The sequence below is a fragment of the Cervus canadensis genome, chromosome X, assembly GCF_019320065.1.
Source record: "Cervus canadensis isolate Bull #8, Minnesota chromosome X, ASM1932006v1, whole genome shotgun sequence".
Taxonomy (NCBI): Eukaryota; Metazoa; Chordata; class Mammalia; order Artiodactyla; family Cervidae; genus Cervus; species Cervus canadensis.
Window position 1 is genome coordinate 145,585,205 of NC_057419.1, and position 72,089 is coordinate 145,657,293.

At 43.4% G+C, this 72,089-nt stretch overlaps 1 protein-coding gene across 1 annotated transcript; it reads left to right on the forward strand.

The window, feature by feature from the left end:
• Positions 1 to 5,487: 5,487 nt before the first annotated feature.
• Positions 5,488 to 33,100, forward strand: LOC122435798 (40-kDa huntingtin-associated protein-like). Its single transcript, XM_043459871.1, has 3 exons — positions 5,488 to 6,527; positions 7,659 to 7,780; positions 32,909 to 33,100. Exons 1-3 carry the CDS (start codon positions 5,564 to 5,566, stop codon positions 33,098 to 33,100), a joined length of 1,278 nt encoding a protein of 425 aa, XP_043315806.1. The 5' UTR covers positions 5,488 to 5,563.
• Positions 33,101 to 72,089: the final 38,989 nt, after the last annotated feature.

Genomic DNA, 72,089 nt, shown 5'->3' on the forward strand with positions numbered 1-72,089 from the left:
TAATAGCAAATGAAGAAACAGACAAAGGATTAATCTCAAAAATATACAAGCAACTCCTGAAGCTCAATTCCAGAAAAATAAATGACCCAATCAAAAAATGGGCCAAAGAACTAAACAGACATTTCTCCAAAGAAGACATACAGATGGCTAACAAACACATGAAAAGATGCTCAACATCACTCATTATCAGAGAAATGCAAATCAAAACCACAATGAGGTACCATTACACGCCAGTCAGGATGGCTGCTATCCAAAAGTCTACAAGCAATAAATGCTGGAGAGGGTGTGGAGAAAAGCATCTCTTAATTTCATGGTCGCACTCACCATCCACAGTGATTTTGGAGCCCAAGAAGAGGGAAACTGTCACTACATACACATTTTCACCTTCTATTTGCCATGAAATTATGGGAGCAGACACTATGAACTCAGTTTTTTTAATATTAAGTTTTAAGCCAACTTTTTCACTCTCTTCTTTCACTGTCATCAAGAGGCTCTTTAGTTCCTCATCGCTTTCTGCCATTAGAGTGGTATCATTTGCATATCTGAGGTTGTTGACATTTCTCCCAGCAATTTTGATTCCAGCTTGTGATTCATCAAGCCTGGCATTTCACATGATATACACTGTGTATAAGTTAAATAAGCAGAATGCCAATATACATCCTTGTCACACTCCTTTCCTAATTCTGAGTCAGTCTGTTGTTCCATGTCTGGTTCTAACTGTTGCTTCTTGACCTGCATACAGGTTTCTCAGGAGGCAGGTAAGGTGGTCTGGTATTCCCATCACTTTAACCACAGTTTGCTGTGATCCACACAGTCTGTGGTTTTCCTCTATTTGCATTGTTCATTTAATAAGTTTTCCTTATCTCTTCTTGCTATTATCTGGACTCTGCATTCAGTTGGGCATATCTTTCCCTTTCTCCTTTGCCTTTTGCTTGTCTTCTTTTCTCAGATGTTTGTAAAACCTCCTCAGACAACCACTTCACCTTTTTGCATTCCTTTTTTGGGGGGAGAGTTTTGGTCACTGCCTACTGTACAATGTTATTATCCTCCATCCATAGTCCTGCAGGCACTCTGTCTACCACATCTAATCCCTTGAATCTATTCATCACCTCCACTGTATAATCATAAGGGATTTGATTTAGGTTAGGGGCTTACCAGGTGGCTCCGAGGTAAAACCACTGCCTGCAATGTCGGAGACCCAGGTTTGATCCCTGGGTCAGGAAAATCCCCTGGAGAAGGAAATAGCAACCCAATGCAGTACTCTTGCCTGGAAAATTCCTTGGGCTACAATCCATGGAGTCGCAAAGTGCCGGACACGACTCAGCCACTTCACTTTCACTTTTTTCATATCTGAATGGCCTATTGGTTTTCCCTACATTGTTCAAATTATGCCTAATTTTGCAATAAGAAGCTCATGATCTGAGCCACAGTCAGCTCCATGTCTTGTTTTTGCTGACTATACAGAGTTTCTGCATCTTTAGCTGCAAAAAATATAATGAATTTAATTTCAGTATTGACCATCTGATGATGTCAATGTGTAGAGTCATCTCATGTGTTGTTGGAAGAGGGTGGTTTCTATGACAAGTGTGTTCTCTTGACAAAATTCTCTTTGCTTTTGCCGTGCTTCATCTTGTACACTAAGGCCAAATTTGCCTGTTATTCTAGGTGTCTTTTGAGTTTCTACTTTTGCATTCCAATCCCCTGTGATGAAAAGAACATCTTTTTTTGGTGTTAGTTCTAGAAGGTGTTGTAGGTCTTCATAGAACTAGTCAGTTTCAACTTATTTGGCATCAGTGGTTGGGGTATAGACTAGGATTACTGTGATGTTGAATGGTTTACTTGGAAATGAACTGAGATCATTCTGTCATTTTTGAGATTGCACCCAAGTACTGCATTTCAGACTCTTTTGTTGACTATGAGGGCTACTCCATTTCTTCTAAGGGGTTCTTGCCCACAGTAGTAAATATAATGGTCATCTGAATTAAATTCATCCATTCCAATTGTTCATTTTGTTCATTGATTCCTAAGATGTCCATGTTTTCTCTTGCCATCTCCTGCTTGACCACATGCAATGTAAATTGATTCATGGACCTAACCTTCCTATGCAATATTGTTCCTAGCCATATTGTTCTTTACAGCATCAGACTTAACTTTCAGCACCAGACATATCCACAACTGAGTGTTGTTTCTGCTTTGGCCCAGCCACTTCATTCTTTCTGGAACTATTAGTAATTGCCCTCCACTCTTCACCAGTAGCATATTGGACACCTTCCAACCTGGGGAGCTCGTCTTCCGGTGTCATATCTTTTTACCTTTTCCTATAGTCCATGGAGTTCTTGAGGCAAGAATACTGGAGTGGGTTGTCATTTCCTTTACTGGTGGACCACAATATGCAGAACTCTCCAATATGACTGATCCGTCTTCAGTGGGCCTGCATGGCGTGTATCATAGCTTCATTGAGTTATGCAAGTGCCTTCACCATGACAAGGCTGTGATCCATGAAGGGGGCAGGTAGCATGGCACTGGAGATGTCAATTTGCTCAAGCAATGAAACTACATAGGTACATCACCTGAAATTGAAATTACCACCTGGTCAAGCTAATGAAAACCCACTCTCATTCTCCAAGACCATCTGTTTTCTGCACGGGCCAAATAGGCTACTTTAATGGGGATGTGGAGGAAATCATCACTCCTGCATGTTTGTAGCCCTTGATGGTACTGCAAATCACTGAAATCTACTCAGGTATGTGCAACAATTTGGTTTACTATATTTCTAGATAGAGGCAATTCTAATTGCTTCCATTTTGCCATCCATGCCAAAATAGCCCTCACTCTGCAGGTCAGGGAACAGATGAGTTGTGGACTCTGCCAGCTGCTGAATATATCTATCCTATTTTGCATTCCAGAACTGTATAGATAAGCATGGGGTTGGTTTGGGTTCACACTTGACCCAATGGAGATGGGCCTAAGATAAAATTTCATTGATCCCTTGACCTAAAATAAGCTCCTACTATGACTGATGGACCATAATGACACTTGGGGCATCTTGGAATTAGTGTGAGATCAGAGCCAGTGTCCAATAGGCCCCAAAAGGTATTCTCCTAGTTCAAAATCACACTCACTAAAAACTTCTAGGTCCCTTTCAGGAAGGCCGGGAAACAGACTAACAATATATATTTGGGACAGTGTACCAAGGCATGATGGACACCTACTTCCGTATTTCAAAACTTACTCCAAAACTACAGCTATCAGAACTGTGTAGTACTAGCATAGGGATAGACACATAGATCAGTGGAATACAATTAAGAGTCTGGAAATAAACCCATAAATGTATTCATGGACATACATCCCAAAGAGCTGAAAACAGGCATTCACACAGAACCCCATAGAGGAATGTCCACCACAGTAGGCACAAGGGAGAAGTCACCCAAATGTCCATCCACTGCTGAGTGGATACAAAACATGTGTGGTCTAGCCAAACAGTGAAATACTATTCAGCCAGGAAAAGGAAAGAAGTGCTGATTTGTGCCACCACGGGCATGGGCCCTATGCTCAGTGACAGCAGCCAGACACAGAAGGCCACCTATCTATTGTATGCCTCCACCTCTAGGAAGTCGACAGAACAGGCCAAGGGCCGTGACAGGAACCTGATGAGTGCTTGCCTGAGGACTACAGGGGTGCGGTGGGGGAAACTGCAGGAGGGGGCAGTGGGGAGTGAGTGCCTGGCCGGTACAGGGGTTTCTCTTTGTGGTGGTGCCAACATTCCAGACACGGTGGTGATGGTGGCCCAGCACCGCCAGTGTACACTTGGTGCCACTGGGTGGTCTGCTGCCTTCTCTGTACAAAGGTCTCCTCCCATGGGAAGGGAGTATTCTGACAAAGACAGGGTCCAATGGGCAGGGTGAGCAGCATCCTGCCAGCGCCATGTCTTTGCAGGCCCAGGCCTGCGGGGGTGGGGTGGGGGGGCATGGGAAATCGGTGACCTCAGGGAGTCTGCCTGTCACAGACTGTGCGCCCCAACCAATGAGGGGCTGGCCCGTGGTTGCTAGGATACGGAGTCGCGGTCTGAGAGTACCAGTTGCCTTGAGAGGATGGGACCAGCTGACTCATCCCGCCGCATCTCACCCCACTGCATCTCATCCCACCGCATCACATCCTGGTGCATCTCATCCCACCGCACCTCATCCCACTGCACCGCAAAGCAAGGCCTCGGAGACAGCGGGCTCAACAGTCAGCATGCCAAGGAAAAGGGGCCATTGAAGGTCGTCTGGCCGCTCCCACACTGCCCTTGTCTTGCTGTCTTTCTCCGTGAGCTACATGAAGCGCCTCCTGCGGGAGGCCACTATTCCCAGCGCCTGAGCTCTTCCGCACCCATCTTCCTAGCAGCCATCACGCAGCACCTAATTGCCAAGGTCCTGGAGCTGGCAGGCAATGAGGCCCAGAACAGCAGTTAGAGGCGCATCACCCCAGAGCTGGTGGGCATGGCGGTCCAACACAACGCTCTGCTCAGCAGCTCTTTTGGGATGACAACCATCTCCCTGGTGGCCCCAGCCCGGCACCAGCTGCTCAACCACACCAGGGTCTTGAGTCCCGAGTGTCCGGCCCCTGGACGGGCCTCCCCCCGGCTGTCGGGCGCCAGGCCTGCTCACTGACCGACTGCACAGCCCGGTGCCTCGGGCCCAGTGATGTTGAATCAATCAAAGTGTTTCAAAACATCCGTGTGCGTGCTTCAGTCACTTGGCCTGGGAGGTGGTGGTGGGATACCCCTCCTTGGAGAGGTGGGGGTCGGGGGTCTGGCTGAAGTGGAGGGGGAGTGTTGTGGGTACAGATGGAGTCGGGGATGGCAGGCAGAGGGAGCGGTCGCCCACTGTGACAGCGCATGCGGTGGCCCTGGTGGGAGAGGCTGGCTGTGCTGGGGTTGCAGTGGAGTGGGGTCTGGGGGGAGGCCAGGGAAAGAAGGTTCCCCTGTTGGCTCTGAGCAAGTAGGAGCCAGGCTAAGTCCCCAGAGGGGCTGGGGTCCTGGTGGTGACACTCAAGACCGAGAGGGCGGCATCGTGGTAGGGTGAAGGTGCCAAGGTGACCGACCGCCCCGAGGCATGGGATGCAGGAATAGTGGACAGTGTGCTTGACAGGGGTTCCCATGGGGGTAGGGCCTAGATGTGCATGGGGGCAGGGGCCTAGACCGCAAGACTGCGGCGGGATGGGGACTGGGGGAGGCGGGACACAACTCGCACGTATGCAAAGTCGGAATCAGGGTCACGCGGGGTCACCAGGTGACTTTTTGGTCGTGTGCCTTTGGAGATTCCAGGAGATGCTCTGCTTGGCAACCTGCGGGAGCAGGCTGTCACCTAGCAACAGCGGGTGACCCTCTATTTGCATACGGCGCCGGCAGCCAATCAGGGCCCAAACTCCGCGCCCGCTCTTTTGCATATCACCCCGGCGACGGGAGAGTCGGGGCGGCAGCGCCGGCGCCGTCCCGCTGTGGCCCTGAGCCGGACGCAGGGCACGTCGCCGGTCGCCGCCCGGTTGCGTCAGCGCGCCTGGAAGCACCGGGGCGGCGAAGATGGCGGCTTCTGCGGCCGGCCTGGGCGGCGGCGGCGCGGGCCCAGGGCCTGAGCCGGGGGATTTCCTGGCGCGCTACCGCCAGGTATCCAACAAACTCAAGAAGCGGTTCCTGCGGAAGCCGAACGTGGCGGAGGCCGGCGAACAGTTCGCACAGCTCGGCCGCGAGCTGCGCGCCCAGGAGTGCCTGCCGTACGCGGCCTGGTGCCAGCTGGCGGTGGCGCGCTGCCAACAGGCGCTCTTCCACGGGCCCGGCGAGGCGCTGGCGCTGACCGAGGCCGCGCGCCTCTTTCTGCGGCAGGAGCGCGACGCGCGCCAACGCCTGGCCTGCCCCGCCGCTGCTGGGGAGGCCCTGCAGGCCGCCGCCGCCGCGCTGGGCGCCGCCGTGCGCCTGCACCTGGAGCTCGGGCAGCCGGCCGCGGCCGCCGCGCTCTGCCTCGAGCTGGCGGCCGCCCTGCGCGACCTGGGCCAGCCGGCCGCTGCTGCCGGCCACTTCCAGCGCGCCGCGCAGCTGCAGCTGCCCCAGCTGCCCCTGGCCGCCTTGCAGGCGCTTGGCCACGCCGCGTCCTGCCAGCTGCTGGCGCGGGACTACAGCGGCGCGCTGGCGCTCTTCACGCGCATGCAGCGCCTGGCGCGGGAGCTCGGCGGCCCCCCGCCACAGCCGACGCCGCCGCCGTCCGGGCCGCAGCCCGCCACCCCCGCGGCCCTCGCCCCGCCGCTCCCGCCTGGCGGTGGGCCGCCGGCTACCGCCGCCCCGGCAGCGCTGGGTGCCTTCGCCGACGTGCTGGTCCGCTGCGAGGTGTCCCGCGTGCTGCTGCTGCTGCTCCTGCAGCCACCGCCCGCCAAGCTCCTGCCGGAGCACGCGCACACCCTGGAGAAGTCAATGGACCTTCATTTTGTCACGCGGCATCTTTTGTTATGGCGCACCGACTCTCTAGCTGTGGCGGATGCTCAGTTGGCCCATGGCATGTGGGATCCTAGTTTCCCAGCTGGGGATTGAACTCTCATCCCCTACATTGCAAGGCAGATTCTTAACGACTGGACCACCAGGGAAGTCTCTTCAACTCTATTTTAAAATAAGAGGCATAAGGCCTTACAGATAAAGTTAATAGTGGCCTTTGTCCCATCCTCAAGTTCAATTTACTTCTCCTACCTGGAAGGAAACATTATCAAAATTTTCATGTGCTATCTTTGCATCCTATTCTCTTTATAGTTTCATATACATACCTGTCACATGGACAAATATGGTATGAATTTTTAACATTTATAGAAATTATATTGGACTCTAAATATCATTCCGTGGCTTACTTCCTCTACTAGCAAAATGGTATACTTTATTAAATACTGATTGCAAAGATAAATTCACAAGTAAAAATGGAAAAATTGGTGTTTTCGTATCTACTTCCATGTACTTTCCCCACTTGTCATGAATGAAAGCAAAATGTAGTAAGCCCCTAACACACTGAGCATATTCAGCAATTGTGTCCTGACAGTCCTTTGTACTAAAAGGAAGGAATAGACGCCATGCTCACCTCATTTCCATACACCATGAGGTGATGGACAGTAACCAGGGCTTTGAACACCACCACCCAGCTGCTGCTACCAGTTTTCTCAGAAAGAATATCAGCCAGATGGACAACACTCATATTTGTTCCATTTATGTACTGGATCAGATCTAAATTAGAGACAGTGACAAGCATTAAAACACAGACTGAGAAAAAAAAATTTCAAAACCAAAATTGGTAACTTTACCTGAAATCCAGATGCAATCAAATCTCAGAGACATGATAAAGAAAATCATCTGAAACATTTTCTTCATTTCAAGTAGTAAAATTTGTGCATGCCCGTGCTAAGTCACTCAGCCGTGTCTGACTCTTTGCAACCCCATGGACTGTAGCCTACCAGGCTCCTCTGTCCATGGGATTCTCCAGGCAAGAAACCTGGAGTGGGTTGCCATTTCCTCTTCCAGGGGATCTTCCCAACCCAGGGGTCAAACCCACTTCTTCTGCATTGCAGGCAGATTTTTTACCACTGAGCCACCTGGTACTAACCTGGTAGGTGATACTGAACGCCTGTTTATCCTATTTGTTCCATAGTTAATGAGGATTGTGATTGCATTGATTCTGCTCACCAGTGTCTCCCTAAGACCCAGCACAGTAGCTGGCACATACCAAGTTATGGAAAATACTTGTTAAATAAATGGATAAGACTCAAGAAGGTAAGTAACGTGCTCGAGGTCATACAGGTAGTTCAGTGGAAGGGCTGGGATTTGAAATCAGGTTTGTTTGACTCTGAAGACCAAGGCATTAAACATTTTGTCATTGTGCCTCGCTCAAGAAAAGTGTCATTCCATGAAGGTTCAGTAAGGAGCTTTGTCTCCCTAAGTCTGACTTTGTGATTTACACCTTTTAATTTCTTACTGCTTTTTCTTCTTGAGTCCACTTCCCAACAGCCTTGTACCTGGTTTACTGCAACAGCTTTCTGCTTTCCTGCCTCAAGGTTATAACCATTAATTAACTGACTTTTACAGCCCCTCAAAAGGTAAGTTTCATTATTTTGTTTTCCTACGAAGAACATACAATGATTCCTTGCTGTTTATCAGTTCAAAAGTTCTCCTTGCTTTCCAAACCATCTATAAACTATCACTCTAAAACAACTTCATCCGTAGCATTTATCCATTATGCAGCATCTTCATATGCACAGCAGTAGAACAGGTACTGAAGAGGGGGCTTAACAAATATGCTAGTGGATTAGAGTGACAGACTGACCCTGTAAAGTAAGATTTACTTATTCAACAAACATATATACTCAGTGTCAATGCCTAATACGTGCCAGTTGCTGTGCCATGTTTGGCAGGCTTCCCTGGTGGCTCAGGCGGTAAAGAATCTCCCTGCAATACAGGAGTCATGGGTTCGATTCTTGGTGGGGAAGATCCCCTGGAAAAGGGCATAGGAACCCACTCCAGTATTCTTGTTTGGAGAATCTCATGGACAGAGAAGCCTGGCAGGTACAGTCCACAGAGTTGCACAGACTTGGACACGACTGAAACAACTTAGCATACATGTCCATGCCATGTTTAAGGTTATAAAGAATGAGATTCTCTGCTATATTTTTTATCTTTAGGTCCGCTTCATTCCTCTTTCTGTGCAGTTTCCTCTGCAACCTTTTTATTTCTGCTTTGGCATGATTTCAGTCTTTGGACTGAATCTTTCAGTTATGCTGGTACTGATTCAAGTGCCCCTGTTTGGTTCCATGCACCCTTCACATTGGTAATTATTGCTTAACCTTCAGGCTTTGAAAAGTTAATCCTGGTACATGTTACATCCTAGCGCAGGGCTGGATTATATATACTGTCCCAGAATCTAATATGGGACCTGTTGAGAATAATCTTCAGGAAACTTTAAAAATATATATAGCGAGGGGAAATTAATCTGCTTAACTTTGGCGAACTGTTAGTTGCTGCAATAAACACCCATTATCATGATGATAAGAAAAAATTACAGGAGACAAATGCACATTAGGTCAATGAATAGTTTTGAAGCCAAATAGCAAAATCAAGAGTTGATCAAAAGGCTACAAAAGTTGCAATAGCAATGGGATTTACATCTATTGCCAACAGCACAGATTGTTTATGAAGCCACTGTTCTGGTGCAAAGACTCAGACACGACTGAGTGCGCACACACACACACACCCCCATACACCACTGCTCTGGCACAAAGTCTGACACAACTGAGCACACACACACACACAGGCACAAACCCATACACCACTGCTCTGGAGCAAAGAGTTGGACACGACTGAGCATGCACACACAAAAACACACACAACCATCTGCCACTGCTGCAGTGCAGAGCCAAACATGACTGAGCACACACACACAATACACACACCCGCATATGCCACTGCGCTGGCACAGTCAGACATGACCGAGCACACACACACACACACACACAAACACCCCCCAATACAAAACTGCTCAGGCACAGAGAGTAGGACACAACTGTGTTTGCACACACAGACACACACACCCATCTGTCACTGCTCCAGTGCAAAGAATCAGACATGACTGAGCATACACAATCACACACACACACCCATATGCCACTGCTCCAGTGCAAAGAGACAGGACTGAGCCTGAACACACACACACACACACCAATACGCCACTGCTCTGGTGCAGAGTCGCAAATGACTAAGCACACACACACGCACGCACGCACACCCATATACCACTGCTCCAGTGAAAAGAGTCAGACATGACTGAACACGCACGAACACAAACATACACCCATATGCCACTGCGCTGGTGCAGTCAGACATGACCGAGCACACACACACACACCCATACACCACTGTTCCACCACAAAGAGTCAGACACGACTGATCACACACACATACACGCACACACCCATATGCCACTGCACTGGTGCAAAGAGTCAAACATGACTGAACACACACACACCCATATGCCACTGCTCTGGTGCAGTTGGACACGACCGAGCACACACACACACACACACACACCTGCCCATTCGCCACTATTATAACTCAAACAGTCAGACACTACTGAGGGCATAGACACACACACACCCACATGCCGCTGCTCCAGTGCAAACAGTCAGACACGACTGATCACACACACACACACACCCACACACCCATATGCCACTGCTCTGGCGCAGTTGGACACGACCGAGCACACACACACACACACATACACACACATGGATAGCACAATAACTATCAAGGTTGTATGTTTGTCAACCAATTCCTTCATCTTTGACATTTCTGGCTCTGTTTCTATTGACTTATTTTTCTCTTTGACGTAGCTAACATTTTTTCTGCTTCTTATGCAATTTTATGTAGATGTCAAATATTGTTAATTTTGCTTCACTGAGTGCTGTATTTTTATATATTCCTTTACAGAATGTTGAACTTTGTTTAGACAGGCACATACATTACTTTTATATCTCTTCTATCCTTTCAGCATATGTTTTCTCAAACAGCTTTATTGGTATTTAATTAATAGATGATATTTAATTCACATATCATGGTGCAGTGGTAAAGAATCTACTTACCAGTGCAGGAGACCCAGGTCTGATCCCTGGGTTTGAAAGATCCCCTGGTGGAAGAAATGGCAACATAGTCCAGTATTCTTGCCTGGAAAATTCCATGGACAGAGAAGCCTGGAGGGTTGCAGTCCATGGGGTTGCAAAGAGTCAGACACAACTGAGTGACTGAGCATGCACACTATCATACCATTCACCCATTTAGTCTACAAATTGGTAGTTTTTAGTATATTCAGAGTTGTATGACCAGCACCAGGATCAATTTGAAACAGTTTACAAAGAAACTCCACACTCATTAGCCATCATTCCTCATTTCCACCTAAACCTCCCATCCCTAGTCAATCACTATTCTACTTTATGTCTCTGAAGATTTTCCTATTCTGAATATTTCATATGAAAGGACTCAGTCAATATGTGGAACTTTGAAACCGGGCTCTTTCACTTAGCATAATATATTCTAGCTTCATTGATGTTGTAGCATTAATCAGTACTTCATTTCTTTTTATGACCAAATAATATTCCATTGTATGGATATACTACAATTTATCCATTCATTGATGAACATTTGAGCTGTTTCCATTTTTGAACTATTGCGAATACTGCTTCACATGCAAGTATTTCTTTCAATACCCTTTTTCAGTTCTTTTAGATACATACCTAGGAGCGGAATTGCATGTTCATATGGTTATTCTGTGTTGAACTTTATAAGGAAGTGCCAAACCGTTTTCCACAGGACTGAACCTTATTACAATTCCACCAGCAATGTATAAGGGTACCAATTTTTCCACATCCTTGCTCATATTTCTTTTCCATTTGTTTGATTATAGCCATCTGAGTGGATGGAAAGTGGTATCTCTATGCAATTTTCATTTACAATTTCCTGATGACTAATAATTTAGTAGAATTTTTTCATGTGCTTATTGCAATTTGTGTATCTAGTTTGGAGTAATGTCCATTCTGATCCTTTGCTAATATTTTTCTTTTTTTATCATTTGCTAATTTTTTAATTGGGTTATTTATCTTTTTTCAGCTTTATTGAGGTATGATTAACAAATAAAAATTGTATATATTTACGTTGTACAACATGATGTTTTCTTTTAGGGTGTGAAAGATAAGAACTGTGAAATGATCACCATAATCTAGTTAATTAACACATCCATCATCTCCATACTTGAAATATTTTCTGTGGTTAGAACATTTATGATCTATTCTTTTAGCAAATTTCAAGTATGCAATATTATTAATTATGGTCACCATGCTGTGTGTTAGATCCCTAGAACTCATTCATCTTTTTAATGAATTCATCTTGTAACTGAAAATGTGTATCCTTTGATCAACTTCTCCCCATTTCCCCCAGCCCCAGCCCCCAGCAAACATTATTCCACTTTCTGGTTATATAAGTTCAACATTTTCAGATTCCATATATAAGTGAAATCATATATCATTTGTCATTCTGTGCTTAGCTTATTTCACCTAGCATAATGTCCTCCAGGTTTATCTATGTTGTTACAAACGGCAGAATTTCCTTTTTTTAATGACTGCATTATATATATACATACCTTTGAGATATTGCTTTCATTTCCTACAGATATATGACCAAAATTTGGATTGCTGGATCATATGGTAGTTCTATTTCTAATTTTTTGAGGAATCTCCATACTGTTTTGAAAATGGCTATACCAGTTTATATTCCCACCAACACTGTATAGGGTTCCCTTTTCTCCACATCCTCACGGATACTTGTTTTTTGTTGTCTTTTTGATAACAGCCATCCTGACACGTGTGAGGTGATAGTTTATTGTGGTTTTGATTTGCATTTCGTTGATGATTCTCAGTGTTGAGCATCTCTTCATGTGCATGTTGGCCATTTGTACGTCTTCTTTGGAAAGTGTTTATTAGGTCTCAGGTCTATTCTTAAATTAGATTGCTTGTATTTTTTTGCTATTGTTATAAAAGTTTCTTATATATTTGAGGTGAAAGTGAAAGTCACTCAGTTGTGTCCAACTCTTTGTGACCCCATGGACTATATAGTTCAATTCTCCAGGAGAGAATACTGGAATGGGTAGCCTTTCCCTTCTCCAGGGGATCGTCCCAAACCAGGGATTGAGCCCAGGTCTCCCACACTGCAGGCAGATTCTTTACGAGCTGAGCCATCAGGGAAGCCAATTTGAGGTATTAACCTCTTATCAGATATATGATATACAAATAGCTTCTCACGTTCCATGGGTTAACTTTTCATTTTGTTGATGGCATCCATTGCTGTATAGCTTTTTAGTTTGATGTGGTACCACTTGTTTATTTTTGCTATTGTTGCTTTGGCTTTCAGTGTCAAATTTAAAAAGTCTGCCCAGATGGATGTCAAGGAGCATACACCTAGATTTAATTCTATGAGTTTTATACTTTCAGATTTTACATTTAAGTATTTAATCCATTTGAGTTAAATGTTGTGTATGGTGTAAGATAGTGGTCCAGTTTCATTCATTTGCTTATGGATGTCTAGTTTTCCCAACACCACTTATGGAGAAGACTACCGCCTCCCCATTGTGCATTCTTGGCTTCCTTGTCAAATATTTAGTTGATTGTCTATGTGTGGGTTTATTCTTGTACTTTATTCTGTTCCATTGATCTATGGGTCTGTTTTTATGCCAGTACCATAGTGCTTTGATAACTGTAGTTCTGTAATATTTGAAATCCAGAAGTTCCCAGCTTTATTTTTCTTGCTCTGGATCATTTTGGCTGTTTGGGGTCTTTTGTGGTTCCATACGATTTATAGTATTGCTTTTTCTATTTCTGTGAAAAATACCATTGGAATTTTGATAGGGATTGCATTGAATCTGTAGATCTGCCGCTGCTAAGTCGTGTCAGTCATGTCCAACTCTGTGCGACCCCAGAGACGGCAGCCCACCAGGCTCCCATCCCTGGGATTCTCCAGGCAAGAATACTGGAGTGGGTATCCATTTCCTTCTCCAGTGCATAATCTGTAGATCACTTTAGATATTATGATCATTTTTAACAACATTCATTCTTCCAATCCAGGAACACAGGATATATTAGAATTTCTTTTTTATTTTTATTTATTTGGCCATGCCATGAAGTTTGAGGGATCTTAGTTTCCCTCCAGGGATTGAACCTGGACCCTTGGTAAGTGCAGAGTGCTAATGACTGGACTGCCAGGGAATTCCCCATGAACTCAGGATATGTTTCCATTTGTTTGTGTCACCTTCAAATTCTTCCATTAATATCTTATGTTTTTCAGGGTACAAGATCTTTCATTTGCTTGGCTAAAATTATTTCTAAGTATTTTTTGATGCTATTGTATATGTGAATGTTTTCTTAAATTCTTTTCCAGATAGTTCATTAGTGTACAGAAATACAACTGATTTTTGTTTGTTGATTTTGTATCCTGCAACTTCACTGAATTTGTTTATTAATTCTAGATTTTTTTGGTAGAGTTTTTAGGTTTTTCTACAAATAAGACCATGCCATCTGCAAACAGAAATAATTTTTCATCTTTCTTTCCAATTTTGATGGCTTTTATTTCTTTTTCTTGCCTAATTCCTCTACAGAGGACTACCAGTATTATCTTAAAAAGAAGTGGCAAGTAGGCACCCTTGTCTTGTTTCTGATATTTGAGAAAAAGATCACTTTTTACCACTGAGGATGATGTTAGCTATGGGCTTGTCATATGGCTCTTATTATGTTGAGATACATTTCTCCTAAAAAAAAAAAAAAACTGCAGAGTTTTATCATGAAGAGATGTTGGTTTTGTCAAATGCTTTTTCTGCAATTGTTGAGATGATTATATGATTTGTATCCTTCATTATGTTAATGTAGTATATTATGTTTATTGATTTGTGTATGTTGAACCATCCTTGCATCTTGGGGATAAATTCCAATTGATCATTTTGTATGATCCTTTTATCATGCTGTTGAATTCAGTTTGCTAGCATTCTGTTGAGGATTTTTTCCATTTTGATTCATCAGGGAGTTTGCCCTGTAATTTTCCCTCCTTGTAGTGTCTGTATCTGATCTTGGTATAAGGATAATGCTGGCCTTACTAAATGAAAATCAATATGTTCCTTCCCCTTCAAATTTTTGGAACAGTTTAAGAAAGATTCATTAATTATTCTTTAAATGTTTTGTATAATTCACACATGAACCCATCTGCTCATGAGCTTTTCTGTACTGGGAGGTTTGTGATTACTGCTTCAATCTTATTTATTGTTGGTCTGTTCAGATGTTCTATTCATGATTCAGTCTTGGTAGGTTGTAAGTTTCTAAGAAATTATGCATTCTATGTCATCTTACTCATTGGCATATAATTTTTCATAGTATTCCCTTATGATCCTTTGTATTTCTGTTGTATCAGTTGTAATGTCTTCCTTTTCATTTCTGACTTTATTATTTGAGTCTTCTCTCTTTTTTTTTCTTCATTTAAGTAGCTAAAGATTTGTAAATTTTATCTTAAAAAACCAACTCAGTTGTGTTGATCTTTTTGTTGCCTTTCTGGTCTCTATTCCATTTATTTCTTCTCTAATCTTTATTCTTTCCTTCTTTCTGCTTTGTGTTCAGTTTGTTCCTTTTCTAGTTCCATGAAGTGTAAAATTAGGTTGTTTGGTTGATATCTCTCTTTTTGCTTAATGCATGCATTCATTACTCTAAAATTCCTTCATGGATGTGCTCTCACCACATCCCATAGGACTTGTTGTCTCCATTTTTAATTTGTCTCAAGGTATTTTTTAAAATTTTCCTTTGATTTATTCATTGACCCAGTGATTATTCAGGAGTGTGTTAATTTCCACGTATGAGTACATTTTACTCCTGTTATTGTTTTCTGATTTTATACCATTGTTGTCATAAAAGATACTTAATGTGACTGCATTTGTCATAAATTTAAGCCTTTTGTTCTCCAATTACGATCTATCTTGGACAGTATTCCAGTCCAATTTATCTATTTTTTCTTTTGCTGTTTATGCTTTGGTGCCATACCTAAAGAATCATTGCCTATGGTAACGATGACCCTATATGTGAGACAGCAAAAGAGACACAGATGTAAAGAACAGACTTTTGGACTCTGTGGGAGAAGGCGAGGGTGGGCTGATTTGAGAGAACAGCATTGAAATGTGTATATTACCATATGTGAAACAGATGACCAGTCCAAGTTCAATGCATGAAAAACGGCACTCAAAGCTCGTGCACTGGGACAACCCTGAGGGATGGGATAGGGAGGGAGGTGGGAGGAGGGTTCAGGATCGGGGACACATGTACACCCATGGCTGATTTATGTCAATGTATGGCAAAAAACCATTACAATATTGTAAAGTAATTAGCCTCCAATTAAAATAAATAAATTAATTTTTTAAAAAAGAATCATTGCCTAATCCAGTGTTAGAAGTATTTACCCCTTGTCTTCTAAGAGTTTTATAAATTTAGCTCTTAACAGGGAGGTCTGTGATACATCTTAACTAAATGTTTGTGTATGATGTCAGGCAGGGGTCCAGTTTCATATTTGCCTCTGGTTTTCTTTTCTTATGATGACTTAGTTTGGTTTTGACATAGGATAGAATGAGTTAGGAAGTACTTCCTCCTCTTTTATTTTTGAATAATTTGTGAAGGATTGGTGTTAATTCAGAATTAGCATTAATTCAGAAGTTTCATAGAATTCACCTGTGAAACCATCTGGTCCTGGGCTTTTCTTGGTGTGAATTTTATAATTTACAAAAATAAAATTATGCTGTCTTTTATATTTATCTATGTTGTTGCCTTCACCACTGATATTTATTTCTTTGTGTGATTTTGAGTTACTCTCTGATGTTCTTTCATTTCAGCCTGAAGGACTCTCTTTAGTATTTCTTGTAAGACAGATCTGTTAATGATGAATTATCTCCATTTTTTTAATCTAGGAATGTCTTTTTTTAATTAATTTATTTTAATTGGAGGCTAATTACTTTACAGTATTGTAGTGGCTTTCACCATACATCGACACAAATCAGCCACAGGTGTACACATGTCCCCCATCCTGAACCCACTTCCCACTCCATCCCATCCCTCAGGGTCATCCCAGTGCACCATCCCTGAGCATCCTGTCTTCTGCATCGAACCTGGCCTGGTGATCTATTTCACATATGGTAATACACATGTTTCAATGCTATTTTCTCAAATCATCCCACCCTTGCCTTCTCCCACAGAGTCCAAAAGTCTGTTCTTTACATCTGTGTCTCTTTTGCTGTCTCACACATAGGGTCATCATTACCATCTTTCTAAGTTCCATATATATGTGTTAATATACTGTATTGGTGTTTTTCTTTCTGATTTACTTCACTCTGTATAGTAGACTCCAGTTTCATCCACCTTATTAGAACTGATTCAAATGCATTCTTTTAAAAAGCTTAATAATATTCCATTGTATATATGTACCACAACTTCCTTATCCATTCATCTGCTGATGGACATCTAGGTGGCTTCCATGTCCTGGCTATTGTAAACAGTGCTGCAGTGAACATTGGGGTACACTTGTCTCTTTCAGTTCTGCTTTCCTCGGTCTGTATGCCCAGCAGTGGGATTGCTGGGTCGTATAGCAGTTCTATTTCCAGTTTTTTAAGGAATCTCCACACTGTTCTCCATAGTGGATATACTATTTTGCATTCCCACCAACAGTGTAAGAGGGTTCCCTTTTCTCCACACCCTCTCCAGCATTTATTGTTTGTAGACTTTTGGATAGCAGCCATTCTGACTGGCGTGAGATGGTATCTCATTGTGGTTTTGATTTACATTACTCTGATAATGAGTGATGTTGAGCATCTTTTCATATGTTAGCCATCTGTATGTCTTCTTTGGAGAAATGTCTATTTAGTTCTTTGGCCCATTTTTTGATTGGGTCATTTATTTTTCTGGTATTGAGCTGCATGAGCTGCTTGTATATTTTTGAGATTAATTCTTTGTCAGTTGCTTCGTCTGCTATTATTTTCTCCCATTCTGAAGTTTGTCTTTTCACCTTGCTTATAGTATCCTTCTTTGTGCAAAAGATTTTAAGTTTGATTAGGTCCCATTTGTTTATTTTTGCTTTCATTTCCATTACTCTGGAAGGTGGGTCATAGAGGATCCTGCTGTGATTTATGTCAGAGAGTGTTTTGCCTATGTTTTCCTCTAAGAGTTTTATAGTTTCCGGTCTTACATTTAGATCTTTAATCCATTTTGAGTTTATTTTTGTGTATGGTGTTAGAAAGTGTTCTAGTTTCAATCTTTACAAGTGGTGGACCAGTTTTCCCAGCATCACTTCTTAAACACTGTTTTTTCTCCATTGTATATTCTTGCCTCCTTTGTCAAAGATAAGGTGTCCATAGTGCGTGGATTTATCTCTGGGCTTTCTATTTTCTTCCATTGATCCATATTTCTATCTTTGTGCCAATACCATACTGTCTTACTGACTGTAGCTCTGTAGTATAGTCTGAAGTCAGGCAGGTTGATTCCTCCAGTTCTATTCTTCTTTCTCAAGATTGCTTTGGTTATTAGAGGTTTTTTGTATTTCCATACAAATTGTGAAATTATTTGTTCTAGTTCTCTGAAAAATACCGTTGGTAGCTTGATAGGGGTTGCATTGAATCTACAGATTGCTTTGGGTAGTATACTCATTTTCACTATATTAATTCTTCCAACCAATGAACATGATATATTTCTCCATCTATTTGTGTCCTCTTTGATTTCTCTCATCAGTGTTTTATAGTTTTCTATATATAGGTTCTTTTGCTCCTTTGGGTAGATTTATTCCAAAGTATTTTATTCTTTTCATTGCAATGGTAAATGGAATTGTTTCTTTAATTTCTTTTTCTATTTTCTCATTGTTAGTGTATAGGAATGCAAGGGATTTCTATGTGTTAATTGTATATCCTGCAACTTTACTATATTCATTGATTAGCTTTAGTAATTTTCTGGTGGTGCCTTTAGGGTTTTCTATGTAGAGGATCATGTCATCTGCAAACAGTGAGAGTTTCACTTCTTCTTTTCCAACCTGGATTCTTTTTATTTATTTTTCTTTTCTGATGGCTGTGGCTAAAACTTTCAAAACTATCTTGAATATTAGTGGTGAGAGTGGGCACCCTTGTCTTGTTCCTGACTTTAGGGGAAATGCTTTCAATTTTTCACCACTGAGGATAATGTTTCCTGTGGGTTTATCATATATGGCTTTTATTATGTTGAGGTATGTTCCTTCTATGCCTGCTTTCTGGAGAGTTTTTATCATAAATTGGTGTTTAGTTTTGTCAAATGCTTTTTCTGCATCTATTGAGATAATCATATGGTTTTTATCTTTCAATATGTTAATGTGGTGTATCACATTGATTGATTTGCAAATATTGAAGAATCCTTGCATACCTGGGATAAAGCCCACTTGGTCATGATATATGATCTTTTTAATATGTTGTTGGCTTCTGTTTGCTAGAATTTTGTCAAGGATTTTAACATATATGTGCATCAGTGATATTGGCCTGTAGTTCTCTTTTTTTGTGGCATCTTTGTCTGGTTTTGGAATTAGGGTGATGGTGGCCTCATAGAATGAGTTTGGCAGTTTACCTTCCTCTGCAATTTTCTGGAAGAGTTTGAGTTGGATAGGTTTTAGCTTTTCTCTAAATTTGTGGTAGAATTCACCTGTGAAGCCATCTGGCCCTGGATTTTGTCTGTTGGAAGATTTTTGATTATAGTTTCAATTTCCATGCTTGTGGTAGGTCTGTTAAGATTTTCTGTTTCTTCCTGGTTCAGTTTTGGAAGGTTATACTTTTCCAAGAATTCGTCCATTTCTTCCAGGTTGTCCATTTTATTGTCATATATTTGCTGATAGTAGTCTTTTATGATCCTTTGTATTTCTGTGGTGTTTGTTGTGATTTCTCCAGTTTCATTTCTAATTTTGTCGATTTGATTTTTCTCCTTTTTTCTTGACAAGTCTTGCTAATGGTTTGTCTATTTTATTTTCTCAAAGAACCAGCTTTTAGTTTTGTTGATTTTTGCTATAGTCTCCTTTGTTTCTCTTTCACTTATTCCTGCCCTAATTTTTATGAATTCTTTCCTTCTACTAGCCCTGGGGCTCTTCATGTCTTCCTTTTCTAGTTGCTTTAGGTGTAAAGTTAGGTCATTTATTTGATGTTTCTCTTGTTTTTTGAGGTAAGCTTGTATCACTGTGAACCTTCCCCTTAGAACTGCTTTTACTCAATCCCATAGGTTTTGGGTTGTCATGTTTTCATTTTCATTTGTTTTGATGCATATTTTGATTTATTTTTTATTACTTCTGTGATTTGTTGGTTACTCAGAAGTGTGTTGTTTAGATTCCATATGTTTGTATTTTTAATAGTTGTTTTTTGTTCCCCTGTAGTGGACATCTAATCTTACCGCATTGTGATCAGAAAAGATGCTTGGAATGATTTCAGTTGGTTTTTGTTTTTTTTTTAATTTACCAAGGCTAGACTTATGGCCCAGGATGTGATCTATCCTGGAGAATGTTCTGTGTGCACTTGAGAAAAAAATGTGAAATTCATTGTGTTGGGGTGAAATGTTCTATAGATATCAATTAGGTCTAGCTGGTCCACTGTGTCATTTAAAGTTTGTGTTTCCTTGTTAATTTTCTGTTTAGTTGATCTATCCATAGGTGTGAGTGGAGTATTAAAGTCTCCCACTATTATGTGTTACTGTTAATTTCCCCTTTCATATGTGTTAGCATTTGCCTTACATATTGTGGTGCTCCTATGTTGGGTGCATGTATATTTATAATTGTTATATCTTCTTCTTAGATCGATCCTTTAATCATTATGTAGTGTTCTTTTTGTATCATTTCATGGCCTTTATTTCAGAGTCTATTTTATCTCATATGAATATTGCTACTCCTGCTTTCTTTTGGTCTCCATTTGCATGAAATGACTTTTTCTAGCCCTTCACTTTTAGTCTATATGTGTCCCTTGGTTTGAGGTGGGTCTCTTGTAGATAGCATATACAGGGGTCTTGTTTTCGTATCCATTCAGCCAGTCTTTGTCTTTTGGTTGGGGCATTCAACCCATTTACATTTAAGGTAATTACTGATAAGTATGATCCCTTTGCCATTTGCTTTGTTGTTTTGGGTTCAAATTTATAAACCTTTTCTGTGTTTTCAGTCTAGAGAAGATCCTTTAGCATTTGTTGAAGGGCTGGTTTGGTGGTACTGAATTCTCTCAGCTTTTGCTTGTCTGTAAAGCTTTTGAATTCTCCTTCATATCTGAATGAGATCATTGCTGGGTACAGTAATCTGGGTTGTAGGTTTTTCTCTTTCTTCACTTTAAGTATGTCCTGCCATCTCCTTCTGGCCTGAAGAGTTTCTATTGAAAGATTCAGCTGTTATCCTTATGGGAATCCCTTTGTGTGTTATTTGTTGTTTCTCCCTTGCTGCTTTTAGTATTTGTTCTTTGTGTTTGATCTTTGTTAAATTGATTAATATGTGTCTTGGGGTGTTTCACCTTGGGTTTAACCTGTTTGGACTCTCTGGGTTTCTTGGATTTAGGTGCCTATTTCCTTCCCCATTTTAGGGAAGTTTTCAACTATTATCTCCTCGAGTATTTTCTCATGTCCTTTCTTTTTGTCTTCTTCTTCTGGGACTCCTATGTTTCGAATGTTGGGGTGTTTCACATTGTCCCAGAGGTCCCTTAGGTTGTCCTCATTTCTTTTAATTCTTTTTTCTTTTTTCCTCTCTGTTTCATTTATTTCCACCATTTTATCTTCTACCTCACTTATCCTATCTTCTGCCTCAGTTATTCTACTGTTGGTTCCCTCCAGAGTGCTTTTGATCTCAGTTATTTCATTATTCATTATTGACTGACTCTTTTTTATTTCTTCTAGGTCCTTGTTCAACATTTTTGCACCTTTCAATCCTTGTCTCTAGTCTGTTTATCTGTAACTCCATTTTGTTTTCAAGATTTTGGATCATCTTTACTGTCATTATTCTGAATTCTTTTTCAGGTAGACTCCCTATCTCCTCCTCTTTTTTTGTTTTGTTTTGTTTTTTGTTTTGGTGGGCATCTATCATGTTGCTTTACCTGCTGACTATTTCTCTGCCTTTTCATTTTATTTAGATTGCTGTGTTTGAGGTGGCCTTTCTGGATGCTGGAAGTTTGTGGTTCCTCTTTATTGTGGAGGTTGCTCCCTGTGGGTGGGGTTGGACGAGTGGCTTGTCAAGGTTTCCTGTTTAGGGAAACTTGCGTCTGTGTTCTGGTGGGTGGAGCTGGGTCTCTTCTCTCTGGATTGCAACGAAATGTCCAGTAGTGACTTTTGGAGTGTCTGTGGGTGTGGTGTGACTTTGGGCAGCCTGTATTTTCATGTTCAGGGCTGTGTTCCTGCATTGCTGGAGAATCAGTGCGGTATGTCCTTCTTTGGAACTTGCTGGCTGTTGGGTGGAGCCTGGTTTCTGTGTAGGTATGGAGACTTTTGGATGAGCTCTTGTCACTTCATGTTCCCTGGAGTCAGGAGTTCTCTGGTGTTCTCAGGTTTGGGATTTTAGCCTCCTGCCTCTGGCTTTCAGTTGTATTCCTACAGTAGCCTCAAGACTTCTCCATCCATACAGCACAGATGATAAAACATCTAGGTTAATGGTGAAAAGATTCTCCACAGTGAGGGACAACCAGAGAGGTTTACTGAGTTACATAGAGCAAAGAAGGGGAAGGGAGGAGATAGAGATAACCTGGGGGAGAAAAAGGAGAGTCAAAAGGGGAGAGAGGAATCAAGCCAGTAATCACACCCCTAAGTAAAAATGGGTACTGAAGATTAGAATCTTTTTTTTTTTTTTAGGAAATGCCTGTCTGTATCTAGTTTGCTGAGAATTTTTATGATGAATGGGTGTTGGATTTTATCAGATGATTTTTTCCCTTCATCTGTTGATATGATCTTGTGATTATGAAGATTAGATTCTTAAAGGTACAAAATTGATAACAAATACCAAAAAGCAAAGATTAAAACTCTAGAATAGAGGTTAGACCCTCAAAAATACAATATTAAAAATACAAAACAAAATGAATCACAAAAATTATAATATATATATATATATATGAAATTTGCTTTAAAAATAGGGTCTTTTGTTGCAAGGTAATAGTAGATTATAAACATGAAAATTAAAAGAGTAATAAAGAACTTAAAAAGAAAAAAATTAAAAATGATAATAGTAAAAATATATCTAGGAATTTGTCTGGAGTTGTTGGGGGCACTGTGGGGTCAGTTCAGTTTCAGATAGTTCCTTGTTCCAGCTTATACTTCTTCTTGAGGTCTATAGGCCCCTTCCAATGCTTAGTCAATGCTAACTACAGGGTTTTAATCTGTTGCACCTGTCACTTCTAGAGTGGTTCCCTCTTCTTTGTTTATTTTGGCTTCCTCTGTCTACAAGTCTCTTCAGTGTCTAATTTCTGCCCTGACACAAGGGGGCCAAGGTGGTCACTTATTTAGGCTCACTTGTTCAGTTGTGTTGTGGGGAGGGAGGAACACTCTAAACAAGTATCACTGGCATATGTGGGGTGTGCTCACAGTGGATAGACCACACTTGGGTTTGCCCCAGCTCACAGCAGCGTGTGCTTTCCAGGTCTAAACTGCTCAGGCTCCAGGTTGCTCTGCAGGGGAACTGTCCAAAGTGGGCCCTGGGTTTCATGCACTTCTGGGAATGTCTTTTTATAACTTCACTTCTGCATAGTTTTCTTAGATATAGCTTTTTCTTTCAGCATTTCAAATATATCATCCCACTGCCTTCTGGCCTCTGGTTTCTAATGAGAATTCAGTTGTCAGTATTATTGAAATGTCCTTGTTTGTGATGAATTATTTTTCTTTTGCTGATTTCAAGATTTATTGTCTTTCGCTTTAGACATTTTGACTATGTGTTCTAGGTATGGGTCTCTTGAGTTTACCATATTTGGAATCTTTGAGCTTCTTGACTATGTAGATTCAAATAGTTCACCAAACTTAACAAAATTTCAGTCATTACTTATTATTCTTTTTCCCCTTTCTCCCCCTTTCCTTTATCTGGACCTCCCATTATGTATGTTGGTAGGCTTAATGTTGTCTGTTGGGTCTTTGGGTCCTGTTCCTTTTCATTTGTCTTTCTGATTCTCAGTCTCAGATAACTGACCTATCTTCAAGGTCAGTAATTGTTTCTGCCTGCTCAAGTATGCTGTTGTGCCTCTGTAGGGAATTTTTCATTTCAGATATTATACTTTTCAGCTCCAGAATTTCTGTTTTGTTCCTTTTAAAACTTTTTCTGTCTCCTGTTATTATCTTTCATTTTTTAAGGCATCATTCTATTGCTTTCCTTTTGCTCATTGAACATATTTACAACTGTTGATTTAAATTCTTAGTCTAGTAAATCCAGTGTCTGGGCTTTGTCTAAGATAGTTTCTATTAATATCTTTTTGGCTGTCAGCGGGTCATGCTGTGCTTTTTTTGCTGTCATAGTTTTTTGTTGGAAATTGGACATTTGTAGTACTGTAGTATGTAACTCTAAAAGTTAGATGTTTCCTTCTCCAGGGTCTGTTGTTGCTCTTTATTTAGTGAATGACTAAGTAAATCATGGTGCTGCCACCAGATAGAATAGTAAGTGACTATTTAAGATGATAATTGTGAAGTCAGTGTACTATGTAAAATTTTAAATATTATGTCAAATGAATAAAGTCTACATGTAAAAATATAAGATGCATTAATACTAGAACTGGGTAAAAACAGAAATAAAGAGGAAAAGAAAGGAATAGCAAAAGTGATAGTAATTGTATTATGATGATGAGATTATAGGTGAGTTTTCATTTGTACTTTCCAAGTTTTCTTTTTTTTTTTTTTTTGGTTCTAGTATTTTTTTTTTTTTTAACTTGGCCATGATTCTTTATTTATTTTTTTTTTCCAGTGGGTTTTGTCATACATTGATATGAATCAGCCACGGATTTACAAACTTTTTGTGCTTTTATTTTTCTTATCCATTATGGTTTATCACAGGATATTGAATATAGTTCCCTGTGCTATACAGTAGGACCTTGTTGTTTATCCATGCCGTATATAATAGTTTGTATCTGCTAACCCCAAACTCCCAGTCCTTCCATCCCCCACCCACTCTCCACCTTGACAACCAGAAGTCTGTTCTCTATGTCTGTAAGTCTGTTTCTGTTACTTTTTGTGCTTTTAAATATTGGACATTTTATTTTAGTTTTTATTATGAAAGTAGTACATGTTCATTGTTGAAATTCAAAACACAGTCTACAGAAGATTTCAAAGTGAAGAATAAGACTCTGTTTCTCTGGTAAAGAATCCGCCTGCAATGCAGAAGACCCCGGATCAATTCCTGGGTCAGGAAGAGAAGGATTTAGGCTATCCACTGCAGTATTCTTGGGCTTTCCTGGTGGCTCAGATGGTAAGGGATCCACTTGCAGTGCCACACACCTGGGTTCAATCCCTAGGTTGGGAAGGTCCCCTCGAGAAGGGAACAGCTACCCACTCCAGTATTCTTGCCTAGACAATTCCATGGACAGAGAAGCCTGGGAGGCTTTAGTCCATGAGGTCACAGAGAGTCAGACACGATTGAGCAACTTTCACTTTCTCAAGATAATTAGCCAATTATCATTTTTCATGTAGTATTTCATACATTGTACATACATGTGTATATAGAATCTTAATAATTCTTTATGATGTTAAACTTACAGAAAAGTTGGAAAAACAGTACAAAGAACTCCCACATACCCTTCACCCATATTGTTCCATTGTTAACATTCTGCCATAGTTGTGCAGTGTGCATGCATGTGTTTGTGTGTGTGGACCATCATTATCATTAGGCTTTTTCTGAACCATTTTTTTAGAATAAGCTGCAGACATCATGCTCCATCATCCCTAAATACTCTAATGTGCTTCTCAAAAATCAAGGACACTCTTATACATAACTACCACATTGTCAAGCAAAAGGCCAAGCACATACAGGGAACTCTGCTCAATATTATGTGGCAGCCTGGATGAGAGGGGAGTTTGGAGGAGAATGGATACATGTATATGTATGCCTGAGTCACTTTGCTGTCTACCTGAAACTATCACAACATTGTTAATCAGCTATATTCCAATACAAAATAAATGTTTACTTAAAAAAGGTGAAGAAGGAGCAGGCAGAACATTGCAAGCAAATGAATTTGTGAGGGAGTTGGATTCAAATGTGCCAAAGTTCAGTGTGGAGAAGTTCATAATGCGAGGAATAGAAGAGGAAGCTGGGAGAATAAGCAGCAGTGGCATTGGAGAGGCATACTAATCCAAGAAATCTGAATTCTATCCTTGGGACAAGAGAGAGGGGAAACACACTTTTAAACAGCTGTGTGGAGTGCTGTGATTCACTTGTAACTGATCAGGACCCTATGAGGCCTTCCTAGAACAGACGCCCCCACCTATGTCCTCCACCTGTCTTTTGCCTGTTTTTAAAAAACCTTTAGTCAAAGAATAAATTTAATGAGAGAAGTGAGAAAATGAAGAAAGAAAGGAAAACAATCAGGCAAGACCAAATAATAGTAATTTAGCCATTAAACAAAGTCAAGGACCTTTAGTTCTTCCTCAAGGACTATAGATAATATTCTGAGCCATGTCATTTGAGCTGTTTTGCAGATTTTGAAATCCCCTCTAGTATGCTACCCACAAGCATGTAGTCCTCTAGGCTGGCTGGAACCAGAAGTTTGATGATGCTGACACCCAATTACCTCACCACAAACCCATCAGAACAGTATCCATGAGCTGATCTTGCCTTGTTCCTTGAACACTATAAGACACCTCACTGTCCCTTCCAGGACGGGACACATAGTCTTAAGGGTAGGAGCCCACTGTGGCCCCCTTTTCCTGGCAAAGCAATAAAGCTACTTCTTTTTACTTTACCTCCCCACTGCCCCAAAAAGGCCAAGCACCAGAGTGCCTAATTGGGCTTGTAAAGTACAAACAACACCCCCTTTTTAGATAAAGATGACTGCAGCACCAGTTGTGGGACACTCCACTGCCAAGGACCCCCCTCTAGACTGCAGCTCAGGAGTTTATATTCTGTAGTTATACCCTGCCTGGCGCAGGGCTCAGAGACTCATACATCAGCAGAATACAGAAGGCAAAGAAAAACTGTCCCAGGGCAGCCTCCCAGGGGAGATAAGAAGGTGAGAGGGAGATAGACTCACAAACCTCCCATCCTCATGTTTCAGTTGGATCACAAGACATCCTGCCAAGACCCAGATAAGTCACAGCTTGAGCTCTGCTTGAACAGATACATGGAAGGTCATGAGGGCACTTTGGTAGGCCCATTCTCTATATCTTCACCACTGACTTGTCACATACCCAACTAAGAATTCTCAGGAGCATAGGTCACCCCATCAAGTATACTGTAATTAATTGTACTGATAGAGGCTTATACCCAATCCACACAGGACCAGACTATGACTGTGATTCCCTAGTATTATGATCAGGCCCACTTGGAGGACAGACTTCAGCCAGGCTCCCCAGTGGGAAGTAAGCCAGTTAAATATCTCATTGATCCAGGCACAGTAACGGGTTTTGCGGCTGCACATACCCTGCCTTGACAAACCAGCAGGAAGTCCAGGACATCATCATTACCACTTACACTGAAGAATATAGAGTGGTTTGTGTATGGCAGGCTAGTATAGGCATGCTATTCTGATATGCAGAGTACATCACGAGAAATGCTGGGCTGGAAGAAGCACAAGCTGGAATCAAGATTGCTGGGAGAAATATCAATAACCTCAGATATGCAGATGACACCACCTTTATGGCAGAAAGTGAAGAGGAACTGAAGAGCCTCTTGATGAAGGTGAAAGAGGAGAGTGAAAATGTTGGCTTGAAGCTCAACTTTCAGAAAACTATGATCATGGCATCCGGTCCCATCACTTCATGGCAAATAGATGGGGAAACAGTGGAAACAGTGGCTGACTTTATTTTTTAATTTATTTATTTTGGCTCCAAAATCACTGCAGATGGTGACTGTAGCCATGAAATTTAAAGTTGCTTGCTCCTTGTAAGAAAAGTTGTGACCAACCTAGACAGCATATTAAAAAGCAGAGATATTACTTTGTCAACAAAGGTTGACAAAGGCTAGTCAAGGCTATTGTTTTTCCAGTAGTCATGTGTGGATGTTTGAGTTCGACTATAAAGAAAGCTGAGCGCCGAAGAATTGATGCTTTTGAACTGTGGTGTTGGAGAAGACTCTTGAGAGTCCCTTGGACTGTGAGGAGATCCAACCAGTCCATCCTAAAGGAGATCAGTCCTGGGTGTTCATTGGAAGGATTGATGTTGAAGCTGAGACTCCAATACTTTGGCCACCTGATGTAGGGAGGTGACTCACTGGAAAAGACCCTGCTGTTGGGAAAGATTGAGGGCAGGAGGAGAAGGGTAAGACAGAGGATGAGATGGCTGGATGGCATCACCAACTCAATGAACATGAGTTTGGGTGAACTCCGGGAGTTGGTGATGGACAGGGAGGCCTGGCATGCTGCAGTTCATGGGGTCACAGTCGGACATGACTGAGCAACTGAACTGGCTGGTAAAGTGGGTACTGTGTAGGTGCTCTGAGCATGTCCTCTTACCCATAAAGGGGGTGCAGGGTGGATCTTTTAGGAAAGAAATTGGTTTGTAGAAGCTAACTTTCAAGTTCTTAATGGTCTGACTGGGAAGATGAGGCCATGCCTGGGGTGACCAGGAAAACCAAGTCTTTGCGATTCCTCCTAGGAACAGTTGGGACCCCAGGAGGCAGCGGCACTTGTCCTTGAGCTCTCCAGACAGTGCTTATGCCAAGTGCACCCAAGAGGATGTTAAAGACTGGAGTGAGACAGGAGGCGTGACGCATGTCGTCTGGAAGGTGCTGGAACCTTAGCCACCTTCCAGAAAGCTGCACACCTGGGCATCAGGCCCTGACTACCAGGTCCCGTGGGCACTGGGGCGGGAGGGCTTCTGTGCCCGCTTAGCTGGGGGACAGGCATGTGCGTGAGTGCACACACAAGCCCTTTCCAAGTTCAGTTGACCAGAGATCCAAGGCAGAGACTCCAGCAGGTCACCTGAAAGGCTGTTCTGTGCTTTTACAATGGACAGGAAGGGATGGAGCCAGGGAAGTTTCAGGAGCGCATCATAGGTGGGGGTGTGGAGAAGGAGTCTCAACCAGCTCAGAGGACACTGAGTGGTGGCCGGCTTGGGGACTCAATGTGGTGTGTCCCTGGTCACTACAGACAGAGTCTAACTCTTTCAGATGGACATTCAATTAGGTTTCACTGAGTTCAGTGGTCTGGTCAGTTTTCTGAAAAAAGTCTTAAGTGGACATTTCTCTCTCTCTTTTTCTAAGCTACTTTAAATTGCAGAGTGTTTGCTTTACAGTATTGTCTTGGTTTCTGCCCTACATTAGCATGAATCAGTCATAGGTATACATATGGCCCCTCCCTCTTGAACCTCCCTCCCTTTGTATTGTTTTGTTTTGTTTTGACTGCACTGTGCAGCATGTGGGATCTACTTCCCTGCCCAGAGATTGAACTCAAGCCCCCTGCACTGGAAACACAGTCTTAACAACTGGACCTCCAGGGAAGTCTGCCTTTTTTTTTTAAGTTAAAAATCCTTCTTTTAAGATTTTGAGAACAGTCACAAACTTACAGAAAAGTTGGTGTAATACAGGGAAGATTTCTTCCTGAGCCATTTGAAGAGTAAGTTGCTAGTGTGATCAGGCTCTGTCACCACAGGACACCTCTTAGGTAAGCACAGTCAAACCTAGGAAGCTAGCCTTGACCTACCACTGCCACCTTGTCCTCAGACTCTGTCCCACTGTCCCCACTGACCAGTTGATGGTCTTGATGCACAGGAATCTGGGTCAGGGTCAGGAGTCCTTCAGTGAGAAGTGGCCCCTCAGCCTTTGCTTAACTTTCCTGAGGTTGACGTTCTGGAAGATCAGAAGCCAACTGCTTTGTGCAGTGTGCCTCAAGTCGGGTTTGTCTGGAGCTTCCTCGTGGTGGGGTTCAAGGCTTCCTTTTTTTGGCTGGAGTCTCTCAGAACTGGCACTGACTCTTCTCATTGCTCCCACCTGGGTGACCCTGGTCCCTCTCTGCCTGCTGTGACAGCCTTACATTGATCTCAGGATTGAGGTGCTGGCTACCGTGTTTCACAACATGAGCTTTCACATGCACTTCACATTTGTAATTGATAGCAGTTTTGTGGCTAGTTACTTTAAGACTATGAATATCCTGTTTATCATCAAATTTTTAATTAATTAGTATCATTGTTTCTTTGGATGTTCAGGTTGTCTTTGCTTTGGGAGCTTCAGGCTGGCAGCCATGTGCTTTTTCACGTGTCTCTATTCTTTTTTGAGGGATTCCTTGCTTTCTGGTGGAACAAGCTTTCCCAAGCTCATTTTGTCCTTGCCTAACCTTGGCCCTGGAGTCAGCCTTTAATGACACTTATAAACCAGTACATGGGCAGGAGTGCTGCTGCTTCTGGCCTTTTCCAAGGACAGTTAGGGAATGTATGTATTGGAGAGAGAGACACACACACAGGGTTAGGAATGTATGTTTGTGACAGAGTTAGGAATGTATGTTTGTCACACACACACACACACACACACACACACACTTCATTCTGACTGTTTCCCATTGCCTCCCTAGTCTCCCTATTTCTACCCTCACCCTCTCCCTTGCACAAGTGCCCTCCTCAGTGCCTCAGGTGTCAGCCTCCCCCTCTCCTGGAGGCCCTGAATTTCCCTGCTGAGCCCTCTCTTCTAGAAGTTCCTTCCTCACCCCACTTGATTGGGCTGCACCTTCCTCATCAGCCACACCTCCATGTGGACACCCTGCTCACCTGCCCTGAGGGCTCTGACCACCTACCCTGAGCTGTCTGAACCCCGGCACCAGGTGCTGGCCTGGTTCTGCCACATCGCGTGACTTTGGGATGGAACTGAGCAGGAAGGGCAGAGCTGTGGAGGGGAAGGCATTAATTTTAATAAACTTGGCAGACTTGCCATTTTCAGTGCACTTTGCTATCTAAAGGACTCCTGTTCCACATCTGCCTCTAAAGTGAAAATGCCCTTTATCTTGAGTCTTTTGTGCTGAGCACATATCATATATCACGCTAGGAATTGTGCTCAGTACAGGGGACACAAAAGTGAAAATACATCCCACCCTCGCCTTCTCCCACAGAGTCCAAAAGTCTGTTCTGTAGCCCAGGTTGGATGCATGAGACAAGTGCTCAGGGCTGGTGCACTGGGAAGACCCAGAGGGATCGGGTGGAGAGGGAGGTGGGAGGGGGGATCGGGATGGGGAATACGTGTAAATCCATGGCTGATTCATGTCAATGTATGACAAAAACCACTACAATATTGTAAAGTAATTAGCCTCCAGCTAATAAAAATAAATTGAAAAAAAGTGAAAATACACAGTACAGCTCTTATAAATTATCTTGCAATTAACCCAGATTTCATCCACATATTGGGATTGCTCCATATTCAAAAAAAGATTTCTTTTTTTTTTTAATGATCTGCTCATAAGAACACTGAATTATCTTGAGTGTTTTTGTTATTGTCTAAAGTCAACAAAGATAAAATCTCTTATCATTTCATTAATCCAAATTTCTGAAAAGATTGTCACTGCTTAAATGTTTTGCAGAACATTTAGTTTATAAAATGATAGCCCAGTTTGGGCAATTTGAAAGGCACATCTGAAGTCTTGATGATATGCCCATACCCTTTCATTCTGATATTTCATTTCCTGGAAGTTCTGAAGGGAATAATCAGGTGTTTGCCTTAGAGATCAGCTGCAAGGTGTCCTGAGCACCAGAGGGTGAGATCTGTCCTGCAGGAGTCTCGCAGTGAGACGGTGCACAACCATTATGGTGCCTGGACAGATGGCACCAGTCGGGGCAAAGTAGGAGAATACACACTTGGCCCCAATTATATTATGTAAAAATTACCTTTGTGCTTCTAAATCAGACATTTATAATCTTGTAGTAATTGCTTCTGGATTATGAGAAGTTAGTTTTAGGAGAAAAGTCACTGTCTACAGTCACTGTTAGTTACTGCTTTTAAGGAGGTGTAATTTACATAAAGGGCTTCCCTGGCTTCTCAGTGGTAAAGAGCCCACCTGCCAAAGCAGGAGACATGGGTTTGATCCCTGGGTCAGCACTATCCCATGGAGAAGGAAATGGCAACTCACTCCAGTATTCTTGCTTGGGAAATGTTATGGCTAGAGGAGCCTGGTGGGTTATAGTCCATGGGGTTGTGAAGAGTTGGACACAACTTAGTGACTGAGCCCTATTCTAAACCTGAGGCAGCCTTTCTCTTGAACCTTATAGTCCATGGGGTTGCAGAAGAGTCGTACAAGACTTAGCGACTGAATGATAAAAATGGAAATACAAGAAAAGTCACAGATTTTTTTTTTATGTCTGATGACTTTTGACAGTTACATTCATCTGTGTAGCTATCACTCAAAACAAGAAGTTGACTGTTTTTCTGCCAGTCGTATGTCATTAGACTTCCAGTGGCTGGGGTCCAGGGACCCGGCCCATCCTTTGTACTGCTGCATATTCTGCCTGCAGCCTCACTTCCTGCAAATCAGTGAGAAATCCTCCCAGAATTGAAAGGTTTTCACACTGCATCATTGGCACCCTGGTGGTTGTCTAGTAACTAAGAGGATACTAGGAAATGAAATATCAGTTAGTTACTGTTAGTTAGTTGAGTCTCAACGAGAGACTCAAAAGTAGATAAAATACCTCAAAGAGACTTTTTTAGAGATGCTTTTTTGTTTTTACATATGATCACTTTGAAACCTCATGGATGACTGTGAGTTCTGGTGTCATGGGGCTCTTTGTATCCGTGGGTTCATCTGCTGTCATGGGAGAAGCAGTAGGGTAGTTCTGTGGCTGGGAAGTGATGAGCATGTGGTTTGCTGTTCCTGTTGTTTAGCTGTGGATGCCCTGACCTTGCATACCCAGAGCTGGCTGCAGGAGCATCCTTTCTCTTGAGTGTTGCCTGCATTTCAGTCAGTGTTGAGGTTTGCAAACGATTCAGTGCACCTCTACAACCTGGAGGGCTTCCTTGATTATCCACAGTTTCCAAAAGAGAAATTAGAGTTTAGACTGTTGGTGCTTGTCCAGCCCTCTTTCCAAATACCGTGAAGGGTAGAGCAGGATTGAAGACCAGATCCTCTTGCCACGGGCCTCTTGAAGGTGCCCAAGGGTCTTGGGATAGGAGCCGACGCCCTCCAGGGAGTGGCCTGTCTCTGAGTTGTGACTTCCTCTGACCATCTTCTCTTGGCAGAAGTCCTCCATGGGCACCAAATTTTGGCAGCGGTCTGTTGAGGACAAAGAGGACAAGACCCCCATGTGGCAGAAGTTCACCCAGGCAGAGATGGCAGAGGCTGTGGAACGAGACCGGAAGCGCCGAGAGGAGAGGCTGGACGCTTGTGCCACCAAACTCAAGCAGCTGGACCAGAAGTGCAAGCAGGCTTAGTGGGCGAGCCTTGCCATGCAAAAGGTGAGCAGTGAGCCTGGCCCCTGACCTGGAAACCGGGGATGTGTCACTGAGCATCTCCCTGGCTTCTCAGCACAAACTGTGGCCAGTGGGGATCCCAGTTGTTAGGAGTTCAGGCCTGGATCAGGGGCCTGGATTCACATCCTTTTTCCACCACTGAAGCCAGCTGGCCATGTGCCTGTCCTCTGAGGCCCATTTCCTCATCAGTGCAGTGGGTTGAGGAGAGTCTGTACCCATCCCCACCCACACCACCCCTACCTCCCAGGCTAAGGGTCCTGGGAGATGATGTCACGAAGCACGCAGCACATCTCAAGATGCAGAAGCACCCGCGTCCTTATCCGAAGGGGAGTCACTCCCAGTCGCCTCGGCTCCTCCTCCATATGTCCATATCAGGAAGTAAGCTTTGTCCTCTACAGAAGGAAAGGTCATCCTCAGACAAAATCTGCCCCCTAAGAGAGGTACCAGATGGGGAGGGGGGAACTATGCACGTTCATGTTCCGTTCTCTATTCAAGACATTACCCAATGCAAGGAACAATTGGGTTCATAATCCGAGAACCCCCCAAAATTTAAGGATGAATCTGAGCGTCTTAGCCTTAACTTCTCCCTCACCTGCAGGGATATAATGGTCATCCTCACCCGGTGTTGTAATGATGAGGAAAAAGCTCGAATCCTAGATCAGGCTAGAAAAGTGGCTGATGAAAGACAGTGGGTAGATGTCAGTCTGGCCCCTGCCGAAGAGGCAATTCCCTCGACAGAGCCAGACTGGGATCCTAATACAAGGGCAGGAAAGGAATCCTTAAGACACCTCATTACTTGCCTACTACAGGGAATGACCCAGGGTGTGCGAAAGGTTGTTAAATATAATAAGATAAAAGAGGTTACACAGGAAGAGAATGAAAATCCAGCTCTTTTTTTGGGCAGACTCACAGAAGCGTTTAAAAACTTTACCAAGACAGATTTAAAAAGTATGGAAGGACGAGTCCTGTTGGCCCATTCCTTCATAACCCAGGCAGCCCCAGACATAAGGAGAAAATTACAAAAACTAGGGAAAGGACCAGAGACCCCAATTTCCGATTTGGTGGAGGAGGCAAACAGGGTGTTTTTGAACAGGGACCGGGAGGAGGAAGCAAGAAGGGAGCAAAAAGAAGTCCGAAAAGATAGGAGAATAGAGAGGCAGACCCAGGCCTTGGCCCAACGACAGGCTAAAATCCTGGCCTTGATTCATCCTGCCACTATGCGAGAGTCCCGGGGAAAGCAAGGAAGAATAAAAGATCTTAACAATCCACCGTGGCTGAGCCGCACCCAGTCTGCCTACTGCAGAGAGGATGGGCATTGGAAAAGGGAGTGTCCATATCGCCCTAAGGGAAGGCGTATGGTGACCCCTACACCTGCTCCCTCTGTGTTAGTTCTGGGCGACAGGGACTGACGGTGCCCAGCGGCTCGAGAAACCCCCGCGAATGGTGAGATCCAGATCACTCCTCTCAACCCTTGGGTGACTCTACAAATAGAAGGTAAGGATGTGAACTTTCTTCTAGACACGGGGGCTGCCTTCTCCGTTCTTCCTTTCCGATTAGGACCTTTAGACTCCCAGACTAAAATGGTGATGGGGTAGATGGAAAACCCCAAAGCCGGAATTTTACTAAGCCCCTCCATTGTAAGGTAGGAAATTGGCAAGGAACCCACCCCTTCTTATACATCCCTGGTTGCCCTGCTCCCCTACTGGGGAGAGACCTTCTTTGCCGCCTCCAAACCAGAGTGACTTGGGGAAAGGTAGAAGTCGATAATTTTCTTTGCCTAGTGTCTGAATATTTACAGTCAGAGGTAGAAAAGGAGGAGTCTGTCCCTTTCCTAGATGAGGTCAATCCCCAGGTGTGGGATGTCTCCAGCCCTGGTTTAGCCATAAATGTTCCACCGGTAAAGATTTCTCTGAGGCCAAATGCTCCCTACCCCTGGAAAAGACAATATCCCTTAAAACCAGAAGCTCTTGAGGGTCTTAGACCATTAGTTAACAAATACCGAGATACCGGAATTCTAATCAGCTGTCAGTCCCCCTGCAATACTCCAATCTTGCCCGTTAAAAAACCAGATGGATCTTATCGATTCGTCCAGGATCTAAGAGCTGTTAATGAAGCTGTGGTTCCCGTCCACCCCATAGTCCCAAACCCGCATACCCTCCTATCCCAAGTCCCAGGAAATGCCAAGTACTTCTCAGTCTTGGATCTTAAAGATGCTTTCTTTTGCGTTCCTCTCCATCCTGAATCTCAAAAACTCTTTGCTTTTGAGTGGCGGGACTTGGAAACAAGAGAGCCCATACAACTCTGCTGGACTCAACTACCACAAGGGTTTAGGGATAGCCCTCGTATCTTTGGGACTTCCTTGGGGAGAGAACTAAGGGAATTAACTTTAACAAACAGTAGTCTAATACAGTATGTGGATGACTTGCTCATAGCTAATCCAGATTTTACCAGCTCGCAAATGGACACTATTAAAACTCTAAATTTCCTATATGAAAAGGTTATTGAGTATCCCCCAAGAAGGCTCAGATTAGCTTAACCCAAGTAAAATACCTTGGATTTATAATTACAGAAGGAAAAAGAATGCTTGACCCCGAGATGAAATCCCTCATCTTAAATACCCCGTACCCCCAAACAAAAAAACAGCTTAGGGGATTTTTAGGAATGACCGGGTTTTGCAGGATCTGGATTCCTAATTATGGCAATCTGGCCAGACCCCTATATGAAAAGTTAAGGGGAAAAGAGGAAGAACCACTTGACTGGGATGAGACCTGCAAGGTGGCCTTTAATGCCCTAAAAGAGTCCATCACTACAGCCCCAGCTTTAGGCCTCCCAAACCTGGAGAAGCCTTTTAGGCTCTATGTTTCTGAAAGGATAGGAACTGCTCTTGGGATGTTAGGGCAGATGATGGGGCCTGTATTACAACCCGTGGCTTATCTCTCAAAACAACTAGATGAGGTGGCCAGAGGGTGGCCCACTTGCCTCCGGGCAGTAGCAGCCACCGCTCTTATGGTTAAGGAGGCATCTAAGCTGACCCTGGGTCAGCCCACCACAGTGTATACGCCTCACCAGGTGCAAGCAGTCTTGGAAACTAAAGGGGACAGGTGGATGACAGGGGGAAGGATCACCCAATACCAAGCCCTCCTCCTTGACACTCCAGAAATAAAGCTGAGGGTCTGCCAGACTTTAAATCCAGCAACATTACTGCCAGATCCCCCTACTTCCCCTCTGGATCCCCAATGCATACAAATCATAGACGAGTTATACTCTTCTCGCCCGGACCTATCAGAGACACCTTTATCTGACCCAGAGGAAAATTGGTACACGGATGGCCGCAGTTTTGTAGAAAAAGGAGAGAGGAAAGCAGGATATGCTGTAGTGAGCCTAGAAGAAACTAAGGAAAGTGGGTCTCTTCCCCCAGACACCTCAGCCCAGAAAGCTGAACTTTTTGCCCTGACGAGAGCTTTGGAGTTAGGAGAAGGAAAGAGGATAATGTGTATGTGGACTCTAAGTATGCTTTCCTCATTCTGCATGCCCATGCAGCAATTTGGAAAGAAAGAGGGATGCTCAGTGCCCGAAGCTCTCCTATTAAACACAAAGAGCTCATTCTCAGGCTCCTGGAGGCAGTTAAACTTCCTGCAAAATTAGCTGTCATCCGCTGCAAGAGTCACCAAAAGGGGCAAGAAAAAGAGGCCCAGGGAAATAGGAAAGCTGATCAAGAGGCAAGACGAGCTGCTAGGGAAGCTACCCCTGCCACTGCTATCTGCCCCCTTTTCCCCAAGGAAACCCTGACTCCATTCCCGATATGCTGAGCGGGGCTGGGAGATTGGGTCACATGGGTGGTTTCAGACTGATCAGGCCCAAATAATACTCCCTGATTCTCAGGTTTGGAAAATTACTAACTCCTTACATAACAGCACCCATTTTGGAAGAGATAATCTAGAAATCTTGCTTAAGCCTATTCTCTACCATCCCCAGTTAGCTAAGGTTGTTAGGTCACACAGAATTGTGATACCTGTCTAAGAAATAATCCAAAAACCAGACCCTTGCTGCCACCTCTTAATTAAACTTGTCCAACATCGGGGATCATACCCAGGAGAGGACTGGCAAGTAGATTTTACAGTCATGCCAAAGACCCGAGGGTTTTCTTATTTGCTAGTCTTTATTGACACATTCACAGGATGGATCGAAGCGTTCTCTACTAAGACAGAGAGAGCTACAGAAGTCTGTAAAGCTCTGCTGAAGGAGATAGTGCCTAGGTTTGGGCTGCCTCGGTCACTTCAGAGTGACAATGGGCCCTCATTTACAGCCACGATATCCCAGAACCTAGCCGCATGCTTAGGCATGAAATACCGGCTCCGTTCATCCTGGAGGCCTCAAGCTTCAGGAAAGGTAGAGAGAGCCAACCAGGCTCTTAAAAGGGCTCTGGCTAAGCTATGCCAAGAAACACATAATAAGTGGACACATATGCTACCCATGGCCCTCATGAGGGTATGGACATCCCCCAAACGGCCACTATTGTTAAGTCCTTATGAAATGATGTATGGACGTCCATTCTTAACTTCTGATTTGTTTTTTGATGAGGATGCCAATACACTCTTAAAACATATAATTGACCTGGGAAGGTTTCAACAAGAACTCCAACGGTATGGAGAACAGATCCTCCCTAAACCACAGGAAGACTTGAAAAATCCCCAAGTAGAGCCAGGGGATCAAGTATTAGTAAAGACCTGGCAAGAAAAAGGGAGTCCAAACCAGCTGTCCGAGAAATGGACAGGGCCATGTCAGGTTGTTCTAGTGACTTCAACTGCTGTAAAAGTGAAGGGTCTATCTGCCTGGGTCCACAATTCTAGAATAAAACCCTATGGCCTACAGGAGGCGGAGACAAAAACTGAGACTCCAAAGCCAGAGGACAGCTATTCCTGTGAACCTGTTTAAGATCTCAGGCTCTTGTTCAGGCGGAACCCCATCAACTCTCCCTCAGATAAGTAAAATGCATCATATGATGTTCTTCCTCTTTCTAATCATATCTCCCTGTATGGCTATTGATCTCTCCCTAAACGAGGCATATGAACTTGCAAACCACACTGCTTCTCAACTCAACCTAACCAACCCATGCTGGATCTGCATTAATGGCAGAAGTTGGGGGTATGTCCAACCTATCCCAGGGTATCAATGGCCCACCCTTCCAGCCGAGCTACGGGCTGTTACTCAGCGCACCCCATCTGGTCGCAGTATGGCCTTTTGGGAAAAAGGGGAAAAAAACTTCATGCCTTGGTACCAGCAACAACTGTCTCTATTTACCCCCTCGATGACATCTGCAATCCCATCTGAGCCCTTATTTTCTCTCTTGACTAACATCCCCCAAGTGACCTTCCCTATCTGTCTAAGAAGCCACTCCCTAACAGGGGTGTCAGTGGGAAATCTAGATGACTCACAATGTGGGGTGACCTTCACTGTTGAAACTGATGGGAAAAACCGGGACCTAGAAATTTCACTAGGGTATTACGATTTAGCCCAAAGTTTGGGAACTAGAGGTTCTGGCAGAACCGACACACTATACCTATCCCCGAACATGAGGCTCTCCTCAGATGCTATTAACCAGTCTCGAAAATTCATGTTCTGTTCTGGACGACCAAAGAACCACACCCGTTCGTCCTGGTTTCTAAACCGGACGGGCAACTCTGACCCCTGTTATTCCCTTGTAGGGGTACCCACCCCTGAAAACCTAACCCTATGGTGGGAGCCCAAATGAAATACTCTCTACCTTGAGGACAAAGCCCAGGATGTCTCACAACACTTAAATCCGTTCCTAAATGCCCTCACTGCTGCCGGTTTTGCAACAAGTGGAGTGACAGTCTCCTCCCAGCTGCTAAAGGGCTGCCCCTGTTCCATTATGCCATGTTCCAGTTGTAAGGCAGATGGAAATCCTGTTCCTCTTTGGCAAACCCATTTTGCTGCCCAACTTAAACCTAGTCATGGTGTCTATTTCATATGTGGGGATAAAGCTTATTTATCCCTACCACCTTTTTGGTCAGGAACTTCCTCCCTAGGGTATGTCACTCCCCACATAGATATGGCCTGGAGTAATACCTCCTTGCCTTTACCAGTGTATACCAACCAGAGGATATGTCGTGCGGTAATACTTACCCCTATTTTCCTGGCATTAGGACTGACTGCTGGTTTAACAGGAGCTGCCGTGGAGGGAACTTCTTTACATAAATTTCAGCAGCTTTCTACTGACACTGCTGTATCCATAGAAAAAACAGCGAGGACCCTCCAACGTCTACAATCCCAGTTAGACTCCCTAGCCACAATGGTCCTACAAAATCGTCGGGCCCTAGACTTATTGACTGCAGGACAGGGAGGCACTTGTCTATATATATCTAAAGGAAGAATGCTGTTTTTATTATAACCAGTCTGGGCAGGTCCAAGAAGATATCAAGGGGCTTTTGGAACAGGCTACAAAGATCCGGGATTTAAGTTCAACAGGTGTATGGAGTTCTCCTTCTTTCCCTTCTTGGCTCTTACCATTCATGGGTCCAGTGATAACTATCCTATTAGGCCTCCTATTTGGCCCCTGTATACTCCAACTCCTTACAAAGTTTATCTCCAGCAGACTCCAGCAGTTCCAAGCCAAATTGATGTTACTACAAGGGTGGGAGCTGGTTTCAAATATAGAACCCCCCAACTTAGATCAGGTAGAGAGAGACTTCTGCTCTGCTAGGCAGGCCTATGCCCAGGCACAGCAGGAAGAAGTTACAGAAGAAAGAGACCTTCGCCCCAATCCCAAGAGGCATCTTGAGTATGAAGTCTCTCAGGGGGGAGTTGTTAGGGGAAGCACACTGATTGAAACCGCCCACCCTGGCCAGGCACCATAGTAACCATTTGCATGAGTTGTTTTATGGCAGGAGATCCTGATAAGGAATACGGAACTAATAAGCCACCACCAGCCGGAAGAGTTCGGGAAAGGTTGAGAGGAGACACTACCTGTCTGTCCACTTCCCAGAATCCCTCTTGCTAGCATCCATCTTGGCTGAGCGATGCGTGCACCACCAGGAAAGACTGAATTAGAATGATTGGCCAAAGACCACCCGGAAACAAATCCCATCACCATAAAACCCAAGACTCCAAGACTGTGAGCCACGCGGCAGAGCAGTTCTCCTGGGTTCCCTTACCTACTGCTCTCCACCTGGGTGCCCTTCCCAATAAAATCTCTTGCTTTGTCAGCACGTGTCTCCTCGGACAATTCTTTTCCGAGTGTTAGACAAGAGCCCAACTTTGGGCCCTGGAAGGGGTCCCCCTTCCTACAACATATCTGTGACGATCACACAGATTTGGAGACAGTAGTTCCTGTTTCCAGTTCAGCTTTTGATATCACAGAATGACATAAAAAATAAAGCATGTAATTTGAAATATATAATTTTTAAGGGTTGTACATTCATCCTGTTCAAAAAGTAGTATATAAGAAATGCGTACAAGATTTGCAACCATCCACCCCATTCATCTTATCTGCCACTACCCACCCCCACCCCTGCCCCACAGGTAAACACTTTTGCTAGTTTCTTGTGTGTCCTTTTGATAGGGATAGAATAGGATAGTTATACACATAGTTGTAGAAGTCCCAAAAGGGGCCTATAGATAGAGAAGGAAACCTAGGAAACTTTGGGAGGCCTTTGTAAATCAGTGATGGCTCAGAAAAGCTATTGGTATTAATTGCTTAATTACAGTATTGCTTAATTACAAAACCATAAACAAAACCACAAGGTATGCCCCACGCCACTAGATGGAAGACCCCCACCCTTCTACTAATATGATAATCCTAGTTTGACCTCAGAGAGTCAGACAGTTTCCTACTTAATATGAAGGAGGAGTTAGTGAAGGAGGAGTTAATGATGTATACCTTATCATCTGCATTATGTCTTCCTGAAGAAAATGGTCTTTTCCCCTCTCCCTTTTTTCACTATAAATTGTAGCCCACTCAATTCAGGGCAGAGCTACCTCGCCTGCCCGCTTGCATCTCTTATAAGCATCCTATATTAGTAAATCTAATTCTTGCCTATCACCTTGCCTCTCACTGAATTCCTTCTGCTCTGAGACAAAGAACCTGAACCTCATAAGTTTGGACATTGGGTGAGTGATTCTAATTAAAAGATTGTGGGTTCAAGTCCCAAGCAGGGTTTTGGCCAGGTTTGAGTCCCAGCCATGTGGGTTTGAGTCCCAAACTGGGTTTTGGCTGGGTTCGAGTCCCAGCACATGGGTTCAAGTCCCAGTCTGGGGTAAACAGTTTCAATGTTTATGTAGGTAGAAGTAAATACAAGAGTATTTATACTATATATATATATTTGTACTTTTCCCTCTTTTAAAGCAAAATTTTGCCTGCCAAATAATGTTCTTTTTCACTTAACAGTATAGCCTAGCTATCTTTGTCTTGTCAGTACATACAGCCCTTATAAATCAGCTCAGTTTAATATGGCATCAAAATTATCTTGCACCAGGTTAAGTGCTGAGGTGATAAAGATGGGAAAACATAGCCATGAGTAAGGACTTTTAGTTCCCACTGTCTTAAGGGGAAATTTTTTTCTACCATGTGGATTTGGGAGGGGTTTTCTAGAGTTTGTCCTGGGTGTTCACCCAGCTGCTTCCCCATCTCTTGTGATTTGGACTCACTGGAGCAGCTGGCCAACATTAGATTTGTTGTGGGCTGGAGATACTGGAGATGAGCCCAGGGGTTTCTGGCAACCTGGGCGCCGCAGCTCTTCTGTGCCAGGTCTGGGCCAGAGCACCTTGCTCTCTTGTGGGAGAGAGGAGTATTAGCTTTCCCTCTGCAGACTTAGCAGAATCTCTGAGTCAACTGAATAATCTGACTCATCAACTTTAAGGTGCTCTCAGGTTCCTGTGGAGCTAAGGAACAGGATAGGGGGCAATGTGTGGGTCAGACAAATGGAAATGTGTTCTTGTTTGGAACAAAAGCTGTTCATTTTAAAAGCCTCAAATTATTCAACATCTAAAAAAAAGGCATTGCAAAATGTAATTTTTTTTTTAGCACTCTTAGGTTAAAAAAAAGTTACTAAGGACATTTTACCTGAATTAAAATAGCAGATTGGAACAAACGTCCTTTAAAATAGTTTCTTTTGGGGAGAGAATTTGAGAGCCTTGGCACTTTCATCTCTTTACCTGACTCCAGGGTCAGGGCCCTCTGATCAAAGGTGCATTCTTTATCTTCTGGAGAGTCACAAGTCCCAGTAAAGGGGGAGCCCCTCACTGTGGCCCACCCTCACCCCCTGACTACCTTATATAGGAACTGACTGAGCTTATACAGGCGTGCTTTCTGTTCCACCCACCTCTTCTTCCTCCTCCCCACCCTTGGGCTTAATTGGAAAGTTTGGGAAGATGGAAAAAAGATTATTCCAGCAGATGAGGAAAGAACACATGTAGGATTGCCAGCTAGAAATCAGGCATCTCAGTTAAACTTGAATTTCAGATAATTTCATAATGTCTTAAGAAAGAAAGTTAAGTCTCTTAGTCGTGTCTAACTCTTTGTGACCCCTTGAACTCCAGCCTACCAGGCTCCTCCATCCATGGGATTCTCCAGGCAAGAATACTGGAGTGGGTTGCCACTGTAGTTATTCATTGTTTATCTGAAATTGCAGATTTAACTGGCTGGCCTGTACTTTTCATTTGCTCCATCTGGCAACCCTACTGGCACAGATGGGTCACAGAGTATCAGCCTGACTGGATCAAAGGATGTGAGGCCTCCGGTCGCGATGAGGTGGGGAACTAGGTCTTTCTCTGTGGTCTCCACAGGGGATTCAGACATCCTTTCGTCTTGGGAGATGCAAGACGAGCCTGCATTCAAGTCACTGCAGGGATATCCGGCCTTATTTCGAGTCAGGGCATCGCGGTGTCCATTCCACTTGAGGCCGCAAACTCAGGGTCCCTCTCACATATGTAGAGCTGAGAGAAGCCTCCTCTTGAGGTGCTTGAGGTAAGGTAGTATTCCTCTGGAGTCGATGTCGAAGCCAGGGACTAACCTCTCATCTCGAGTTGATTTTTGGTCCACGGAGCTCTTTAGTGTTGCTACAGTGACCTCAGGATCCCTCTAGCCTTGAAACTGTTCTTGGGGTTTCTCTGGAGTGCCATCAAGGAAATCAAGGCTCCTTTCATGTGTGATGTGCAACACGGAATTGCTCTGCACGCAGTGCAGGGGAATCGGGCCTCATCTCGCGGCGAGGGGGAAGTTCCATGGTTTTTCTCGAGTTGCGGCGGGAACATAGGGTATATTCTCGAGTTATGACGGGTATTACCATTCCACGCACGTGTTTGTTCAGCGACTTCAAGACTACTGCCTAGTTGCGAGGGACAACTAGGGATTCTCCTCGAGGCTTGGCAAGGCAATTGGGACGCCTCTCCAGCCGAGGCGGCAGACCAAGTGTCCCTTTCAACGTGCCACAGGAATCCTGGGACACCTACCAAGATTCACGAGGAGTCAGGCATCGTATCCTTTTGAGGCATTGATCTCCGCGTACCTCTGGACTTCTCAGAGGATGTGAGGCCTCCTTTCCCGATGAGGTGGGGAACTAGGTCTTTCTCTGTGGTCTCCACAGGGGATTCAAACATCCTTTCGTCTTGGGAGATGCAAGACGAGCCTGCATTCAAGTCGCTGCAGGGATATCCAGCCTTATTTCAAGTCAGGGCATCTCAGTGTCCATTCCACCTGAGGCCGCAAACTCAGGGTCCCTCTCACATACCTAGAGCTGAGAGAAGCCTCCTCTTGAGGTGCTTGTGGTAAGGTGGTATTCCTCTGGAGTCGAAGCCAGGGACTAACCTCTCATCTCGTTGATTTGGGGTCCACAGAGCTCTTTCGTTTTGCTACAGTTATCTAGTATCCCTCTAGACTTTATTTATTTTTTTTTATTAGTTGGAGACCAATCACTTCACAACATTTCATTGGGTTTTGTCATACATTGATATGAATCACCAATGGATTTACATGTATTCCCCATCCCGATCCCCACTCCCACCTCCCTCTCCACCCGATTCCCCCGCGTCCTCCAGTGCACCAGGCTGGAGCTCTTGTCTCATGCATCCCACCTGGTCTGGTGATCTGTTTCACCATAGATAGTATACATGCTGTTCTTTTGAAATATCCCACCCTCACATTCTGCCACAGAGTTCAAAAATCTGTTCTGTATTTTTGTGTCTCTTTTTCTGTTTTCCATACAGGGTTATCGTTACCATCTTTCTAATTTCCATATATATGCTACAGTGACCTCAGGATCCCTCTAGCCTTGAAACAGTGTTCTTGGGGTTTCTCTGGAGTGCCATCAAGGAAATCAAGGCTTCTTTCCTGTGTGATGTGCAACACGGAATCGCTCTGCACGCAGTGCAGGGGAATCGGGCCTCATCTCGCGGCGAGGGGGAAGTCTGATGGTTTTTCTAGAGTTGCGGTGGGAAACTGTTGTATATTCACGAGTTACGACGGGGAGGGCCCTTCCATACACTTGTTTGTTCAGCGATGTCAGGACTCCTGCCTATTTGGGAGGAACACCTCGGGATTCTCCTCGAGGCTTGGCATGGCAATTGCGACGCCTCTCCAGGTGTGTCGGGAAACCCAGGGTCCCTTTCCATGTGCCACAGGGATCCTGGAACTCCTATCAATTTTCAAGAGGAGTCAGACATCGTCTCCTTTGGAAGCATTGATCTCCGCGTACCTCTCGAGTTTTCAAAGGGTGTGAGGCCTCCGGTCGCGATGAGGTGGGGAACGAGGTCTTTCTCTGTGGTCTCCACAGGGAATTCAGACATCCCTTCGTCTTGGAAGATGCAAGACGAGCCTGCATTCAAGTCACTGCAGGGATATCCAGCCTTATTTCGAGTCAGGTCATCTCGGTGTCCATTCCACTTCAGGCCGCAAACTCAGGGTCCCTCTCACATACCCATAGCTGAGAGAAGCCTCCTCTTGAGGTGCTTGTGTTAAGTTTGTGTTCCTCTAGAGTTGAATCCAGGGGCTAAGCTCTCATCTCGAGTTGATTTTTGGTCCACAGAGCTCTTTTGTGTTGCTACAGTTACCTCAGTATCCCTCTAGACTTTATTTATTTATTTATTTATTTATATTAGTTGGAGGCCAATCACTTCACAACATTTCATTGGGTTTTGTCATACCTTGATATGAATCAGCCATGGATTTACACGTATTCCCCATCCCAATCCCCACTCCCACCTCCCTCTCCACCCGATTCCCCCGCGTCCTCCCAGTGCACCAGGCTGGAGCTCTTGTCTCATGCATCCCACCTGGCCTGGTGATCTGTTTCACCATAGATAGTATACATGCTGTTCTTTTTTTTTTTTTTTTTTTTTTTGTCTGCTGTTCTTTAAATATTCCCACCCTCACAATTCTCCCACAGAGTTCAAAAGTCTGTTCTGTATTTGTGTGCTCTTTTTCTGTTTTCATTACAGGGTATCGTTACCATCCTTTCTAAATTCCAATATATGCTACAGTGACCTCAGGATCCCTCTAGAATGAAGATAGTGTCTTGGGATTTCTCTGGAGTGCCATTAAGGAAATCAAGGCTCCTTTCATGTGTGATGTGCAACACGGAATTGCTCTGCACGCAGTGCAGGGGAATCGGGCCTCATCTCGTGGCGAGGGGGAAGTCTCATGGTTTTTCTCGAGTTGCGGCGGGAACCTGGGGTATATTCTCGAGTTACGACGGGGATGGCCCTTCCACCCACGTGTTTCTTCAGCGACGTCAGGACTCCTGCCTAGTTGCGAGGGACAACTCTGGATCTCCTCGAGGCTTGGCATGGCAATTGGGACGCCTCTGCAGCTGAGGCGGGAGACCCAGGGTCCCTTCCCACGTGCCAATGGGTTATGGGATTCCTATCAATTTTCTTTCTTTTTTTTTTTTTTTTTTTGAATTTTTTTTTTATTAGTTGGAGTCTATTTGCTTTACAACATTTCAGTGGGTTTTGTCATACATTGATATGAATCAGCCATAGAGTTACATGTATTCCCATCCCGGTCCCCCTTCCCACCTCCCTCTCCACTCGATTCCTCTGGGTCTTCCTAGTGCACCATGCCAGAGCACTTGTCTCATGCACCCCACCTGTGCTGGTGATTGGTTTCACCATAGATAATATACATGCTGTTCTTTTGAAATATCCCACCCTCACCTTCTCCCATGGACTTCAAAAGTCTGTTCTCTACTTCTGTGTCTCTTTTTCTATTTTGCATATAGGGTTTTCATTACCTTCTTTCTAAATTCCATATATATGTGTTAGTATGCTCTAATGTTCTTTATCTTTCTGGCTTACTTCACTATGTATAATGGGCTTGAGTTTCATCCATCTCATTAGAAGTGATTCAAATGAATTCTTTTTAATGGCTGAGTAATATTCTATGGTGTATATGTACCACAGCTTCCTTATCCATTCATCTGCTGATGGGCATCTAGGTTGCTTCCATGTCCTGGTTATTATAACCAGTGCTGTGATGAACATTCGGTTGCACATGTCCCTTTCAGATCTGGTTTCCTCAGTGTCTATGCCCAGAAGGGGGATTGCTGTGTCATATGGCATTTCTCTTTCCGTTTTTACGAAATCTCCACACTGTTCTAAATAGTGGCTGTACTAGTTTGCATTCCCACCAACAGTGTAAGAGGGCAAGAGGAGTCAGGGATCGTTTCCCTTAGAAGCATTGATCTCCGCGTACCTCTCGCATTTTCAAAGGATGTGAGGCCTGCGGTCGCGATGAGGCGGGGAACTTGGTCTTTTTCTGTGGTCTCCACAGGGGATTCAGACATCCCTTCATCTTGCGAGATGCAAGACGAGCCTGCATTCAAGACACTGCAGCGATATCTGGCCTTATTTCAAGTCAGGGCATCTCGTTGTCCATTCCACTTGAGGCCGCAAACTCAGGGTCCCTCTCACATACCTACAGCTGAGAGAAGCCTCCTCTTGAGGTGCTTGTGGAAAGTTGGTATTCCTCTTGAGTCGAAGCCAGGGACTAAGCTCTCATCTCGAGTTGATTTGGGGTACACGAAGCTCTTTCGTGTTGTTACAGTGACCTCAGGACTCCTGCCTAGTTGCGAGGGACACCTCGGGATTTTCCTCGAGGCTTGGCAGGGCAATTGGGATGCCTCTCCAGGTGAGGCGGGAGACCCAGGGTCCCTTTCTATGTGCCACAGGGATCCTGGGACTTCTATCAATTTTCAAGAGGAGTCAGGATTCGTTTCCTTTTGAAGCATTGATCTCCGCGTACCTCTAGAGTTTTCAAAGGATGTGATGCCTCAGTTCACGATGAGGCGGGGAACTAGGTCTTTCTCTGTGGTCTCCACAGGGGATTCAGACATCCCTTCGTCTTGGGAGATGCAAGCCGAGCCTCCATTCAAGTCACTGCAGGGATATCCGGCCTTATTTCGAGTCAGGGCATCTCGGTGTCCATTCCACTTGAGGTGGCACACTCTGGGTCCCTCTCACACACATATAGCTGAAAGAGGCCTCCTCTTGAGGTTCTTGTGGAAATTAGGTATTCCTCTTGAGTCGATGCCAGGGACTAAGCTCTCATCTCGAGTTGATTTGGGGTACATGGAGCTCGTTTGTGTTGCTAGAGGGGCCTCAGGCTCCCTCTAGTCTTGAGATAGTGTTCTTGGGGTTTCTCTGGAGTGCCATCAGGGAAATCAAGGCTCCTTTGGTGTTTGATGTGAAAACGGAATTGCTCTGCATGGAATGCAGTGGAATCGGGCCTCATGTCGTGGCGAGCGGGAAGTCTCATGGTTTTTCTTGAGTTGCGGCGGGAACCTGGGGTATATTCTCGAGTTACGACGGGGATGTCCCTTCCAAACCCGAGTTTGTTCAGCGAAGTCAGGACTCCTGCCTAGTTGCGAGGGACACCTTGGGATTCTCCTCGAAGCTTGAAAGGGCAGTAGGAACACCTCTCGAGGTGAGGCTGCAGACCCAGGGTCCCTTTCCTCTTGCCACTGGGATCCTGGGATTAATGTCAGTTTTCAATAGGAATCAGGCATCGTCTCCTTTTGAATCACTGAGCTCCGCATTCCTCTCGACTTATCAAAGGGATGTGAGGCCTCCTGTCAAGATGGGGCAAGGAGCTAGGGCTTTCTCTAGGTGCTCCCCAGGGGATTCAGACATCCCTTCATCTTGTGAGATGGAAACCAGTTTGAATTCAAGTCACTGGAGGGAATTCCTGCCGTATTTCGAGGCAGGGCATCACAGTGTTGATTCCATTTGAGCCCGCAAATGCAAGGTCAATCTCACATACGTAGAGCCGAGGGAAGCCTCCTCTTGTGGTGCATGTGGAAAGTTGGCATTCCTCTTGATTTGAAGATAGGAAATCAGCTCTCATCTCGAGATGATTTGGGATACATAGAGGTCTTTCGTGTTGCTACAGTGACCTCAGGATCCCTCTAGAATTCAGACAGTGTTCTTGGGTTTCTCTGGAGTGCCATCAAGGAAATCAAGGCTCCTTTCATGTTTGATGTGCAACACGGAATTGCTCTGCACGCAACGCAACGGAATCGGGCCTCATCTCGCGGCGAGGGCGAAGTCTCATGGTTTTACTTGTGTTGCGGCGGGAACCTGGGGTATATTCTCGAGTTACGACGGGGATGGCCCTTGCAAACACGTGTTGGTTCAGCGACGTCCCGACTCCAGCCTAGTTGCCAGGGACAACTCGAGATTCTCCCCGAGGCTTGGCAGGGCAATTGGGACGCCTCTCCATTTGAGGCGGGAGACAAGGGTCCCTTTCCACGTGCCACAGGCATCCTGGGACTCCTCTCAGTTTTCAAGAGGAGTTAGGTATCGTCTCGTTTTGAAGCATTGATCTCCACATACCTCTCTAGTTTTCAAAGGATGTGAGGCCTCCGGTGACGATGAGGCGGGGAACTAGGTCTTTCTCTGTGGTCTCCACAGGGGATGCAGACATCCCTTCTTCTTGGGAGATTCAAGACAAGCCTACATTCAAGTCAGTGAGGGATATCCAGCCTTATTTCGAGTCAGGGCATCGCGGTGTCCATTCCACTTGAGGCCACAAAATCAGGGTCCCTCTCACATACCTATAGCTGAGAGAAGCCTCCTCTTGAGGTGCTTGTGGAAATTTGGTATTCCTCTTGAGTCTAAGCCAGGGACTAAGCTCTCATCTCGAGTTGATTTGGGGGCCACGGAGCTCTTTTGTGTTTTTACAGTGACCTCAGTATCCCTCTCGACTTGAGACAGTGTTCTTGGGGTTTCTCTGGAGTGCCGTCAAGGAAATCAAGGCTCCTTTCATGTTTGATGTGGAACACAGAGTTGCTCTGCATGCAAAGCAGGGGAATCGGGCCTCATCTAAACGGCGAGGGGGAAGTCTCACGGTTTTTCTCGAGTTGCGGCAGTAACCTGGGGAATATTCTCGAGTTACAACGGTGATGGCCCTGCAACACACGTGTTTGTTCAGTGACGTCAGGACTCCTGCCTAGTTGCGAGGGACACCTCGGGATTCTCCTCGAGGCTTGGCAGGGCAATTGGGACGCCTCTCCAGGTGAGGCGGGACACCCAGCGTACGTTTCCACATGCCTCAGGGACCCTGGGACTCCTATCAATTTGCAGGATGAGTCAGGCATCGGCTTCTTTTGAAGCATTGATTTCCATGTACCTCTCGCGTTTTCAAAGGACGTGAGGCTTCCGGTCGTGATGAAGTGGGGAACTAGGTCTTTCTCTGTGGTCTCCACAGGTGACTCAGACATCCCTTCATCTTGGGAGATGCAAGACGAGCCTGCATTCAAGTCATCGCAGGGATATCCGGCCTTATTTCGAGTCAGGGCATCTCGGTGTCCATTCCACTTGAGGCCACAAAATCAGGGTCCCTCTCACATACCTATAGCTGAGAGAAGCCTGCTCTTGAGGTGCTTGTGGAAAGTTGGTATTCCTCTTGAGTCAAAGCCAGGGACTAAGCTCTCATCTTGAGTTGATTTGGGGTCCACGAAGCACTTTCATTTTGCTACAGTGACCTCAGCATCCCTCTCGACTTGAGACAGTGTTCTTGCGGGTTCTCTGGAGTGCCATCAAGGAAATCAAGGCTCCTTTCATGTTTGATGTGGAACACGGAATTGCTCTGCACGCAATGCCAGGAAATCGGGCCTCATCTCGTGGCGAGGGCGAAGTCTCATGTTTTTTCTCGAGTTTCGGTGGGAACCTGGGGTATATCCTCGAGTTACGACGGGTATGGCCCTTCCAAACACTTGTTCGTTCAGCAACGTCAGGACTCCTGCCTAGTCGCGAGGGACAACTTGGGATTCTCCTCGAGGCTTGGCAGGGCAATTGAGACACCTATCCATGTGAGGAGGGAGACCCAGTGTCCCTTTCCACATGCCACAGGGATCCTGAGACCCCTATCAATTTTCAAAATGAATCAGGCATCGTCTCCTTTTGAAGCATTGATCTTGGCATACCTCTCGTGTTTTCAAACGATATGAGGCCCTAGTCGCAATGAGGCGGGCAACTAGGTCTTTCTCTCTGGTCTCTACAGGGGATTCAGTCATTCCTTCGTCTTGGGAGATGCAAGACGAGCTTGCATTCAAGTCACTGTGGGGATTTCAGGCTTTATTTTGAATCAGGGCATCTCGCTGTCCATTCCACTTGAGGCCACAGACTCAGGGTCCCTTTCACATAGCTGAGAGAAGCCTCCTCTTGAGGTGCTTCTGGAAAGTTGGTATTCCTCTTGATTCAAATCCAGGGACTAAGCTCTCATCTTGAGTTGATTTCGGGTACTGGGAGCTATTTCTTATTGCTACAGTGACCTCAGTATCCCTCTAGACTTGAGACAGTGTTCTTGGGTTTTTTCTGGAAGCCATCAAGGAAATCAAGGCTCCTTTCATGTTTGATGTGGAACATGGAATTGCTCTGCATTAAATGCATGGGAATCAGGCCTCATCTCCCAGCAGGCCTCATCTCCCGGCGAGGGGGAAGTCTCATGTTTTTTCCCGAGTTGCGGCGGGAACCTGGGGTATATTCCTGAGTTAAGACGGGGATGGCCCTTCCAAACACGTGTTTGTTCAGTGACGTCATCACTCCTGCCTAGTTGCAAGGGACGCCTCGGGATGCTCCTCGAAGCTTGAAAGGGCAGTAGGAACACCTGTCGAGGTGAGGCTGCAGACCCAGGGTCCCTTTCCTCTTGCCTCTGGGATCCTGGGATTAATGTCAGTTTTCAATAGGAGTCAGGCATCGTCTCTTTTTGAATCATTGAACTCCGTGTTCCTCTCGACTTATCAAAGAGATGTGAGGCCTGCTGTTGAGATTCGGCGGGGAGCTAGGGCTTTCTCTAGGTTCTCCCCAGGGGATTCAGACATCCCTTCACCTTGTGAGATGAAACCAAGTTTGAATTCAAGTCACTGCAGGGAATTCCTGCCTTATTTCGAGGCAGGGCATCACAGTGTTGATTCCATTTGAGGCCGCAAATTCAGGGTCACTTTCACATACGTAGCGCTGAGAGACGTCTCCTCTTGTGGTGCTTGTGGAAAGTTGGTATTCCTCTTGAGTCGAAGCCAGGGACTAGGCTCTCATCTCGAGTTGATTTGGGGTACAGGGAGCTCTTTCCTGTTGCTACAGTGACCTCAGGATCCCCCTAGACTTGAGAGAGTGTTCTTGGGGATTCTCTGGAGTGCCATCAAGGAAATCAAGGCTCCTCCATGTTTGATGTGGCACACGGAATTGCTCTGCATGCAATGCAGAGGAAGCGGGCCTCATATCGCGGCGAGGGGGAAATATTGTTTTTCTCGAGTTGCGGCGGAACCTGGGGTATATTCTCGAGTTACGACGGGGATGGCCCTTCCACACACGTGTTTGTTCAACGAGTCAGGACTCCTACCTCGTTGCCAGGGACACCTCGGAAATCTCTTCGAGGCTTGGCAGGGCAATTGGGATGCCTCTCCAGGTGAGGCGGCAGAAGCAGGGTCCCTTTCCATGTGCCACAGTGATCCTGGGATTCCTATCAATTTTCTAGATGAGTCATGCATCATCTCCTTTTGAAGCATTGATCTCCGCGTACCTCTCGAATTTTCGAAGGATGTGAGGCCTCCGGTCGCGATGAGGTGAGGAACTAGGTCTTTCTCTGTGGTCTCCACAGGGGATTCAGACATCCCTTCATCTTGCGAGATGCAAGATGAGCCTGCATTCAAGTCACTGCAGGGATATCCTGCCTTATTTCGAGTCACGGCATCTTGCTTTCCACTCCAATTGAGGCCGCAAACTCAGGGTCCCTCTCACAGACATTTAGCTGAGAGAAGCCTCCTCTTGAGGTGCTTATGGAAAGTTGGTTTTCCTCTTGAGACGAAGCCAGGGACTAAGCTCTCATCTCGAGTTGAATTGGAGTATACCGAGCTCTTTCGTGTTGTTTCAGTGACCTCAGGATCCCTCTACACTTGAGACAGTGTTCTTGGGGTTTCTCTGGAGTGCCATCAAGGAAATCAAGGCTCCTTTCATGTTTGATGTGGAACATGGAATTGCTCTGCACGCAATGCAGGGGAATCAGGCCTCATCTGGCGGCGAGGGGGAAGTCTCATGGTATTTCTCGAGTTGCTGCGGAACCTGGGGTATATTCTCGAGTTACGTCGGGGATGGCCCTTCCAAACTCGTGTTTGTTCAGCGACGTAAGGACTCCTGCCTAGTTGCCAGGAACACCTCGGAATTCTCCTCAAGGCTTGGCAGGGCAATTGAGAAGCCTCTCCAGGTGAGGCAGGAGACCCAGGGTCCCTTTCCACGTGCCACAGGGATCCTGGGACTCCTATCAATTTTTTAGAAGAGTCATGCATCGTCTCCTTTTGAAGCATTGGTCTCCGCGTACCTCTAGAATTTTCAAAGGATGTGACTCCTCTGGTCGCGATGAGGCGGGGAACTAGGTCTTTCTTTGTGGTCTCCACTGGGGATTCAGATATCCCTTCGTCTTCGGAGATGCAAGACGAGCCTGCATTAAAGTCACTGCAGGGATATCCGGCCTTATTTCGAGTCACGTCATCTCACTGTCTATTCCACTTGAGGCCGCAAACTCAGGGTCCCTCTCACATACCTATAGCTGAGAGAAGCCTCCTCTTGAGGTGCTTGTGGAAAGTTGGTATTCCTCTTGAGTGGAAGTCAGGTTGTAAGCTCTCGTCTCGAGTTGATTTGTGGTCCACGGAGCTCTTTCATGTTGCTACAGTGACCTCAGGATCCCTCTAGACTTGAGACAGTGTTCTTGGGGTATCTTGTACTGCCATCAAGGCAATCAAGGCTCCTTTCATGTTTTATGTGGAAAACGAAATTGCTCTGCCCGCAAGGCTGTGGAATCGGGCCTCATCTCGCGGGGAGGGGAAGTCTCATTGTTTTCCTCCTGTTGTGGCGGAACCTGAGGTATATTCTGGAGTTACGACGGGGATGGCCCTGTGAAACATGTGTTTGGTCAGCGACGTCAGGACTCCTACCTAGTTGGAAGAATACCTCGGAATTCTCCATGAGGCTTGGCAGGGCAATTGGGACGCCTCTCCAGGTCAGGCGGGAGACCCAGGGTCCCTTTCCAAGTGCCACAGTGGTCCTGGGATTCCTATCAAGTTTCAATAGGAGTCAGGCATCATCTCCTTTGGAAGCATTGATCTCCACATACCTCTCGAGTTTTCAAAGGATGTGAGGCCTCCGGCTGCAATGAGGCAGGGAACTCTGTCTTTCTCTGTGGTCTCCACAGAGGATTCCGACTTCCCTTCGTCTTGGGAGATGCAAGACGAGCCTGCATTCAAGTCACTGTTGGGATATTCGGCTTTATTTCAAGTCAGGTCATCTCGCTGTTCATTCCACTTGATGCCGCAAACTCAGGGCCCCACTGACATACCTATAGTTGAGAGAAGCCTCCTCTTGAGGTGCTTGTGGAAGTTGGTATTCCTCTTGAGTCAAAGTCAGGGACTAAGCTCTCATTTCCTGTTGATTTGCAGTTCACAGAGCTCTTTCCTGTTGCTACAGTGACCTCAGGATCCCTCTAGCCTTGAAACAGTGTTCTTGGGGTTTCTCTGGAGTGCCATCAAGGAAATCAAGGCTCCTTTCATGTGTGATGTGCAACACGGAATTGCTCTGCACGCAGTGCAGGGGAATCGGGCCTCATCTCGTGGCGAGGGGGAATTCTCATGGTTTTTCTCGAGTTGCGGCGGGAACCTGGGGTATATTTTCGAGGTACGACGGGGATGGCCCTTTCAAACAAGCGTTTGTTGAGCAACACCAGGACTCCTATTTAGTTGCGAGGGACACCTCGGGATTCTCCTCGAGACTTGGCAGGGCAATTGGGATACCTCTCCAGGTGAGCCGGAGACCCAGGGTCCCTTTCCACGTGCCACATGGATACTAGGATTCCAATAAATATTCAAAAAGAGCCAGGCATCGTCTCCTATGGAAGCATTTATCTCCGCATACCTCTCAAGTTTTCAAAGGATGTGAGGCCTCCAGTCTCAATGAGGCGTGGAATTAGGTCTTTCTCTGTAGTCTCCTCAGGGGATTCAGTCATTCCTTCGTCTTGGGAGAAGCAAGACCAGCCTGCATTCAATTCTCTGCAGGGATATCCGTCCTTATTTCGAGTCAGGGCAAATCGGTGTCCATTCCACTTGAGCCTGCAAACTCAGGGTCCCTCTCACATACCTATAGCTGAGAGAAGACTCCTCTTGAGGTGCTTGTGGAAAGTTGGTATTCCTCTGAGTCGAAGCCAGGGACTAAGCTCTCATCTCAGGTTGAATTGCGGTACACGGAGCTATTTTGTGTTGCTACAGTGACCTTATGATCCCTCTAGACTTGAGAAAGTGTTCTTGAGGTTTCCCTGGAGTGCCATCAATGAAATCAAGGCTGCTTTCCTGTTTGATGTGGAACACGGAATTGCTCTGCATGCAATGCAGTGGAATCGAGCCTCATCTCGCAGCCTGTGGGACGTCTCATGGTTTTTCTCGAGTTTCGGCGGGAACCTGGTGTATATTCCCGAGTTACGACGGGGATGGCCCTTCCAAAACCGTGTTTCTTCAGGGACGTCAGGTCTCCTGTCGAGTTGCGAGGGACAACTCGGGATTCTCTTCGAGGCTTAAAAGGGCAATAGTAACACCTGTCGATGTGAGCGGCAGACACAGGGTTCCTTTCCAGTTGCCACTGGGATCCTGGGATTCCTGTCAATTTTGAAGAGGAGTCAGGCATCGTCTCATTTTTTTTTTAATTTATTTATTTATTTTTTCAGTGGGTTTTGTCATACATTGACATGAATCAGCAATAGATTTACACGTATTCCCCATCCTCATCCCCCCTCCCACCTCCCTCTCCACCCGATTCCTCTGGGTCTTCCCAGTGCACCAGGCTGGAGCACTTGTCTCATGCATCCCACCTGGGCTGGTGACCTGTTTCACCATAGATAATATACATGCTGTTCTTTCTCAACATCCCACCCTCACCTCCCACAGAGTTCAAAAGTCTGTTCTGTACTTCTGTGTCTCTTTTTCTGTTTTGCATATAGGGTTGTCGTTACCATCTTTCTAAATTCCATATATATGTGTTAGTATGCTGTAATGTTCTTTATCTTTCTGGCTTACTTCACTCTGTATAATGGGCTCCAGTTTCATCCATCTCATTAGAACTGATTCAAATGAATTCTTTTTAATGGCTGAGTAATATTCCATGGTGTATATGTACCACAGCTTCTTTATCCATTCATCTGCTGATGGGCATCTAGGTTGCTTCCATGTCCTGGCTATTATAAACAGTGCTGCGATGAACATTGGGGTGCACGTGTCTCTTTCAGATCTGGACCCAGCTATACCACTCCTGGGCATACACACTGAGGAAACCAGATCTGAAAGAGACACGTGCACCCCAATGTTCATCGCATCGTCTCCTTTTGAATCATTGAACTCTGCATTCCTCTTGAGTTGTCAAAGGGATGTGAGGCCTCCTGTCGAGATGGGGCGGGGAGCTATGGCCTTCTCTAGGGTCCGCAGGGGATTCAGACATCCCTTCATCTTGTGAGTGTTTTGCCCATAGTCTGAGTCCCCTTCGGGAAAGAAGACTCCTCAAAACAATGCAACTTGCAATAGGGGAATTTATTACTGACTCGAGCCAGGGCCTCCCACCCTCACCAGGTATGTGAGGACAAAAGGCCCCGAGCCCCAGTTCTCTCAGGTATTTATTAGGTCAAAACAAGCAGCAGTTTGTTGGCGCAAGCGGATTGGTTACACAGTGGGTAGTTGGCGTAAGTGGATTGGTTACACAGTTGCAAGGTAGTTTTTGTTGTCCCAGCGTGGGGCTTTCAGCTTTCCCCTGATAGGTTCCCTTTTTTCTGGCTAGGCATATGTTGATTGGCTGGCTCCAGGAGGCCTGATAATTATGTTACCCTAGGAAACCAGGCTTACTCCTAATCTAGGCTGCCTCCCATGGCATTAGCCATGACAGCCTCACATTTCCCCCCTGTCTGTTGTTCAAGTAGAGGAATCTTCCTCTTCACCCTGTTAAATTGACTGATATTGTTGTCTCAATACCATAATTTGGATGGTATTTAGGCGCTCCCTAATAAATGAGACCAGACGGTTTAAAATGCATGGACCAAAGGTCAGTAACAATATTAATATTATGAGTGGACCCAGGAGGGTGGAAATCTAAGTGGTCAACCAGGGGGAGCGCTGAAACCAAGATTTAAACCAGCCTTGTTGGGCTTTTCATTCTCTCTTTTGCTGGGCTAGTCTCTCTCTTACTTTCTGGAGAGATTTTTGTACCACCCTTGAATGGTCGATATAGAAACAGCATTTTTCTCCCAGTGCTGCACATAATCTTTCTTGTAGAAACAACAAATCTAAACCTCTCTTATTCTGTAACACTACTTTAGCCAAGGAGCTCAAGGATTCTTGGAGGTGCGAAATGGTCTGTTCCCGTGGTTTCGCAACCCCAAGCGGCACAATAAAAAGAGTCAATTCCCCCACATTTTTCAATTTGGTTCCAATCCCTTTTTCCCGGGCAGACATAAACAGGCACCTGTTTGTAGTACTGTGGGCCTTTTCGCTCACAGTTATGGGTGAACAGACCGAAAGAGCCGTGGGCAAAGAACTTGGTCAGTTGGTGGGGACCAAACCCATTACCGTCAGCCGCCAGCACGCACAAATCAAAGGTCAGTACTGGCCACCATGTCCCTTTGGGGGCCACGTTGGAGCTCGAATTAAGCACTTCTCCAGTCTCAGGATTGTAGATCACCCAAGTCAGGTTAGCTGGCTGATGGGGGTTGTGGCTGGTTGTTCTTGGGCGGATGAAAACTGTTATCAGCAGGAGAGTTAAGAGGGCTCCCGTCATATGAGTTTCAGTTTCAAAGGATTTGATGGGTGAGGTCTTGCCTCCCATCCTGCTTGCATCTTCTCTTGTTCTTCCGGGGTGGCTTGCCGCAAGTGATTGCAGTGAACCTAGGGCCCGATCCCGTCGACCTTAACAGCAGTAGGAGTGGTAAGGAGAACAACACAAGGGCCTTTTTATCTAGGTTCTAATGCTTTAGATTGGTGTCGTTTTACCCAAACCCAATCACCCGGGCCAATATTATGTGAGGGGATGGTCCCCTTGCTTGTTACTTAATGCCATCAGTGTTTGCTGGAATTGTCCCAAGGTAGGGGGTGGTAGGCATTTTCTCTCGAATATAGGACACACAGGAGGGGGTCTTCCATACAGAATCTCAAAAGGGGTAAGATTTAGCTTATAAGGGGTGTTACGCACTCGAAAGAGCGCGAAGGGAAGGAGGGTCACCCAGTCCCCGCCAGTCTCCATTGCCAACTTTGTCAGAGTTTCTTTTAGGGTCCGATTTATTTTCTCAACCTGTCCTGAGCTCTGGGGATTATATTTACAATGTAACTTCCATTTTGTCCCCAGAGCTTGGGCCAGCCCTTGTACAATCTGGCTCACAAAGGCAGGTCCATTATCAGAGCTTATAGTCACTGGCAGCCCATACCTAGGCACCATCTCCTCTAAGATCTTTCTAGCAACCACTGTTGCTGTCTCTCCCTTAGTGGGGAAGGCTTCTACCCATCTTGAGAAGGTATCTACCAGAACCAACAGATAGCGATACCCATACTTGCCTGGTCTTACCTCAGTGAAATCCATCTCCCAGTGTTGCCCTGGCTCTTTCCCTCAGTACCTCATTCCAGTGTGCTGCCTTTTTCCTGTTCTCATCAGCTGGCACACTTTGCAAGACTGGATTATCTCTCATACAGTTGCATTTTGTTGAGGGAACCTCAGGCAGGCAATCTGGACAAGAAAGTAGTGCATATGGTTGTGTTAGAGAGGAAAAAACTGCTAAATTAAGTGAACAGCATGACATCACAGATATCAGCCAACTTTAAGTCAAACTATTCTGTAAACATTTAGATTTTGGGAGCAAATATTTTAGAAAACAAATTCTTCCTTTTAATACAATAAGTTACCATACTTGTTCTCTCCATTAATTCATAAAAATTAGATCCATATAATTTTCAGGAGCATATCTACTAATTAAATTAGAGTATAATTAGTGAATCAGTAGTAAAAATTAGAAACATCTGACTTATCCAACAATATAAAATTAATAATTAATGTAACAGAAAGCATACTTTGATCTTACACTATAACACTGCAGCCATTAAAAATTGTGCTATAAAAGTTAATGTATTGTGAAAAAATATGTATATTATTAACTAAAAGTTATTATGCATTATGGCTAATAATTTATTGGATTATGACTATGAATTCTAATATTTTAGGTTGTTTTAATGAGTATGTCCTGTAGGTAACCACTACTATGATCGTAAGACAGTTTTAATGTTTGATTTCAGAAGTGATTTATCAGGCCATTACAGACTAGGCCCCTGATGGTGTACAAAATTGATTTGTCAACCTAAATCAGGAAGTCAAACAGAAAAAGAAGAAGAAGAAAGAAAGAGAAAGTTAAAGTTCAAAAAATTAGAAGAGAGGACTTGAGAAAGAAAAAATAAGCAGAAATAAATAAAATATAAAATAAAAAATTAAGAATTTTTAAAAGGCAAAAATTGATATCTGGAAAAGCTAATCAAGTTAAGAAATCTCTGGAAAATTTGATCAAGATGAATAAAGAGAGAAGATATAAATTGTCAATTTTAAGAACTAAATAAAGATCTTCCCTAGAGATCCTACATAAATTAAAAAGACACTAAGATTAAATGAGCAAAATTCTTTAAAAATCCAATTTTCCAGAAATGGCAAATTAAGAAACAAAATCTAAATGCTCCTATAGCTATAGTCTAGATAGTATTTTTTATAAAGAAATATATACTGTTTTATTTGCTGTTTGATACTCATCCCTTTTCTCTGAAAAACAGAAAACTTTTTGTAAATAATATATGCAAATAGTTAAAGATCCGTTAATCCAGAAAGATTAGTAGTGAAAAGCATAGCTCCTTCTCTAGATGCATCCACTTTTAACTGTTTCTCTAGTCCTAATGGTTTCCTCTCCATGGACATTCCACATCCAGTGATGATAAATGACAATTCTCACACCACTTCCTCTCCTCCTGCTTTTTAAAAGAGATACCTTTAATCCCACATCTCTCATTGATCATCACTGGAACTTCATATGATACATTTAAAGCTAAATATGACAGATCTCTCATTTTGAAAAGTAAAGATATACATAATCTTACCTCTTTTTTCAAATTTTCTTTTTCTCTCAACTTTGCAGCCTGTTAGATATATCCTTTGTTTTACATTATCAAGATTGCTAACATTCATATTCAGATTTGGAGCTGTAGTTAAATCTTGTATATTTTGTCTATGGGTTTATTCCAAATGTTAAAAACAAGTAAACAACATTTGCATTTTTATGGTAACACAAGAGGGAGAGGGTTTATAAAATTGAAATGAGTTTCCAACATAAAGAAGAAGAGTTTCTGGCAAGACAAGGCAAACCTAGTTCCTGTTTTGGCATTGATCAGGTCACCTGTGACATCGAGATAGCTATATAGTTCTGTTTTAGAGTCAGAGATGCAGCTTCGTTGTAGTTAAGAAAGTAGTTATGTGGAATCAGGATACCAGCTTCCTTTTATGTTACCTGGAAAACTCAACCTCTTGTGAATTTCAGTTTCTCATCTGCAAAATGTTAACCTGCTTTACAATAAGTGAAAATTCATAGCAAACTGTGAAGGACCATATACATGTTGGGTATTATTAATGGACTTCTGTTAATACAAGAAAGTAAGAAGCTGTCTAGAATGCTGTTTGTAAAGTATATGATATTGCAAAGAGCTGTTTCGTTACCATCTTTCTAAATTCCATATATATGTGTTAGTATGCTGTAATGTTCTTTATCTTTCTGGCTTACTTCACTCTGTATAAGGGGTTCCAGTTTCATCCATCTCATTAGGACTGGTTCAAATGAATTCTTTTTGATGGCTGAGTAAAATTCCATGGTGTATATGTACCACAGCTTCCTTATCCATTCATCTGCTGATGGGCATCTAGGTTGCTTCCATGTCCTGGCTATTATAAACAGTGCTGCAATGAACATTGGGGTGCACGTGTCTCTTTCAGACCTGGTTTCCTCAGTGTGTATGCCCAGAAGTGGGATTGCTGGGTCATATGGCAGTTCTATTTCCAGTTTTTTAAGAAATCTCCACACTGTTCTCCATAATGGCTGTACTAGTTTGCATTCCCACCAACAGTGTAAGAGGGTTCCCTTTTCTCCACACCCTCTCCAGCATTTATTGCTTGTAGACTTTTGGATAGCAGCCATCCTGACTGGCGTGTAATGGTACCTCATTGTGGTTTTGATTTGCATTTCTCTAATAATGAGTGATGTTGAGCATCTTTTCATGTGTTTGTTAGCCATCTGTATGTCTTCTTTGGAGAAGAATTCTGTTTAGTTCTTTGGCCTCATTTTTTGTTTGGGTCATTTATTTTTCTGGAATTGAGCTGCAGGAGTTGCTTGTATATTTTTGAGATTAATCCTTTGTCTGTTTCTTCATTTGCTATTATTTTCTCCCATTCTGAAGGCTGTCTTTTCACCTTGCTTATCGTTTCCTTTGTAGTGCAAAGCTTTTAAGTTTCATTAGGTCCCATTTGTTTAGTTTTGCTTTTATTTCCAATATTCTGGGAGGTGGGTCATAGAGGATCTTGCTGTGATTTATGTCGGAGAGTGTTTTGCCTATGTTCTCCTCTAGGAGTTTTATAGTTTCTGGTCTTACATTTAGATCTTTAATCCATTTTGAGTTTATTTTTGTGTATGGTGTTAGAAGTGTTCTAGTTTCATTCTTTTACAAGTGGTTGACCAGTTTTCCCAGCACCACTTGTTAAAGAGGTTGTCTTTTTTCCATTGTATATCCTTGCCTCCTTTGTCAAAGATAAGGTGTCCATAGGTTCGTGATTTATCTCTGGGCTTTCTATTCTGTTCCATTGATCTATATTTCTGTGTTTTGTGCAGTACCCCACACTGTCTTGATGACTGTGGCTTTTGTAGTAGAGTCTGAAGTCAGGCAGGTTGATTCCTCCAGTTCCATTCTTCTTTCTCAAGATTACTTTGGCTTTCGAGGTTCTTTGTAATTTCCCATAAAATTGTGAAATTCTTTGGTCTAGTTTCTGTGAAATACTGTTGGTAGCTTTGATAGGGGTTGCATTGAATCTATACGATTGCTTTGGGTAGAATAGCCATTTTGACATATTGATTCCTTCCATCCATGAACACGGTATACTTCTCCATCTATTTGTGTCCTCTTTGATTCTTCAGTGTTTTATAGTTTTCTATGTATAGGTCTTTTGTTTCTTTAGGTAGATATACTCCTAAGTATTTTATTTTTTTTGTTGCAATGGTGAATGGTATTGTTTCCTTAATTTCTCTTTCTGTTTTTTCATTGTTAGTATATAGGAATGCAAGGGATTTCTGTGTGTTAATTTTATATCCTGAAACTTTACTATATTCATTGATTAGCTCTAGTAATTTTCTGGAAGAGTCTTTAGGGTTTTCTATGTAGAGGACCATGTCATCTGCAAACAGTGAGAGTTTCACTTCTTCTTTTCTATCTGGATTCCTTTTACTTCTTTTTCTGCCTCTGATTGCGTGGCCAATAACTTCCAAACACTATGTTGAATAGTAGTGGTGAGAGTGGGGCACCTTGTCTTGTTCCTGATTTCAGGGGAAATGCTTTATTTTTCACCATTGAGGGTGATCGCTTGCTGTGGGTTTGTCATATATAGCTTTTATTATATTTGAGGTTATGTTCCTTCTATTCCTGTTTTTGGAGAGTTTTAATCAATATAATGAGTGTTGAATTTTGTCAAAGGCTTTCTTCTGCATCTATTGAGATAATCATATGGTTTTTATCTTTCAATTTGTTAATGTGGTGTATTACATTGATTGATTTGCAGATAATTGAAGAATCCTTGCATTCCTGGGATAAAGCCGCACTTGGTCGTGGTGTTATGATTTTTTTTTTTAATATGTTGTTGGATTCTGTTTGCTAAAGAATTTTGTTAAGGATTTTTGCACTATGTTCATCAGTGATATTGGCCTTGTAGTTTTCTTTTTTTGTGGCATGCTTGTCTGGTTTTGGAATTAGGGTGATGGTGGCCTCATAGAATGAGTTTGGAAAGCTTACCTTCATCTGCAATTTTCTGGAAGAGTTTGAGTAAGATGAGGTGTTAGCTCTCTCATTAATTTTTGGTAGACATTCAGGCTGTGAAGCCATCTGGTCCTGGGCTTTTGTTTGCTTGGAAGATTTTGATGAAGTTTCGATTTCCTTGCTGTGATGGGTCTGTTAAGATCTTCTATTTCTTCCTGGTTCAGTTTTGGAAAGTTATACTTTTCTAAGAATTTGTCCATTTCTTCCAAGTTGTGCATTTTATTGGCATAGAGCTGCTGGTAGTAGTCTCTTAATGATCCTTTGTATTTCAGTGTTGTCTGTTGTGATCTCTCCATTTTCATTTCTAATTTTGTTAATTTGGTTCTTCTCTCTTTGTTTCTTCATGAGTCTTGCTAATGGTTTGTCAATTTTGTTTATTTTTTCAAAAAACCAGCTTTTAGCTTTGTTGATTTTTGCTATGGTCTCTTTAGTTTCTTTTGCATTTATTTCTGCCCTGATTTTTAAGATTTCTTTCCTTCTGCTAACCCTGGGGTTTTTCATTTCTTCCTTCTCTAATTGCTTTAGGTGTAGAGTTAGGTTATTTATTTGGCTTTTTTCTTGTTTCTTGATGTAAGCCTGTAATGCTATGAACCTTCCCTTTAGCACTGCTTTTACAGTGTCCCATAGGTTTTGGGTTGTTGTGTTTTCATTTTCATTCATTTCTATACATATTTTGATTTCTTTTTTGATTTCTTCTATGATTTGTTGGTTATTCAGAAGTGTGTTATTTAGCCTCCATGTGTTTGAATTTTTAACAATTTTTTTCCTGTAATTGAGATCTAATCTTACTGCACTGTGGTCAGAAAAGATGACTGGAATGATTTCAATTTTTTTGAATTTTCCAAGACCAGATTTATGGCCCAGGATGTGATCTATTCTGAAGAAGGTTCCGTGTGCACTTGAGAAAAAGGTGAAGTTGATTGTTTTGGGGTGAAATGTCCTATAGATATCAATTAGGTTTAGCTGGTCCATTGTGTCATTTAAGGTTTGTGTTTCCTTGTTAATTTTCTGTTTAGTTGATCTATCCATAGTTGTGAGTGGGGTATTAAAGTCTCCACTATTATTGTGTTACTATTAATTTCCTCTTTCATACTCGTTAGTGTTTGCCGTACATATTGCGGTGCTCCTATGTTGGGTGCATATATATTTATAATTGTTATATCTTCTTCTTGGATTAATCCTTTGATCATTATGTAGTGTCCTTCTTTGTCTCTTTTCACATCCTTTATTTGAAAGTCTATTTTATCTGATATGAGTATTGCGACTCCTGCTTTCTTTTGGTCTCCGTTTGCATGAAATATTTTTTTCCAGCCCTTCACTTTTAGTCTGTATGTGTCTCTTGTTTTGAGGTGGGTTTCTTGTAGACAGCATATACAGGGGTCTTGTTTTTGTATCCATTCAGCCAATCTTTGTCTCTTGGTTGGGGCATTCAACCCATTTACATTTAAGGTAATTATTGATAGGTGTGGTCCTGTTGCCATTTACTTTGTTGTTTTGGGTTCACGTTTATACAACCTTTCTGCATTTCCTGTCTAGAGAAGATCCTTTAGCATTTGTTGAAGAGCTGGTTTGGTGGTGCTGAATTCTCTCAGCTTTTGCTTGTCTGTAAAGCTTTGAATTCTCCTTCATATCTGAATGAGATCCTTGCTGGGTACAGTAATCTAGGTTGTAGGTTATTCTCTTTCATTACTTTAAGTATGTCCTGCCATTCCCTTCTGGCCTGGAGGGTTTCTATTGATAGATCAGCTGTTATCCTTATGGGAATCCTTTGTGTGTTATTTGTTGTTTCTCCCTTGCTGCTTTTAATATTTGTTCTTTGTGTTTGAGCTTTGTTAATTTGATTAATATGTGTCTTGGGGTGTTTCGCCTTGGGTTTATCCTGTTTGGGACTCTCTGGGTTTCTTGGACTTGGGTGGCTATTTCCTTCCCCATTTTAGGGAAGTTTTCAGCTATTATCTCCTCCAGTATTTTCTCATGGCCTTTCTTTTTGTCTTCTTCTGGGACTCCTATGATTCGAATGTTGGGGCATTTCACATTGTCCCAGAGGTCCCTGAGGTTGTCCTCATTTCTTTTGATTCTTTTTTCTTTTTTCCTCTCTGCTTCATTTATTTCCACCATTTTATCTTCTACCTCACTTATCCTATCTTCTGCCTCCGTTATTCTACTCTTGGTTCCCTCCAAAGTGTTTTTGATCTCATTCATTGCATTGTTCATTTTTAATTGACTCTTTTTTATTTCTTCTAGGTCTTTATTAAACATTTCTTGTATCTTTTCAATCTTTGTCTCCAGGCTATTTATCTGTAACTCCATTTTGTTTTCAAGATTTTGGATCATTTTTATTATCATTATTCTAAATTCTTTTTCAGGTAGATTCCCTATCTCCTCCTCTTTTGTTTGACTTGGTGAGCATTTTTCATGTTCCTTTACCTGTTGGGTATTTCTTTGCCTTTTCATCTTGTTTAGATTGCTGTGTCTGGAGTGGGCTTTCTGTATTCTGGAGGTCTGTGGTTCCTTTTTATTGTGGAGGATTTACCCAGTGGGTGGGGTTAGACGATTGGCTTGTCAAGGTTTCCTGGTTAGGGAAGCTTGCGTCAGTGTTCTGGTGCGTGGAACTTGATTTCTTCTCTTTGGAGAGCAATGGAGTGCCCAGTAATGAGTTTTGAGATGGGTCTATGTGTTAGGTGTGACCTTGGGCAGCCTGTATGTTGACGTTCAGGGCTATGTTCCTGCGTTGCTGGAGAATTTGCGTGGTATGTCTTGTTCTAAAACTTATTGGCTCTTGGGTGGTGGTTGGTTTCAGTGTAGGTATGGAGGCTTTTGGACGGTCACTTATTACTTAAAGTTTCATGTAGTCAGGAGTTTTCTGGTGTTCTCAGGTTTTGGGCTAAAGTCTCCTGCCTCTGGATTTCAGTTTTATTCTTCCTGTAGTCTCAGGACTTCTCCAACTATACAGCACTGATAAGAAAACTTCTAGGTTAATGGCGAAAAGATTCTCCCCCGTTAGGGACACCCAGAGAGGTTCACAGAGTTACATGAAGAGGAGAAAAGGGAGGAGGGAGATAGAGATGAGCAGGAGGAGAAAAAGGGGGACTCAAGAGGAGAGAGACAGATCTACGCAGCTGTCTGTTCCCAGAGTGTTCTCCGTATCTCAGGCACCTACAAAGATTCACAGAATTGGATTGGGAAGAGAAGGGGAAAGGAGGAAATAGAGGTGTTCTGAGGTAGAAAACAGAGAGTCAAGATTGGGAGAGAATAATCTTCGGTTTAAAATAGGGCTTCTCTTCTTTTTTTTTTTTTGTAAGGTTATAGTGTATTGAAAATGAAAATTAAGGAGTAGTAGCGGAGTACTAGAGGACTTTAAAAGAAATAAGAGAAAAAGAAAAATAGAAAATAGAAGAGAAAAAGGAAAGAAAGAAAAAGAAGAAAAAAGAAAAAAAGGAAAAAAAAAAAGAAAAAAAAAAGAAAAAAAAATTTTTTTTTCCCCCTAATTAAAAAAATCGTAAAAATCTATGAAAATGAAAGTTAAGGAGTAATGGGGGTGTAATAGGGGATTTTAAAGGAAAATAAAAGAGAAAAATAAAAAATAAAAAAAAGAAAAAAAAAGAGAAAAAAGTAAAAATATATCTAGGAATTTCTCTAGAGCTGTTGCGGTCAGTGTGGGTTTGGCTCAGTTTCAGATAGCTCCTCGTTCCAGCTTACACTTCTCGATATCTACAGGGCCCTTCCGGTGTAGTCGGTGTTTTCTACGGGGATTTTAATCTGTTGCACCAGTCCCTTCTGAAGCGGTTCCCTTTGTTTATTTGGCTTCTGTTTGCCGGTCTCTTCAGAGCCTCATTTCCGCCCTGACACAGGCGGGCAGAGGTGGACTCTTATTCAGGTAGCTAGTTCCGTCGCTCTGCGGGGAGGGGCTGACGCTGCGGGGAGGGGCTGACGCTGCGGGGAGGGGCTGGCGCTGCCGGAAGGGGCTGGCGCTGCCGGGAGGGGCTGACGCTGCTTTCTCCGTCTGCGCTGCTCAGGCTCCCGGCTGTTCTATATGGAGCGCGCCCAGCGCTGCGCGAGGTTCCAGCCCTCGGGTGTTCCACAAAAGCACGGAACGAAAAGCTGCGCCTGCTCTCTGTGCCTTCCCCGTCAGAGCGGTCCAGGCAGCGAGGGGCTTGATGGGCGCGCTATCCCCGGGTGTGGCGCACCCACTCCCTTCCGCGGACCCAGTCTCAGTTTCCGCTGGCGCCAGTCGGGTTCGCGCGCCTTCCGCCCTCCGCGTCCCCAGCCCCAGTCCCCGCCCGCGCCGGTCGGGTGCCTGCGCCCTGTGTCTCGCCGCGACCTTCCCCTCCCCCCTGCCTCCTGCCTCCGGCGGGGCTTTGCCGGTCCGCAGCCTGCGAGCTCTTCTCGGGACTTTCTGGGTCTCTTTGTTCTGCGAACGGCCGGCAGTGTGTTCGGGCCGGTTAATTTTCTCTCTCTCTTTTGGTCTCCCACAGTTCAAGTTGGCAACTCACAGAAGCTCCCTCCGATTGTCCTCAGGGCACTCAGGCCGGGACCCTACCCCAAGCAATGCCACCTAAGACTCCGTTCCCGGGACGGATCTCCGTCCTTAGCTCTTTTGTCTCACTTTTTATCTTTTATATTTTGTCCTACCTCCTTTCGAAGACAATGGTCTGCTTTTCTGGGCGCCTGATGACCTCAGCTAGCGATCAGAAGTTGTTTTGTGAAGTTTGCTCTGCATTCAGTTATTCTTTTGATGAATTTGTAGGAGAGAAAGTGGTCTCCCCGTCCTACTCCTCCGCCATCTTGGCTCCTCCTCCTGCAACTTTGTTTTAAAAAAATGAGTTTGCCATGTTACTGTGGGGCCATTTCTGGACTCTATTCTAATTCATTGATATGTATATGTCTATTTCTTTGCTAATTCCATGTCTTGACTGTTATAATTTTATTAAAATTCGGGTAGTGTGACTTCTCCAATCTTACTCTTCATTTTCCAAAATTGATTGATTTATTTGTCTTCCTTAGTTTGGGCTGCTAAAACAGAACACCATAGGCTGAATGGCTTAAACAACAAACATTTAGTTTTCAGTTCTGGAGGTTGGAAGTTTGAGATCAAGGTATCAACATGGCTGGGTCCTGGTGAGAGCCCCCTCTTGGTTCATAGTTGATCGCCTTCTTGCTATATTCTTCACATGGAAGAAAGGAGAGAGGAAGCAAGCTCTCTCTTATCTCTTCATGTAAGGGAAGTAATTCCATTATCAGGGCTCCCCTCTCATGACCTAATTACCTCCCTAAATCTCCATCTCCAAATACCATCGCATTGAGGATTAGGGTTTCAGCATATGAAATTTAGGAGTACACAGAAATTCAGTGCATAGCACTATTCTAGTTTCTTTGCTTTTCCATATAAATTTTAAAGTTAGCTTGCCCAAGTCTATAGAAAAAATCCTGCTGGAACTTTGACTGAAATTATATGAGTCTATAGACCTACCTGGAAAAAGTGAATATCTTTACTACATTGAATTTTCCAGTCTATGAGCATGGTATATCTTGCTGCTTCAGTCAGTTCAGTCATTCAGTTGTGTCCAACTCTTTGTGACCCCATGCTTGCCATTTATTTAGGCCAAATTTGAATTCTTTTTACCAGCATTTTGTAGTCTTTTCAGCACACATATCCTTTGTATATTTTTTTAGATTTATGCCTAAGTATTTCATGTTTCTTCAAATATGAAAATGGTATGTATTTTTCAATTCCATTCAGTTGCTCAGTCATGTCTGACTGTTTGCAACCCCATGGACTGCAGCACACTAGGTTTCCCTGTCCATCACCAACTCCCGGAGCTTGCTCAAACTCATGTCCATCAAGTTGGTGATATCACCCAACCATCTCATCCTCTGTCACCCCCTTCTCCTCCTGCCTTCAGTGTCTAAAACTCTGATTGATTTTTGTGTGTTGACCTGGTGACCTGTGACCTTGTTAAACTTACTTATTGTTTCTAGGAATTTTGTTGTTACTGTTATTGATGTCTCAGGATTGTATACTTGGAAAATTTTGTTGTTTGTGAAGAAAGACATTTTTATTTTTTCCTTTTTGATCTGTATTTTATTTCTTTTTCTTTTCTAGTTACACTAATTACAATTTCCAGTATGATGTTGATTGGACTGGTGAGAGCATATCTTCTTCCTTAAAGGAGAATTCAGTCTTTCACCATTAAGTGTGATGTTACCTGTAGACTGTAGGTTTTTTGTAGATGTCTTTTGTTAGGTTGAGAAGGTTCCCTTATATTCCTAGTTTGCTGGGATAAAAAAAATGAGTATATACTGAATTTTGTCCAATGCTTTTCTGCATCAATTGGTATGATCATGAGGTTCTTCTTCTTAGAATGTTGATATAGGGGATTGCATGGATTGACTTTCAAATATCAATCCATCTTTGAATTTCCAGGATAAACTTCACTTGTTTGTAGAGTATTATTCTTTCTATATTTTCCTGAACTTAATTTGCTAATATATTTTGAAAATTTTGTGTCTGTTTTCATGAGCTATATTGTTTCCAGTTTTCTTTTTTCTTCTCTTATCTCTTTCTTTTTTCTTTTCTTTTCTTTTTTTTTTTGAGGCAGGGAGTACTGTCTTTGATTTTTGGTGGCAGGGTAATGCTAACTTCATAAATTGAGACATAGTGTTCCTTCCTATTTTCTGGACGAGATTGTCTAGAATTGGATTATTTCTTCTCTAAATGGTAGAATTTGCCAGTGAAATAATCTAGTGGAGAAGGAAATAGCAACCTACTCCAGTATTCTTGCCTGGAGAATTCCGTGGACGGAGGAGCCTGGTGGGCTGCTGTCCATGGGGTCACATAGAGTCAGATACGACTGAAGTGACAGCATAGCAATCTAGTCCTGCGGGTTATTTTGGAGGAAAGATTTTAAATATTATAATTTCTTTAATAGTTATAGTACTATTTGGGTTATTTATTTCATCTTGGGAGAGTTTGAGTAGCTTGTGGTTTTTGAAGAATTGGTTATTTTATCTAAGTTGTCAAAATAATATGTGGATAATTGTTTATAGTGTTCCCTTACTATCATTTTAATGTCTGTGGGGTTTATAGTGATAGCCCCTTTTAAAATGTCTATATTGGTAATTTGTATTCTTTTTTTTTTCTAGAAAATTTTCAATTTTATTCCTCTTTTCATATAACCAGCTTTTCTTTGTGTTAATTTCCTTTATTTCTTCTGTTTTCAATTTTACTGATGTCTTCAATCTTTATTACTGGTGTCTTCAATCTTTATTGTTTCTTTTCTTTTGCTTGCTCTCTGTTTGTTTTGTTCTTCTAATTTCTTAGAGTAGAAACTTTAGTTGATTGATTTGAAACCTTGATTGTTTTCTAATATAATCACTTAATGCTATATATTTCTCTAGAACTATGACCTTAAGCTATATCTCACAAATTTTGATGTGTTGTGTTTTCATTTTTGTTTAGTTAAAAATATTTTCTAATTTCCCTTGAGACTCTTCTTTGGCCTATGGATTATTTAGAAGTTTATTGTTTAATTTCCAAGTATTTGGAGATTTTCCTGTTATTTTTCTGTTCCTAATCAATTTAATTCTTTATGGTCAGAGAACATCATTTAAATAGTTTCAGTTCTTTTAGATTTGCTGGTTTATTTCATCACCCATGATTTGGTCCATCTTTGTGAACGTTCCAAGAAAGTATATTCTGCTGTTCTTGAGTGGAGTGCTGTATTGAGAAGGGTGAATATTCTTCTATTGTGGGGTGAAGTGCTGTGTAAATGTCAATTATTGTAGATCTAGTCTGATGATGTTTAGTTCTTCTATATTCTTGTTGGTTTTCTGTTTACTGGTTTTAGTTATTAAGAGTGTTAAAGTCTCCAGCTATAATTGTAGAGTTGCCTACTTCTCCTTTCAGTTCTTATCAGTTTTGGCTTCGTGTGTTTTGAAGCTCTCTTGTTAGATACACACTTAGAATTGCTATTTCTTCTGGTGGATGACTCTCAGTAATTTTCTCATCTCTGAAATATTTTTTTGTCTGATATTGATATAATACTATGACCTTTTTATAGTGTTTGCATTGTATGCCTTTCCTCTTCTTTTTATTTTTAATAAGTTTCCTGTAGATAGCACGTAGTTGTATTATGGGTTTAAAAATGTATTCTGACAATATTTGTCTTTTAATTGGTATGTTTAGATCATTTTTACTTAATGTAATTATTGGTAAGTTTTGGTTTAGGTCTACCATTTTATTATTTGTTTTCTAGATTGTACTGCCTTTTTGTTCCTCTGATTCCTTTTTCTATTTTATTTTATTTTGGGCTTTTATTTTGTGTTTAGTTTATAGCAGTTTGATTATGATGCATTTGGGCATGGATTTCTCTGGGTTTACCCTTTTTTGGATTTACTGAGCTTCTTGAATTTGTGTGTTTATTTCTTTTTTCTATTAGCCAATTTAAATAATTTTTAGTATTTTGCTTACATTTCTTTATTTTTGAGTCTACCTCTTTGTACTTTATTTTTAGTGGTTGCTTTAGGGATTACAATACAGTTGTAACTTTTCACAAACTACTTAGAGTCAATATTTTCCCACTTCAGGTGGAATGGAGGAATCTTGCCACATCAATCCCTCTATTCTCCTGATTTTAGGTTGCGATTCTCTTACGTAATGTATCTGCATACACTAAAAGCTTCACCAGGTGGTGTTATAATTCTGCTTTTAGTCATCAAATATATTTTAAAGAACTTAAGAGATGAAGAATAGCTTATTATACCTAACCAGATATTTATCCTTTCTGAGGCTCTTCCTTCATTCTGATGTTCCAAATTTTTCTTCTGGTATTACTTTCCTCTCTCTGAGAAATATCCTTTAACAATTCTTCTAGAGCGTATCAGTTGGCATCTTAGTTTCTCTTCATCTGAGGAGGTCTTTATCTTAAATTCTGAAGGATAATTTTTGATGAGTGTGAAATCCCAGTTGATAGTGCTTTATTTTCAGCACCTTAAAAATGGTATGCCACTTCCTTCTGGTTTCCATGGTTTCTTAAGACAGATCCACAGTCATTGAATCACTCTTCTCTTATAGCTACTGTGTTGTTTTTCTCTGATTGCCTTCAAGACTTTTATTTTGTATTACAGCAATTTGACTCTGATGCACTTGGGCATAGATTTCTTTGGGTTTATCCTTTTTTGAATTGGCTGAGCTTCTTGACTTTGTATGTTTATTTCTTTTTTCCAGGTTGAGGGGTTTTCAGTTATTATTTCTTCAAAAAATTTTCAGCAACACACTATTTTTTCTCTCTGGGATTCTATTAACACAAAAGGCTCTGTTCATTTTT

Coding starts and splice junctions, on each gene's coding strand:
- LOC122435798 (XM_043459871.1), top strand. CDS start 5,564: ATGGCGGCTTCTGCGGCCGGCCTGGGCGGCGGCGGCGCGGGCCCAGGG. Junction 6,528..7,658: donor GGATGCTCAGTTGGCCCATG/GCATGTGGGATC, acceptor TTTGTTCCATAG/TTAATGAGGATTGTGATTGC. Junction 7,781..32,908: donor AATGGATAAGACTCAAGAAG/GTAAGTAACGTG, acceptor TTCTCTTGGCAG/AAGTCCTCCATGGGCACCAA.